The 72,089-nt window shown below is 38.2% G+C and overlaps 3 protein-coding genes across 5 annotated transcripts; 1 reads left to right on the forward strand and 2 right to left on the reverse strand.

Annotated features, from left to right (window-relative positions):
• Positions 1–24,940: 24,940 nt before the first annotated feature.
• On the reverse strand, positions 24,941–43,115 carry LOC126384354 (T-cell differentiation antigen CD6-like). Its single transcript, XM_050035372.1, has 13 exons — positions 41,848–43,115; positions 40,628–40,726; positions 38,231–38,509; positions 36,645–36,959; positions 33,546–33,860; positions 31,419–31,490; positions 31,039–31,176; positions 28,906–29,022; positions 28,556–28,678; positions 28,260–28,331; positions 26,925–27,098; positions 26,045–26,155; positions 24,941–25,969 (listed from the first exon to the last, which is right to left on the reverse strand). Exons 1-13 carry the CDS (start codon positions 41,897–41,899, stop codon positions 25,881–25,883), a joined length of 1,956 nt encoding a protein of 651 aa, XP_049891329.1. The 5' UTR covers positions 41,900–43,115; the 3' UTR covers positions 24,941–25,880.
• Positions 43,116–48,817: 5,702 nt separating this feature from the next.
• On the forward strand, positions 48,818–57,271 carry LOC126383784 (G1/S-specific cyclin-E2-like). Of its 2 annotated transcripts, none has more exons than XM_050034461.1 (12): positions 48,818–48,881; positions 50,397–50,420; positions 50,526–50,583; positions 50,695–50,745; positions 51,137–51,273; positions 51,966–52,101; positions 52,547–52,693; positions 52,974–53,069; positions 53,176–53,310; positions 53,633–53,744; positions 54,093–54,250; positions 56,573–57,271. In XM_050034461.1, exons 2-12 carry the CDS (start codon positions 50,407–50,409, stop codon positions 56,648–56,650), a joined length of 1,122 nt encoding a protein of 373 aa, XP_049890418.1. In that variant the 5' UTR covers positions 48,818–48,881; positions 50,397–50,406; the 3' UTR covers positions 56,651–57,271. The 2 variants fall into 2 exon arrangements, with proteins under 2 accessions (XP_049890418.1, XP_049890417.1); XM_050034460.1 differs by lacking the exon at positions 48,818–48,881 and adding an exon at positions 49,461–49,528.
• A 137-nt stretch (positions 57,272–57,408) lies between these two features.
• Positions 57,409–71,733, reverse strand: ints8 (integrator complex subunit 8). Of its 2 annotated transcripts, none has more exons than XM_050034459.1 (28): positions 71,597–71,733; positions 70,368–70,506; positions 69,538–69,712; positions 68,390–68,530; positions 68,097–68,168; positions 67,888–67,939; positions 67,475–67,654; positions 67,250–67,357; positions 66,948–67,100; positions 66,539–66,639; positions 66,163–66,304; positions 65,500–65,570; positions 65,128–65,303; positions 64,848–64,978; positions 64,292–64,402; positions 63,782–63,986; positions 63,303–63,424; positions 62,663–62,847; positions 62,492–62,525; positions 62,343–62,402; positions 62,003–62,064; positions 61,184–61,302; positions 60,856–60,959; positions 60,027–60,077; positions 59,378–59,451; positions 59,230–59,294; positions 58,267–58,310; positions 57,409–57,624 (listed from the first exon to the last, which is right to left on the reverse strand). In XM_050034459.1, exons 2-28 carry the CDS (start codon positions 70,498–70,500, stop codon positions 57,508–57,510), a joined length of 2,988 nt encoding a protein of 995 aa, XP_049890416.1. In that variant the 5' UTR covers positions 70,501–70,506; positions 71,597–71,733; the 3' UTR covers positions 57,409–57,507. The 2 variants fall into 2 exon arrangements, with proteins under 2 accessions (XP_049890416.1, XP_049890413.1); XM_050034456.1 differs by having other exon boundaries at positions 69,526–69,712.
• Between the last annotated feature and the right edge of the window lie 356 nt (positions 71,734–72,089).

Below are 72,089 nucleotides of genomic sequence, written 5' to 3' on the forward strand. Positions count from 1 at the left end.
ATATATGAGTGTTAACTGAAGGTAAGACCTCCTTAAGTAGCCTAGTTGGGATGGGGTCTAAGAGACACGTTGATGATTTAGATGAAGAAATCACTGCGGTCAGTTCTTGAAGAGAAATTGGGGAGAAGCAATCTAAATATATATTAGGTCTTACAGCTGTGTTTTAGGTTAGATAGGTACTATCTGAGGACAGGAGGTCATGAATTTTCGGTCAGAGGTCAGCTTCTCTGTGACATCATAATGTTTTGCAAAAACACTTTTCTGGTCGTGTGTGTGTGTGTGTGTGTGTGTGTGTGTGTGTGTGTGTGTGTGTGTGTGTGAAGCATCCATGTTTCTACAGACATGGGTATAAACTGTAACTGCAGCTTGACTGTAGGCATACAACTACGAAGCAATAATTTTAGTTGCAGTTATTTATAGTTTTGGTAGTGTATCTGCAGGGTCATTTTGAGTGTTGCCATATGGAATGTCTGTTTGATCATAAGGTCACTTTTGTGCCTATCTATAGCTCACTCTCCTCTTTACATTGATAAAAATAACATCAAAGACGAGATGCAACATATAAATTACAATGCCTGCATACCAACCATACCATACCATACCATACCATACCGAATAACTAACAGTACACACGATAATAATTGCAAAAAAAAAAAAAAAAGATTGATCAAATAATAAAAAAAAATGCTAACAAAAATAACAAACAGTTGCTTTATCATGTTGGCCATTTCTCTTAAAGGGTCTCTTCAGTATTTTTCAACCCGGACCCCATTTTCCCATGTTTTGTGTCTAAGTGACTAATGGGGACAACAATTTCTTAAAATGGTCCAATACTGAGTGAGACAAAACTGGCTGCAATGTAACTATTCAAGTGCACTGTGCACTGTCAATGTACGTTCACTAAAGCCCTGTTTCCACCAAGCAGTACGGTACAGTTCAGTACAGTTAAGTACGCTTTTTTTCCATTTCCACTGTGAAAAGTTGTTGCGGATGGTTTTGCTGCCTGTCACAGCAGCTGTATTCAGTGAGCAGGCTGCCGCCGACTTTCAAGGTGGAACGTTAACTTGTAATGTTACTCAATGGACGAGTTGACGGACGTGAATCAATCAACACACATTAAAGTTCACTAACAACTTTGACCATTACTTTAGTTTTTATATGACATACACTTTTACTAATGATTGGATCTTCAAGTGTGTATTCATTTTGAGCAGATTATGTGATCTGCATATATCCCAATCCTCACTCTGAGAGAAAAATAGTGTTGTAGTGCATCATTCCATTGGGCTCTGCCAACACTAAATTCCTGAGCTTGCCTTAGAAGGACTAAATGCACAAACCTGCTATTTTTAAATATCCCATATAGAGACTCTCACTGCAGCCTGTTCTATACTGTTCTATCTAAATGTCGGCAAGCTGCCCTTTCCTGTGGATGATAAACGAGGTACAGACTTCCATCTGTGTCACCAGTGAAGAGGAAAAACATTGAGTGCTGGACAGAGCAGTGAGTGACGACGACCCCACTCACATGAAAGAGTTTGAGGTGGAAACGCTAGGGTCTAGGTACCACGTCTGAAGGGTTACTTTTGGTTCCAAAGGTACCATAACTGAAAATGTTTGGTGGAAACGGGGCTTAAAAGTGCTTGGCGCTTTTTGCTACTGACAGGCTCAGATTGTTGTCTGACAACAATATGGAAAGGATCAGAGATACTCTTTGTCAAAGAGAAGGATCATTTTTGTTTAACCAGAAACACCAAACCCACAAGACTAATTAAAACGTTCTACAGAGTTCTTTATATAATAGTAAGTAATAATAAGTAATATCTACACTTTTATCTCTTTTAGTTCAAAGAAAATAATTATATTTCACTTGTTTAATTAACACTGTTCCACATCTGAAGCCTCATATCGGTCCTGTTCAGTCTCTTATTTCCCCTCAGTGTAACCTCTCTCTATCTCTATCTGAACACATGTACTTTAAACAAGTTTCCGCACTTTGAACAAGATCCCCTGGTTTCGTTCCCACATGTGATCTCTCTGGTCTCTTACAGATTGTGGCCTCGGGTGAAGGTTTCATGAGAGGGCAGTGGGGGCAGATCCACATTTTTTAGACATCTTAAAGACGCACATTACCCACCACAACACCTCATAATGGGGAAGTTTTATTGAGGTTGGAAAAGTCCTGATACCACTCCTTCTCTGATGCACTTGAGGGGAAGAGAACAAGAGCCAGTAGAATTGTGTGTGTGTGTGTGTGTGTGTGTGTGTGTGTGTGTGTGTGTGTGTGTGTGTGTGTGTGTGTGTGTGTGATACAGAAATACACAAAAATACACAGAAATACAGGGAGAAAAAAGAGAGAAGAAAGAGATAACAGGAGAGGGGAACTGAACTGAGATAATGTGAAGGATACAGGAAGACAAGTCAGTGAAAGATAGAGAGAAAAAGTAAAACTTAACAGCAGAAATAAACATGTTTACAGCCTGCCACAAAAAATAGTTTTGGTCTTTGGCTAATTTCCCCCTTCATTTTTTTTTTTTTTTATTTATTTTTTTATATACNCTCCGCATTTGACCCATCCCCTGAGGGAGCGGTGAGCAGCAGCGGTGCCGCGCTCGGGAATCACGCGGTGATCTAACCCCCCAATTCCAACCCCTGATGCTGAGTGCCAAGCAGGGAGGCAATGGGTCCCCTTTTTATAGTTTTTGGTATGACCCGGCCGGGGATCAAACCCACGACCTCCCAGTCTCAGGGCGGACACTCTACCACTAGGCCACTGAGCATGACAGCTGTATGGGGGGTGGATTTTTTATGTAACTTCCCATTTTATCAAGACTTAAAGTTATGCATTATTAAGGGTGGACCACTTTGCCACTTTGAGTGACAGGCTGTTTGTGAGGCGTCGTCATGGTCTATGGGCAGTGCCATTCTCTTGTCCAAATATGGTCACTTCTGGCTCCAAAAATCCAAGATGGCAAAGGCATGTCAAAATTGAGGCTTCAAAGTGGGAGTCCACAAGCCAATGAGTGACACATCCATTGTTTTTATTCAGTCTCCAGTCTGTACTTCAGGAACTATGAATGATCATAACTCTGAGGAAGCCCTTTTGTAGGACTTTTTTAGCTCCTCTTTCAGACTCTCCTTGGTAGACATGGACAACTGGGGTGGTATGGTGGTGCAGTGGTTAGCATTGTTGCCTCACAGCGAGAGGGTTCCTGGTTCCAGAGTGGAGGGTTCGAACCGAGGGTCGGGGACCCCTTCTGTGCAGAGTTTGCATATTCCCCCATGTGTCAGTGTGGGTTTTCTCCGGGTACTGGCGTGAATGGTTGTCTGTCTCTATATGTTAGCCCTGAGATAGTCTGGCAACCTGTCCAGGGTGTAACCCACCTCTCGCCCAATGTCAGCTGGGAAAGCCTGAACTTACAATTTGTATTCCTTTTGCCAACAGGCCACTGATTCATCATGCTGAATTGACCAAAAAAAAGCTGTCAGGGGCCGACAAGGACACACTGCACCAACGAGGGCGGCAGATGCTCACTAAAAGCTCAACTTTGACAGTTGACCAACCATTGGCTTGGTATTTCAGGACCCTAAAGATGAAGCTCTTACCACACCAGATCCGACATTTCCCATAATGTAACCAACAGCATCCCTCACTACCTTGAAAACACTGACGTCTTAAGACCCATAGGACATTGTAGGCTGAACTTACCATGAGAAATAAACTGCCCCTTTAGTGAGGGTGATCACAATGGTGAAAATTTGAAAATTAATTTGAGGGAAATAAAGTGAGAGGAAGGCCGTAAAGAGTGTGTGTGTGTGTGTGTGTGTGTGTGTGTGTGTGTGTGTGTGTGTGTGTGTGCGCGCGTGCATGCATTCCCTGTTCCTGCAGCAGAGCCCCATCCGTCAGGCCTTTTGGCAGCAGAACAAACCGGGCAGAGTTACTTTTTAGCGGGTGTTCCCCTCTCTCTCCTCTGTGCAGCCTTTTACTGTCACACAGGGATCTAAATGATGAGGACACGCAGAACATGCAGATGTTTGCAATATCTCTCTAATATGAACTCTCTCATACGGACGCACCTGGCTCTGATTTGTCTGAGATAGAGCATGTAGCGTGTGCACTTGACATCAGTTTTTATGTGTGCAGAAAGATACTTAAAGGAAAGAGGAGGAGGAAGAGGAGGAGGAGGAGGAAGGAGGGAGGAGGGAGGACAGAGGGGGTTGTAAGTAAAAACAGAGCAACTGTCGCTCACATGCCCAACACAGAATGATAATCAGGGCCCCGGCTGCTTTTGTACATGAGCAGCTTTGGTTTTGGGTGACAGCGCTGGTAGTGTTGTTTTACAGTCAGTCTGCAGTTGGAAATAAAAACCAGACGAGGTGGGCTCTGCAGCCAAAATCAGTCCCCCCGGTAATTAAAAGTGCCTGCTGAGAGCTCTTTACTACACGCAGCCAGATCACTGATCATCACTGGCCGATCACATCAAAAGGAAATGACACAGGACACAAGGCAAGCCATTAGTGAGTCGATTTCCCCAAAAAGATCAGAGGCAGTCATTGGGCGGTTGATTACCTACAGATTGTCTGTTCTTTCTTCACCTTTCCACCCGCAGGGAGATGCACTGAAACTTATATTTTAAAATCCTCCTTCTGTAATAAAAATTCCAAAGAGCCGAACGATTTAATGCCACAATGATTTCATTTAATGCATCACTAAATCTCACGTATTTTGAGTTTTCTGAGTCAATTAAAGCTTAACTTCATAACTTTTGTCAAAAAGCAGCCTCTCTGGCCATAAGTGGTAATTACAGGATGAAAACAATGAATTTGCTTTAATTTCCTAAGATGCTCTTAAAGCAAACGTTTGACATTCTGGGAAGTATGCTCTTGTGTTACCACTCTCATGCAGACCCCTGAGAAGTGCACCGAGCTTTGAAGCCAACTTTACATAATGGCCAAACAGTGGAATTACAACTTCCGGGTCCGTCACCTGAGCCTATTGGGCTCAAAGAGACTTTTTTCTCTGTTGACTTGCATTGTAAATGAAATGTCTGTAAATCATATACATTTTTTGAGTGTCACAGCCCCCACAAAATGACTCATTTCACAGTCGAGATTTAATCCATTCAGTCCAATAACAGTTAGAAGGTCTAGAAGAGCCGCACAATTAAATAATTTAATCTCCATTCAAATTAGTGGAGTGCTAAAGTAACTCAGGAAGTCTCTAGTGTGCCTGCTCTATGGGCCCAATGATGCAGAAGCAGTGTCAATCATCCTGGTAACTTTACAGACAGCAGTTGCACACTTTTGGCTACATGAGCCTCTGAGCAACTTTCATAGGTATGAACGGGGTCTCACTTTCAATGCTGTATCCAGGTCTCTTAATACATCCATGCTCTTCCATCCATGCAGTAAATATGAAACTACAGAGAGCAGCCAATAAGGTTAGCTTAGCATAAAGACAAGAAACAGTGGGAAACAGCTCACCTGGTTCTGTCTAAAGGCAACAAAATTCACTAACAACACATTTAAAGCTTATTAATTAACGTTGGCTTGTTTGTTTGAAAACAAAAGAATGGAAAAGGTCAGTTTTCTGTTTTATGAGAGATTATGTGTCAGATTCTTTCTTGACTGTGAGCAGCAATTTACTGGATCCATTTTATTGCTTTTATTTACAATTTTATTTTTTATTTTATATATTGAGGGGAAATTCCTTTTTTTCACTCTTTTTTGTCAGTAACACAGAGGCACACATGCACAAACAGGACCTATACATGCACAAAGTGGAGAGATGTCAGAGTAAGGGGGCTGCCTTGTTCAGGCGCCCAGAGCAGTTGGAGGGTTCGGTGCCTTGCTCCAGGGCACCTCGGCAGTGCCCAGGAGGTGAACTGCCACCTCTCCAGCCACCAGTCCACGCTCCATATTTGGTCNATTATGTGTCAGATTCTTTCTTGACTGTGAGCAGCAATTTACTGGATCCATTTTATTGCTTTTATTTACAATTTTATTTTTTATTTTATATATTGAGGTCCGGACAGGGACTTGAACCGGCGACCCTCCAGTTCCCAACCCAAGTCCCTATGGACTGAGCTACTGCCACCCCCAATTGAAATAAACAGTGCAAAACATCAACTCACACAGTGAGTAACCAGCACAAAATGTTGGTAATGGGTAAAAATTCATACATCAGTAGTTCATTATGTGAATCTAAATTATATAAAAAATTTTATTAACTTATTCAAGGAATCACTCCCTCAGAACAAAGAGCTCTCAAGTACTTCCATGTTGTAGAAATACAAGAGCGTTTTCTATTTGTATTCTTGCTTGTATTGAAAAATTAGCACTAAACACACTCAAATGTCAAAGTAAAAGTAGCCTACTTTTCGTGAAGAAAATGGAAGTTTCCACTTTTATCCTTTCAGATGAGCTGAAAAAAAGATCAGAAGGGAAGAGGGAATTAATAGAAAGATAGAAAGAAAAACAGATTGACTTTTTAATACCTGCAGATGACATCTGTACGTCAGTGTGTCGTCAAACTAAAACTTTTACTGAGTCGACCTTTTTCAGCCGAAAGATTTTTACAAGAGAAAAGAAACATTTTATGAGCCCTTCTTACAGTGAACATAAAATCTTAATCTGTCAAGTGACTGCAGCCATCAGATAAATGTAGTAAAAAAGTACAATATTTCATACTTGGGTCATGTGGTATCAACTAAACTATCTCAGTGACAACTCAGCAGCAGTGGAAAAAGAATTTAGATCCTATACAAAAGAAAAAGCAGTAATACTACAGTATAAAAACACTGCATTACAAGTAAAAGTACAGTATTAGCATGGAAAATGTAGAAAATATAGAAAATGTAATTGAGGTATGAAATGTAAAAGTACTCATTATGCAAAATATCAAGCATTTTAATGTTGTTATGGTAAAGATAACATAAACTACTTAATATACTGTTATGTTGTTTAATATATAAAAACGTATCATATTTTTAAAAATGATTATATGTTTTATTTGTAAAATCTTGACCTGAAAAGTTACTGGCAACTAGAAGGGCATTCAGGTGACAGGTAGGCATTGTTGTAGGTCGCCCCCAAGTCACCCTGGTATGCGTGACTTAACCCCCATTAACACTGTTAGCAATGTCAGCACGGCACTGTTGCTGTTGTTAGCACTGCTGGCATTGCTGATAATGCTGTCCTGACCCACAGTGGCGGGACAGCGACGTTGTGCATGCGTAACACTGATACTGCCAGGTTGCTCTAATGAGTGAGAACTAACCTCTTTTTGACACTTTTCGCACTGTCAGCACTGTTGCCATTGTTGGCAGTAGCCTACACTGCTAGCTGCTGCCATTTCGGCTCAGCCACCTCCATGTTTTGCTTGTGACGTCCAAGATGAGAGCAGTATGCAGGCATGTCCTCCCAGACTATGATGTCGTATAATGGAAGTTTAACAACAGTGAAAAATAATTGGTGTATCTGCCCCGTGATTCAGATCGGCTTCAAAATTTGATAGATCCTTCCTTGGCCGATGCTACACCTTTACACCATGTTTTGGAAAAATCAGGCCATCAGGTAATTGTTCCATAATCCTGCAGACAGACAAAACCAAAAAGATGACCTTCTTGGCAAGGGTTAATTGCAGCCATCAGATAAATGTAGTGCAGTAAAAAGTACAATATTTCTCTGGAGTACATGTATAGTTAACCTGTTCTTGCTCCCAGCTTGTCAAATACCGATGCTTGATCAGTGGCCCTTGGAGTCACACAGCGATACACAGATGCAACCTTAGTGGTGGTATGAAATGCACTGGATGGCAGCAGTTGCTGTCTGTACAGGGCGGGTGGGAAAAACAACAGACTTTCACTTTGGAGTCTGCTGTTCATTGAGGTTTTTTTATAACAAGCTAATGTGCTAGTCTGTGTAGCATGCTAAATTAGTGACATTTGTGAGGTATGTCATGTGATGTTACATTACATTAGTGACAAAAAGTACTTACATTAGGCCAAACCATGGTGTTTTTTTCTAAACCTAACTACGTACTTTTGTTTCTTAAACATAAGGAAGTAAACCTAAAAATCAAAGTTGATTTTGTAAAGACTGAATGCATTTAATGAGCAGGACCTGAACATTTCCTGTGAAAACGGAAGTGTGTTTTCAAAAGACACAATGCATGCTACAAGCATAAATTGACACACCATCCTTTGACATCCAAAACTGACACAGGAGGGTACCTAGCACATCATATTTTGACTAGTAGGGCCAATGATCAAATGTTGATATATGTAAAGTTGGGAATGAGACTGTGTTGATATAGTAGCAGGAAATGGAAATACTCCACATGTACGTCAGAATTGTGTTAAAGTACAGTATTTGAATAAATGTCCTTCTACCACTGCAACTGAGCAATATTTGTGAACCAATGAGGGCCCCTCAATGTTCCTGACAGTTTTGAAAAAAGTGAATGCTGTGATGAACTTTTGTGTGTGTATGTGTGTTCGTTTTTTTTATGTGAAACTGCTATTTTCAAGGTCAACAATGAACCTTCAAGCTCTACTATTTTCCTTCCAAAATGTAGTCAAATCTCAAAGTAATTGTCCTTAGTTACTTCTTAAATGTGTTTGTATGTACATTGATGAAAAAATACTTTAAATTTAAGCCATTTTTTAAATCAATTTTAACTCCTCAATAAACTTACAAACCTTAACACCGACATTATTTTACATGACGAATTCACTTTAGTCTTGCTCTTCTCCAGACATTCGGGGATGCTCTGAGGTGCAGAACAACTTGACATTTTTAAACACCTTGTTAAATGAGTTGCAGGTGCAATCAGCAAGACATCAGCACTTTCAAACCTCGGCACAATCGCCCTCCTTACTGTAATTTATTCCCCTTTAAGAAATGTGGGGGCGAGTGGGCAGACAGAGAGGGGGGAGCCGAGTCTTTGGGTCAATAAAAATCAAAAAAGTAGTTATTGACTTTGAAGCCCTTTGCCGTTTGAGGGAAATCTGAACCGGGTCGATTGTGGCGAGTCGCTCTGGTTGAAGCCGGAGAGGAAATGCAGTGTGACACTAACAGGCTGAAGGAGGAAGTGTTGATGGACTGAATTAAACAAGGGGCTGAGGGGGAGGTGGGTGGGTTTGTGGGGGCATGACACTAATGTTTTCCATTGACAAGACGGAAAAGCCCCGCTGCTATGCCACACACACACACACACACACACACACACACACACACACACACACACACACACACACACAGAGTCATAAATTCATGCATTTATTCACAGAGAACGTTCACTGGGAGCCGGCAGCGGGGGCACTTTCCCATGCATACTTTAAGGAAAACATACACAAACATTTAGTTTAAACTGAAGTCTGATTGAAAGGTGAAAGATCCGTCCAATCAACATTTACCAAACAGCTCCAGTACAACGTTTCCCAGAGCAGTTTGATTAAAGTATAAAAATGACCATCAACTGCCTGAACTGAAAGAAAATAATGAAGATTTAAACATATTTAAGGCTACTGTGACTCAGAGGTACACAAGCTGTCTGTTTTCAATTAGGGCTTTTAAGCAGTTTGAGGAAATGTGTGGTAACTTCAAGAGGAAATATTTTACATGTCATGGATGTAATAGAGGAGCATTGTACTTTGTATAAACTGCTGGATCTGGGTTTTATCTACACACAGGAAAAAATGCAGCAGTGAAAACAAAGGAGTAAATGTGGAGGGAGATGTTGAACAGAACAGGAGCACAAATATGTTTAAATGAGGATTTTCACCTTAAAAGTTCATGCATTTATCAAAAATCACCCCAAAGTGACTTAGAATAGTTGCAACAGTAGGGATAATCAAAAGCAGCATTCAGGAGTGCGCAAGTCAAAGCTTAAAAAATAAAAGATTTTAAAACTAATATATAGGCAAAATTTGTGTATAATAAGGAAATGCATAGGTTTATTGAATTTTGATAATATGATAATTAGCAAGGCACAGCTGTGCAAAATGCAGCTCCCCCAAACAACAACCCTATAGGCCATTTGTACAAGCAGCTTAGTACATCCCATATTTACGTTTGATGTAGGTGGCGACCTTGAGTGGCTGGAGTGAAAAGGAAGTTGGTCGAAGTATAAAGAACGACAAAGTCAACCTAGTGTGAAGGTCAGGGTGGATGGACAGGTCAAACAAACACAGGACTTTCACCCAGGTGCGTTTGTGTCCTGTAAGAAATCAAAAGTTAACGTCGAGTGATTTTAACTTAACATTAACATGACTTCATATGTAACCTACATAACTTACTAACATAACTAATGTAATCTTTTTTTTCCCAAACCATGATTCTTTTCAGAATCCTAACCAAGTAGTTTGTTTATTTGTTTGTTTGTTTTGTTTTGTGTTGTTTTGTTTCATTTTGTTTTGTTTGTTCTTTTAAATCAGCTGGAAAAAGGAAGAAGGAGCAAGGCCTGTTGCTCCTGTGAGAAAATCCCAGCACATACATATAGGAGAAAACGTTATGATCAAAAAATGATTTGTCTTTCACCACTGACCACCATACCTTTCTTAAAAAAAAAGAAAAAGATCCCATGGTGGTCCACCACAAGGAGAGGGACTTCATACCTCTTTTACATACTGCATGACTGCATATGAATAAAAATCTTCATATGGCAAACTCGTTGGTTGAATGATTGATTGATTTTTCATCTGGAGTCCCTGGATAAGTCACCTTAATAAAAAAATATCATGTGCTGCATTCATTGTGTTCCTGTTATCAATATTTTTTTTTAAGTTCTTATAAATTTCAACTACAGTTTATTGATGTATTTAATAAGCACAATAAAGATAATTGACTTTTTATCTCCTTTAGACATTGTAGCAGTTTATGTCTTGCATGTGTGATGAATAAAGATCTGTTACTGTACTTAACAGGATTCTCACTGTGATTGTGATTTTACTGAACAGACAGTAGGTTGTTTTTTGTCTTTTCTCTCTCTCTCAGCCTTTATCAGTGTGAGCACGGTGATGAAAGCATGTTTTGATCCGTAAGCCACTTTTCATATCTGGATTTGGGAGGCACATGGCATGGGAGAGGTCAGCATTTATGGGCATTAACAACAAGTTCACACAGACCTCCCATCATGCGTGCATTCATCTAATAAAGCAGGTTTACTTGAGGTCCGTCACTCTTCAGGCCTTGATAAGATTGTCAATCACACGTTTGGAGCCTGGAAGCAGCAGCAGCATTTCTGGGGTCAAATCAGAAACTGAAGCATTAAAAGAGAATTACAAGATTATTATGTCTTTCATCCAGCCTCTCTTTTAAGTCTTGGATTTGTTCAGTGTTATTCTTTGCTTTAATTAACAGGATTAAAGTGAACTTTGATCAATATCATTTGAAACAATGGCTTGTTGTCAAACCTCCGTTAATCCCCACAAACTGTCAGACTGAATCACATCCACAGAGTAAAACTTTACCAGAGTGGGTTTTAGAAGCAGCCTAGAGTCACACGCTGAGGCTCTGCAGCCAAAAATGGGTTTTGAAATATTCTTCACTGTGCCACGAAAAATGAAACTTCGTCAGGGATTATGAAATTAAAGGCCATACCTGTTTTTACCACATGAATAGAAATCCAATATTACACTGTTTTGCACAGAAATGCTACAGTTAATTTTGAAATTAAGTTTGCACCCATAGTGTGCATGATCAAAAATCAAAGTTGCTTGGGGTGTTGGTGGGTTAGTGGATAGAGCAGGCGCCCCATGTACAAGGCTGTTGCCGTAGCAGTCCAGGTTCGATTCCAGCCTTGTTAAGTTTACTGAAAATTTAGTTGGATCTACCGAATTTTTTTATAAGGTATATCATTGTTTTGTATCTGCAACTGAACACCTAATTGTGAAATGTCCCAGCTAGCCACAGCGATGTTGATATTGATATGATATGAGTCCGTCTTTCTGACGTCATTTTGACGCCCAGTGTAAGCTTGGGTAATTATAACAAAATACTTAATGGTGGAATTAAAATGCCACTGAGTTTGTACAGTCAAAAAATTAATGATAACCATGTATCTGAATTTAAGTGGTTTAATTTTTCTAATGTTTGATGTCTGACTTTGAACCCAAGGTGAAAAGTATTAAGTTGAAATAAAGGGGTCACTCCACTGCAAAACATTTCATCCAATCATTGTATTGGTGTTGGGCATTTACTAAATACAAATCTGGGGTAGATAGGACTTATATTTAGATTGTTTTACAAAATACCACCAAACACCATTTTACCAAAAATCTGGGGGGTTTTTCATACAAAAACATGAGTAAATCACGGCACTTTTAAACAGAAATTGGCAACTTGTCTTTTGATCGCACTCATACAGTATGTATTGTCTTGTGAACTACAACAGTAACTACAATGTTTTACGCCAAAAAAGGTACATTATGTAGATGAAGCTCCCTGCTTTGTTTGTTTGATAAAGTGTGTTTGTGCAGCTCTGTGAGTCTGAACAAAATTATCATCATCACCCCTCGACTGGATCAGAGCGATCTGGTGGCAGTGACCCTGGCTCCCCTCTTTCACCTTTAGGTGTTGATTGCTTTTAGAGCCCTAAGTCTAGATTGAGGGCTTTTCCCATGGAGATTAGACGATCTGGTTTAAAGCTGTTTCAACAGGTCGCTTGTGAGGGGTCAAAGGTCAATTACATAGTAGTGCCTAATGGTAGCAAATAACGTCAATCACCTTAAACGGACCAGCGGCGAGACTTGTGCCTGACTTTGGGGCTGGAATGTGGAGAATCCAGAGGTTAAGCTGGTGGCATGGTGTGGCTGACCGGACACACACACACACACACACACACACACACACACACACACACACACACACACAGTTCCTTGACTCTAAGCTGGCCAAGCTCACTCACCATCACCTACCATGCCATGTTATCAATCTTGCAGTGACCTCATTCAATCTGAAAAACAACACACATCCTAAAACTGTGGAGATCACATGACCAAAACTAAACTGATCACCTGTAAGGAAGCAAAGAGAGGCTGTAAAATTATCTAAATTTTATACTGAAGCTGCTTTGATCAGCTGATTAATTGATCTATTTAAACTAAAATTAGTAACTATTTTACAGTAATAATCAATTCAAGCAAAAATGACAAATATTTGCTGCTTGTTTTCATCATACATGATAGTAACTAAATGTTTTTTTTTTAAAGTAATGGTAGATTATTAATAATGAAAATATGAATGAAAATTTTTTTCCTTCACACTATCTTTATTGAGATTATTGATAAATAGAATTGTAACAGTGTCAGACAAACATAGCACCACATAGATATACAAACTTGTGCTGACAATACCATTTACAAACAGGAGTTGGCAATTCCTGCAAGTATACCTTTAAATATAACCTATAACAAATACAAAGTTCAATCTAATATCTCCTTCCTTACACACATTTTTTTTTAACTCACAGCTGAATAAAAAAAACACTCGTGAAATTAAAATGCCACTGAATTTGTCAAGCTAAAATAGTTTGCTTTAACCACTATGTATTTGAATTTCAGGGGGTTTATATTCCACTATTCAAAAACCCCAGAATTAATTACAGATTTGGCATTTTCAAAAATGCCACAATTCAAAAATCCATACACCTCCAACTCCTCTTGTCCTCCTCCTCCTTCCTTACAGCTGAGGTGAAATATTTGTCACCTGCAAGAGGACCCTGAAGTCCTCTGAATAAAACTCTGTTGGCACAAATGTCTGCCGTTCACATTTATAGAACATGATTTGTTAAGTTTGCTTTCCCAGATTGACTAGGTAATTAATGACTTCACCTGAGGCGCACAAATGACAATGCTTCCTAACCATTACAACAAATGACTCATACCCACAGTGAGCCCCTCACCTGGCCTGATGTGCTCTCTGTGCAAAATGTAGTTTTATCCTGTGCGTGTGTTAATATTACAGTGACAGTAAGTAACTGACACAGAGTGAGGCGTTTGTAACTTTGTTTGGGTTTAATGAAGCAGGAGAAATTCCAGTTAATTCAATATTACAAATATATTATTCTAATCATAGCAGATGTCCTCATTCGCTGACAATAAAATGTAAATGAGCTTAGTTTATTAAAATCTCATAAATGGAATATGATGAGTAGAAATTTTCCTCTAGTTTTTCAATAGAAGCATATGGTGGTAAAATGTAAAGTAATATCAAGTCAAAATATTAATGGCTACATACAGACATGCTGACATGCTTTATCTTAGTTTAACGTGATGGCATGTTAACATTTGCTATTTCTGACATTACAAAGTTCAGCTGAGACTGATGTGAAAGTCATTAGTTTTGTAGACATTTGGTCATAAACCAAATTACCGGACATATTAAATTTGTCTGCTGGTGATGTCAAAGTTATATGGAATCATCTTCGTCACCTGCCAGCACACAGATCATGTGTTGTGTCTCTGTAGCTGTAGCGGTCCAAACAGATATTTGTCTGTTGCTGACTTTGTTTGTGAACACACTAACCAAGTACATCTTGTCTTTATCTTAAACTGCTCAACCTTAACGTGTTCTGCTTTTGAGTCCACACAACACTTGCAACATGATTTAAAATGCCATGGAGGGCAGCCTTTTGTGTTGCATCATGATGCAGAAGGGATCAGTGGTTAGCTTAGGAAAAGATTGTGGATGTCACTAGCAAAACATCTGGCTTGAGTGGCACAAAGACTGCAACTGATGTTGTTTGTTGGTGTCAAAGAGCACTCTTTTGGGTCAGTGTCTGGTGTGTGTTAGCCACCTCCCATCCCACCCACCCCTAGCGGACTTCCATGCTCTTTAAACTAGGCCCGCTCCTCTGAGTGTCTAATAATGACACAGATGGTTTAGAGTTGGTGGAAAGCCCGGTGCATCTCACACAGATGCTAAACAGGCTAAACAGTGCTCTCGGTGTCATTACAGTGATGCTAGCAGTGTATTTTGATGCTTTGGGAGTGAGACCAGGCAGACAACTGATGGAACTATTAAAATCAGCCAAAGAACCCCAACATACAGATCAGTTTTAGATTTTTGTTGGACTAAAATTACTCTACTGGAATAAGCCTGTAAAATATTCACTGTAGGTTAGTTTTTAATTATTGAATGTAAATTCGCCCAAGGTTTCTAAAACCCAGAAATAATACAGAGGACATGACCTCAGCGTCCTTAATCCAAGGCTGGATTACTAACTGAGCACAGTAAATTTTTGCCCCAGGGCCTTTTGGTCTCAATCTGGTCATGAGTGAGCTGTGATTACAGCCCTACTTCAGATATTACCTCGATATATAATGTGTCTGTTTTCTTTCACTCTAATTTTATCCATCCATCTGAAACCTGTTGTTGTCTAATGCTTCAGAAAAGTTACAGGTTCACTTAAGACTGACAAGAGTAATAAATAAATGTGCTAACATACGTACACTATACCATCCTACAATGTGGCACAGTTCTCAGCGTCCCACACACGCTGTTTGAGTCTGCAGGGTTTTGTTTCCATGCCTCCCTCAGCCTGAAAACTCTTCCGCAGGGAACAGCACACTGCAATCAGGCCTGGTTTATGGCAGCCAATCTGCCATTCACTGCAGACTAAGATTGATGACGCCCTGTTCTGACTGACTGGTACTCAGAGCGAGATGTAGCTGTCCGACATGCACCGCACACTCATAAACCTCAGTCCATCTGGTCAGAGACAAACAAGGTAATGTGTCCATAAATTCTTAAATTGCTTGAGAAAATTGAATGTTAGACGGGTAAAGAAGAAGAAAACAATGTGGTACAGTGAATCACATCTAAACAGCTGGAAACTACTGCACATCCTCGTATCCTTCAGTCATGTTGCCCTTTTGACCCAGTGACCAGACTACTTACATTAACTAGACACAATGTATACTCCCATGAAGGCAGCTTTAACCACCACAGACTCCCATTGACACTCAAACGGAAGTATTTTTACAGCCTCCAAGCACCACTGAACAAGTTTAAAGCAGCTTAATTGCAGCGTTGACCTGACTGGCAGCTACATGAATGTGGCTTGGTGGGGAAGAGGCCACAGACTGTTAACTGCAGTGAGGTGCTAAGAAGAATAAAAAACTTAATGAGGTAAACGCTACACTGCCAGGCCGGCTTTCAAGTTGGGATTCATTTCTTTATACAGACTAATAAACATGAAATGTACGGTGGCCATCAGGAGCAAAACACAACACTGAGATACATCAACAAAATAGAAAAAAACAACATCTCAGAAAACACAACAAAGATTTCTAAGATTTTCTTAGTAATGGTTTAACTTTACCCAGATGCTAAAACCATCCCAAACATAGGGATATTTTGACCCTACGTCAGTGGTTTTTTTTCATATACTACTGTTGAATTATTAACTCACAAAAAATAGAGAGCTCAGCCAACAATTCAACATACTGAATTGCTCGAAAAAGTCAACTAGTGCCAACAGTGTGGTACGCATCACAAAATCTCGGGCCACAGACACTCACTGACAGCTGACTGTTGTCTTGGTGTTTCAGGTCCCTTAAACTTACTTGTCATTTGTTTGTGATTATTAGTTACGCATGTATCCTTTGCAATTTTGAATCTTCTGAACATGCACATCGTTTTGCACAACTAACAATACATTTCAAGGTCAGACTTAGGCATGTTGTGTCCAACACTGAGTCAAATTTACCATATTTTTAACCCAACAATAAGGTAAATAAAAAAAAATTTAAAAAAAAGTCAAAACAACCAATTGGTACTGAGTAAACTTAATTTAGGGTTGTGTTGGTGCAATATTAATCCAAAAAAGGGTCAAGCAGCAACCTCCAGGGCTGCAAAGTTAACCCAAAGTTGAAGTGCAAAAAACTGCAGTTCTTTGAATGGCCACTTGAGCCTGGCTCCAAAAGCAAGTAAATCCCCCGTGTTAAAATGCCCAAAAGAAATAAGCATGTTCACAGCCTAGTGTCTCTGGTCTTTGGTGAGGGAAAATCGAATCCCCCTCCCGCATAGAAGTCGGTTAGTTTGGACGCAATGTTAGACCGAAGATGGAAACGGAGCAAGTCACTTCTGGCTCCAAAAATCCAAGATGGGGACAGTCAAAATGCCAAACTCGACGTTTATAAATAATGGACGTAGCCACGTCCATTTTTGTCTTACAGTCTGTTTGTTACCCAGTGTTTTTTTGTGAGTAAAAAAATCAAGGTTTGACCAGCAATGTATGAGAGAATTCTGATTTGAATTTGGTTCTATCCATCAAAAACAAGAATTTTTTTTTTCTTTTGTTCAGTTCCCTAATATGTCATTTCATTTTTTAAAATTTGTTAATGTTTTCCAAAAACTTTTTTTTTCTAAAATGTTCTATTTCCAAAAATGGCTGTGTCCTCTGTTTTGTTGTGACGTATTGTTGTGTTTTCTAATTTTTTAATGTGTTTTGCACCTCAAGGCCTCCATATAACTGCTATTACGACTGATTATCATGATCATTCTTTTCCAAAGAAAGAAATCCAACAAGTATTTTATTCCATAGTTTTAAAACAAATCTGTGACAAACAATGCAACTTTAGACAGCCAAACCATGAGATTCAAAGGCTTGTCTGGTACAGTAGTAACAGGAAATGAGGTAATGAGGGCCTCTCTGGGAGTGCACAGCATGGAGAGCGATGCACTGACCCGTGGCAACCCAGACAGGTCCACTGAACTTTAAAGGTGAATTGGATCAGGGCCCCTGCCCAGCCGCTCCGCCAAAAACCTCCTGATGAGGGCTTAGTGGCAGTAGTGAAAGCAACCTAATGAGTGAAGAGTAATCAACACTATTACTGGGCCTCACAAGAGCACCCAAGCTTTAGCCCAGCAGGCTGTAATGTCATTTACAAGCTTATTCACTGTGAGAGTGACTAATCAGGAGAGGGGAATATTAGTGATTTTAATGGCTTTAGTATAAATCTTTGCCATTTCTAAACTGAAGGGAAAAAAAGGCTTTGATTAATAAGCTGAGCTGGAATTTTCGGCAGGGTCTGTTACCATCTGGGGCTCTACCTAACTGATGACCTCACTGCATTTCACTGGCTGCAGTCCACCCTGCAACATGTCCCTGGCAATCGAAGAGCAGCACCAATACAAAGGCCAAGTCAAGAGCTAAACCTACAAAGTCACAGTGAAGTAAGACAATAATTAGTCATGTTAGACTGTTTTTACAGTTACATATGAAAAGTTGTGAGACTGAAAATAGTGTTTCTGTAAAAGGTTAATTATTAATGTGTTGCTTTTTTAGCTTTTTTATTCCTAGCAGTACATGGATGATACATGCTGTTAGCTATTCACATTCACTGTAACAGAATTACATGTTTTCTGGAGGTTTAAGAGACTTCTTATTCTCAAAATAAACACTAAACTTGAAATAAGAATTCAAGAAATCTGGGCTTTGATCCAAATAACAATCAAGTCAAAAAGCACCACTTAATTTTCTTGCAGCAGTTTTTTTTGTTTTGTTTTGTTGGGGTTTTTTGCCCACAAGGGGGCACAAAAAGTCAAACAACTTGACAGACCCACAACACTAGCCCAAACCTGAAATGACAGACATTACCAGAGGGAGCAGCAGTATATAAAAACGCAAATGTCTACATCAGTTCAGACATTAAGCAGACTTCATCCTGCCAGCTCCTTGGTGAAAAGTCTGTATAATGTCCAGTTGAGCCCATGGGTAAATAGAGCAGATAACTATTCAGAGAATTCAAAGCAAGTTAGTGGGTGGGTTGATGACGTTTCTGTCATGTCGCTTCTGTCAGATTTCAGCTGGTTGGGAAGAAGCCTGAGAACCAGTTCCCAACCACGCCATGGCCTTCATTATGAAAAAATGCCTCTGTAATAAACACGGGCAAATTATGAGACAATGGGCCCCTGCAGACAAGCAAAATAACCTGCCATCTCTCCTACATAGGAGCAAGATACACAGACTTTTAAATTGTTTAGCCTCTTTCTGTTTTGTATCTTTTGTAGTCTTTATGCATTTCTGCGGTTTTGTGTCTCCTTTTGCTCATATTGTGTCACTTTGTAGTTGTTTTGTGTCACTGTGAAATTGTTAAGATCTTTTTGTAATTATTTTATAGTCATTTAGCATCTCTTAGTGGGTTTGCGTCTCTCTGTAGTCATTTTGAGTCCCTTTGTAGTCATTTTGTGCGTCTGTAGTCTTGTGTCTCTTTGTGGTCATTTTAAGTTTCTGTATTTGCTTTGTGTTCTTTTGTAGTCATTTTGTGACTCTATGCATTTGCTTTTCATCCCTGTGTAGTTATTTTGAGTCTCTCTGTAATTGCTTTGTGTCCCTTTGTACTTATTTTGTGTCTCTTTGTGGTTGTTTTGCCCTTTTTTGTAGTCATTGTGAGTCTCTTTTTGTTTCTTTGCAGCTGTTTTGCATCTCTCTGTAATCATTTGCAAGTCTCAAATATTCCTCCACCTAGATTTCAGAATGCACAAAATCAACCCCAAACAGGACAGCAAAGAAATTGCTTTTTGTCGGACTGAGTTATAGAGGACCATCTCTCTTAAAGCATCATCTTCACTGGCAATCTTCAAAAATCAAATGAAAAAGTATTTAATTAATCAACTTTAATGTGGAATTATTATTTTTTTCCTTGTTTGGATTGTCCTTGTTTTTGGTCTGACTATTTCTTAGTTGTTTGTGCATTGTCAAACACGTAATCTTATATTGATTTTGTTCATTTTATTGAACAAAATCTATTGAAATTTAAATTTATTGATTCTTGTTTTGTCTTGATTTTTTTTCCTCATTCCTCCTCCTTCTTGTCCTCCTGCTTTCTTTCCCCCTTTTTATTGTTTTGTTTTGTTTATCTCTTATCCTTATTGTATGATTTAATTGAGGGGAGGTTCTTTGATAAGCCTTTAGTGGCTTCTAACCTCTCGGCACATTTCCTTTTTAATCTTGTAAATTTGACCAGAGATATCTGCTAACATGAGGTCTGTATTAGGTTGTGGAAGGATCAGAATGCCCTGAGTGTGTATTTTCCACCTCTGTTAAGCCCTCAGAAAAGGCGTTGTCACACACTGATTGGCCCAGAGGAGAAATACACCAAGCTGCTCTCAGTTCTTACTTATACCCTGTGCAACAGGTGATCTGAATAACCCTCCAGTCAACTCAGGGGAGTTGTGAGATTCAGCTAAAATAACTTGGGAAAAGGGAAATGATGTAGGAGTACCAAAGAATGAGGAACTACTACACTCTTCCCAACAAATAATAAAAACCACATCACAGGTGGTTTATACATATCCTTCACACAGTTTCACAAAAAAAGAACAGAAATTCATGACAGTTTCCCCCAGACCCAGTGAAAAGTTGAAGTAGGCACATGGAGGGGATTTCATCTTTGTGACCAGAGAGATCTGATGGGGTTGTAAACTGACATGTGTCTGACAAGTAGCTACTGTACTTAAGCACAAATATGATGTACTTGTACTTGGGGTATTTCCATTTTGTGCTACTTTATACTTAGAGGGGAAATACTGTACGTTCTAGTCAAGCTACATTTATTTGATAGCTATAGTTACTTTTCAGATAGTTTGTTTTATATGTTGTAAGTTTCATATTTACAAGTTGATGTGTGTTGTGTACCCTGTCTCTCTCTTTGTATGTGACATGTCACCCATATCAAATTCAGATTACAGAATATTGTCATATTTAGAAAAATAGTGGAACATTAGTGTGCATTTAAATATCACTGACATATCTGAAGGAACAGTGTAATATTTAGGGGGATTTAATGCCAACTAGCAGTGAGGATAGCAGATTGCAACCAGGTGACCCTTCTCCCAGTTGGAACTCCTTCAGTGTTTGTAGTTCAGGAGGTTTTTACTGGCAGCCAAATTATCCACAGAGGTCTCAACACAACCAAAACAAACGGACCAGGTGATTAAAAAAGGTGAAAATACTGAAAAAAAAAGTTTCACCTTTAAAAAATAATTCAGCATTTCTCCTGCGGTGTTCGGCAAAATACATATACATGCACACATGCAAACAAACATAACGTACAAATACAGTGTGTTCATTTAAGAAAATGCTTGAGTGAAAGGGAAGGTCTTTATCTTGCTTTTAAAAGGGCACGGAGTCAGAGCAAGTCCAAGATCAGCAGGCAAAACTTTTCATTCTTTAGGCGCATAGATACTGAATGCTTTCTTACCAGACTTCGAAAGTGAAAAGTTGAAGTAGGCACATGGAGGGGATTTCATCTTTGTGACCAGAGAGATCTGATGGGGTTGTAAACTGACATGTCTGAGATCTACTGTGAAGCCAGACGAGGTGGTGCTTTCTAAACCACAAGAGGGATTTTGAATTGAATTTTATTCTTTAAACAACAGGTAACCGATGACAGTTTTGGTGGACAGGAGTTATATGGTCTGACCTTTTTGTCCTGGTTAGCACTTGTGCAGTTAAGTTTTGGAAACACTGTAATATATGGATTGTTTTGTTTGAAAGACAAACAAACAAAGAATTTCAAAAATACTCAGAACAAATGCACACATGAGTTTCTCTGAGTACGTTTGGGAATAAAAGCCTCTAAATCTGGACATGTTTCTAAGTTAGAAAAAGGCTGATATGATCCTTACAGCTGAGTTCACTATCCATGCTTACTCTTAGGTTTTTAATTTGGTGTACCACACAGCTAGTTCAACAGAAGCAGGCTCTCTTTGTCTGAATTGGCTCAACAAACCCTAAAGTCTCAGTCAGAGATATCAACTAGCTCTGTTAACCCAGACTTTGTTTCTGCAAACATCAGAGGTGAGAAATAGGCATTGCAGTAACAGAATCCTGATTCATATTTTATCAGCACTGCCTAGTTTAACAGTTTGCAGTGACTGACATGATTGACAACTGCATTAGAGACTCCTCGGCTCTGATTATTTGTTGCTGCCTCTCCTTGGTCTGACTCTAGCAAATGCCATTAGAAGCAGGAGGAAGAGGAGGAGGGACATAATTTGTTCCGGTGTTTGTCTCATAAACATCTTTCAGGATTTAAAAAAATGTTTCAGCAAATGTGATATTTTTGTCACAGGAAAAAAAAGATATTGATAGGAACTTTAACAACTTTGAGTGTAACACATATTGTCAATACATTTCCCCTGCTAAAAGAACCAAAAACCTAGCTGGGCAAACTCTTGTTGTGATATTCTGTATATTAAATACAACTGCAGAATATCAAATCTGAACAGAACCACAGCATCTGTAATGTTCTACTCTTAATGTTTGCAGGCAGGTACTGTCGTCTCCAGGCCTCTTGCACCAAACAGAGTTCAAAAGTTTAAACTCGGGCAGGATCTGTTGTTGGGACACTTTAAGCAACTTACGGACTTATGGAGCAGTAATCCTATGTGTGTAACTGATTTAATGAACAAAGTAAAAACAGCAGGTTGATCTTCTAATCCCTCGAATACTACAAGCTACTTGAAATACTGGTGTACTACATTTCTTTCCCTTGATGTTAATGAGGATTGTAAATCCACAGATTTAAGGCTCTGATTTATCAATCTCTCAAAACAGAATAAAACAAAAGCAAACTGCTGGAGGAGGATCTGTAATATATCAAACTGCATTCTTTTAGATGGAATCTCTGTTAAGTGGTGTGTGGGTTGGTGTGTGTGTGAGAGTGCGCTGGATTCCCCGGCATGTGAAAGAGATTGAGTTTCATAAGGAGATCTGGTCGTTAATTCGCCTGTTTATCTCGATGCAGAGCTCTGGACTAAATTTGAGTGTAATATATGATTCTCTCAGACATGTTTTATCTCTGCCGACTTCTCTGTCCAACTCCTTTTCTCCCCTCAGCTTCACCCCCCCCCCCCCAACACACACACACACACACACTCATCCTCCTTGCCAAATACATTCCAGTCAAAACACCCAATTCTGCTGGTTATCAGTCTAATGCATCATCACTCCTGTCTTCTCACATTAGCTGAGCTGAAGCTAATCCATGTTTATCTATGCATTCACCACTTCTACACCCCATTAAAAGTTTTACAGGTGCTTTCGAAGCAGTTTGTCATATTTACTTCTACAAAACAAGACATCACTTTAATTCAAGGCATTACTTTGGATCAGGAGGAAGCGTTGATGCTCTGCAGCTGCTGCAGATGTAATAGACCAAAAAGAGCCGTGCCAGGTCTGGTTTCAAACCGCACTGAGGGTTTATGTTGGCCTCCGATCAGGATACAAAGTTCCCCTCTCAATTTCTTTTTACAGTGCATTATTTTGATTTCTCCCTCACAAAACACAAATGGGTATTTGCCACAAATTATTACAGCCTGGAAAACTTTTATTTGGCAAACATATGGTATTACAAGATTTCTTTAGTTTACATGTAAAGGCCTCACTCCTGGTAAACCTTTAGTTACTTACAAGCTTATAGTGCCATCTTGTGGTAGAACTCAATAGTTTGATGAGAAATGTTCACAGGATGATGTGTTACAAACATATGCACATTATTTCAACACATTATACGGCCAAAAGTATCAGGACACTGTGTAACTTTGAGTTTGTTTCCTGTTTTTTGGTGTGCTGGTGAGCAGTTTGAAGAGGACTTTTTTCTGCTTCAACACAAGAATGCTCCTGTGCACAAAGTGAGGTCACATCAAAGCCTGTCAACACTGATGTTTCATGTTTTTGCTTTGTTTGTTCTGCTTTACTGACATCAAGACATCAAATTTCCTCAGGGTGCCTTATCCAATAATATCAAAGAAGAGGTCCACAACCTCGGAGTTATTTTTGACTCAGCACTGTCTTTTAATGCCTAAAGTGGTGTAGTCCAACTGAAACATTTAAAAAGGATAAAGGTACTTTTTTCCTCTGCAGATTTAGAAAGGTGATCCATGCTTTTAACTCCTCCAGACTTGACTACTGCAACACCCTTTACTCTGGCATCAGCAGGCGAAACATCAACATGAAGTGCTTCAAGTGGCATCCACATGAATGCCAGGACCAAAGCTTTCCCAGCAGAGCATGGCATTGTAACGAGATGGTCAGTATTGTTCATGTCATCTGTCAGTGGTTTTAATGTTTTGGCTGATCGGTGTATACTACTTATACATGTTTTTATTATTGCTTTTATTGTAAAGCACTTTGTCACTTTGTTTTGAAAGGTTCTAAATTAAAAAAGAATTGTTATATTATAGAGAAACGGTTTTCCCAGTTTGGTGGGGAACAACTTGACTGGCCTGCACAAAGCCCTGACCTCAACAACTTTATGATAAACTGGAATGCCAAAGCAAGCCAAGCAAACTCAAAACTCTCATATTTTCAATGGCTAATGATTAGTTACTGTATGTGTGCGTCTCTTCCTGTCTGTATAATGTGAAGTGGGTTCTTTTCTGTTTTTAGGCACATAGATGGTTCTTTGCACGTACATTTTAATGTTAAGCACATTGAGTTTATCTGTAATGAAATTTGCTAAACTTTCCTTGCCTTTCTCTTGCCTTATATGCTGACATCAGTGCTGGACCTCACTAATGCTCTTGTGGCTGAATGGGATCAAAGCTCTGCGGCCAGACTCTAAAATTTTGTAGTAAACCTTCCTAGAAGAGTGGAGGTTGTTATAACAGCAGATTGATGCCCATGGTTTCAGAATAACATATGGGCGTAATGTTTGGGTGTCCACATACTTTTGGCCATGTAGTGCTTATCGTAAATATAGAGATTATGTTGGAACTCAGTAGTTTGATTGTACTTAAATCCACAGGGAGATACATGACAAACATAAGCACATCATTTGAATACATACTAGTTATTACAAAAAATTGCTATGCAGACACATTAAATATATATTAAAAATACCATACATATGTTACAGCTATTTCTACATTCACTAAAGTTACTTCAACAACTTCTACGTTTGATTTACAATCTTTCAGGACGCTATTTTCGGTTAATGTCAGTGCACTGTAAAAGTTAATTTGCAGGGTCTTGAAACTAATCAATCAGAGTGGACATTTTTCAACACATATTTCTTATTTATATGGCAATGCAGCTAAAAGCAGGGACTGATCTGAAAAGTCCACTTCCAGGATGCTTGGACATGACACATTTCAGAGTGAGCTGTAACTTTTTAACACAAAACAGGAGCAAAATCACACATTACTCCTTCCACAACATCAAAATGTGCTTGTCATTTGTCTACAGGGTTTGATTTTTGGTCAGAAATGAATGGGTGCAATGCCTTTTTATAGCCAACTCTCAATGGCATTTGACTGTCAGATGTCTGAGCATCATTAAGTGCACCATAAGAGTGTTTTTTAAAACAGTCTGTGATCACAACTGTAAAAAACAAGGCAACAACTTGCCCATTGTGATAGGTAGGTTAATGGATGGGTAAACCTGCAGTGGGTTAATCATGTGTCAAGTTTCAACAACTGTACACTGAACTTATATTATTGCAGTTCACAGGAAACAGTGTGTTTGGTATGTTGCACATCAAAAGTCAGTCAGGAAATCTGTGTCAAAACTGTTGTGAATCTGGTTGAAAAGAACATTTTGTATTAAATGCCAAGGTCCCACACAACTCTTGCATCAACAGCATTGAATATTAACTACCGCACACAATGAAGTGTACAGTAGTTATTCAAATGCTGTTAAGACAATAGTTATGTAACCTAGACTTACACTTTTAAACCAAATTGAGTCCAGTTTTAACCCAAATTTATAGATTTATTTTAGCCTGCAAATCACCAAATGGATGCTCTTTGTGTTTCCTTAGTCTAGACAGGTGTTTCGTCTCACAGTACGTGTTTCCTCTCAGAGCAGTTTTGCAGCTTCAGTCCCACCCTCTCTGGTCTCTGAGAGCTGGAGTTGCGTCTTCTGTTTAGGTGCCGATGTCATCGTAGTCATCCTCAGATGAAAAGTTTTGGTCAGGGCTCACAGGGGAGTAGATAGGGCCATCATCTTCATCACCTGATTATCAGACAATAACAAAGATCAGGAAATGATATCGATACAATTTTTCTATATCTATTTTGAGACATTTACCTGAACTCTGCAGGTTTGTTGTTTGTCTCGGGTGAAGTGGATCTTTGCTGTAGGCAAGCCCTGAAGGGTCAAAAGCATTGTTGACAACAGATGACTGGCCGGGTTCTGAATCTATGAAACAGGAAATAAAACTTAATATACTGCATATGGTGTGAAAGCTTTCTGCGGTAGTTTCAGGTTGGCATTTGTCTTTCATATCCTCTATGTCAAGAGTGTTTTTTTCATTGACTCTATGCTGCAAACACCCACGGATGTAGTTTAGGGACTGTCCAAAAATGATTGATGAATCTTATATTCAAAAAGCTAAACCCTTCCCAGTATTGCGATTATTTGCTTTGGGGGAAAAAACTCTCAGAAAATCTCAAAATGATATGTGAGTATTGGCACAACTCATTACACCACTTTTTTACCAAAAAAATCATTACTACTATGAACTACAAGAGAAAACTGAATGAGAGGACTGATCCCACTCTCATGTTTGTATGGCAAATATGAAGTTACAGTTAGCAGCCAATTAACTGAGCTTAGTATATAGCCTTGCATAGGGTGATTATGTGCACAGGGGAAAACAAGTTAACAAAACACTTCTACTGGCTGTAGCTTCATATTCAATGGAAGGCAGGAGAGTGGTTTCAATCTTATCATCTTACAATTAGCAACAAAGTGTTGAACTATTCCCTTGATATTATAACAGAAAATTCCTGTTCCTGACAGGTATCAATACACACATTAGAAGTGGAATTAAAAATTGCCAAATTTATGGCTAACAAAGTTGTGAATATTACAGCCAAAATGTTTGTACAGGCCCTCAGTTTATTTTTACAGTAACTTTACAACATGATGCTGCTTGAATAAAAGCAGGTGAATTAATTCAACTGACCGGGAGTGACCATGACGTAACCGTTGTTTGTATTTTCGTAGAATTCCCCAGAGGAGGTACTGGAGGTTTCAAATGAGTCCACTGAGATCTTTGACACTCGGGCATATTGAGCCTCTGCAGGGCCGCCATTACAGCTTGTAAAGGCTCCCGTCGCTTCATTTGTGGGTTCAGGGACTGGAAAAATAAAATATTAAAGACAAAGAATAGTTAAAAAATAAAATCAAATGAATTATCTCTTGCAAAAGGGATAATGGAACTCTACAGTTAAAAACGAGAAAGTATTATGTATTGACTGTGTATGTAATTTCTATTAATGCAGACTTTGAAACAACAGAGTCATTTACAGATTGTACAAAACAAGATGTTACACTATTTTTTTGTAATGATAAAAACAACTCATTTAATTATGAGACATTTTAAATCATTTAAATGGTTAAAAATTGCTGCAACAAAATATCAACAAGTCTTTGAAGAACAGACCACAAGTATAAAATAGCTTTTATATTAGGGCATTGTGGAAACTCAGTAAAAATCAGAGTGGCTCTTCAGAGCTGAATCCTTTCAATATGAGGAGGATAAAATTACCAAATATTGCGATAGCCTGCATATCACAACAAATTTGTGTCATTTTTTTGTTTTTCTTTATCTGCGTGCGAATATTAGTGTGAATTTTAGGGTGTTTTATGTGTAGGTTGTTTATGAAAACTGAAACAAACAAATGTACCTCAAAAGATTTCATTATTAAATAAAGTTGAATATAAATGATATTTGGTAAAGGCATTTATGTATCCAGATGTGTTCAAAAAGTGTGAGACATCATTAAAACTCTGATGTCTGTGCCAATATGGAGGAGGAAAATTACTGATTATAGATTGATAAAAGAATAGATAAATATAAGAATAAATAAATGTTGAAATAACTAGACAAATGCACAAATAAATAAATAAAAGTTGATCATTAAAATAAATAGAAATATCTGTCTCAAATTTATACTACATTTTGGTACAGCTACATTTACTTATTTACATATTTCTGTGTCTTTATGTAAATGATGTAGGAGGTCCTAACCTCTGCATTCATTTCTTTATTTATGTATATATTTCCACATTTATTTCGGCATGTATTCTTTTATTCATTTATTTCTGTAAATATGTTTTTCTATATACACATTCATTGTTACTTATGTTATTCTTTGCCCCCATGCCATCCTTGACCCTCTGATGACTCCTGTGAACAGCACTACTGTATGGTGGAAATATTACTGTGTGAATTTGAAATCTGCAAAGTGTAATGTCTTTGTCTCTGTGACATCCTTGCAAGCCTACAGTGACTCACCTTCCTCAAAGAGGCTGTCAAGGCCTGATGGCCTCATCAAAGGGTTCACATCTGTTCTGTACCTCTGAGAATCTGGATACAAAATGATGCATACAAGGCATTGTTTGAATCACAAACCATCCTGCAAACATTCACTGCAAACAGCACGGATCTGCACAGACCACTCACACATATGCATGGCAGAGCAGCATTAACCGCAAAATGCAGAAACACAGCAGCGAGAAAACGTCTCAAGAGCAAGAGACTGAGAAACACATAAGAATAAGTACAAATGGAAATAAAAGAACGTAGCTCACTCCGAAAGGTTGACAAAGGGACAGATGGGTCAGTGCTTGGCTCATACTGCTCATAGTCTGTATCTACTGACGTGCTGTCAACACTACTAAGCTGGGTCCAAAGATACCTGGGGTTGGAGGGGGCTTTTTGGGACAAACACAAGAAAATGACTTGATGAGAAGACTATATGCTTTGCAAACGCTGTATAATTCTACAACTTTCTCACTATTGTGCATGTATATAAAGTCATATGCATATGCAAGGTAAAAAGAAAGAAGACTAAGTTGTGTTAGTATCCAAGGTATTAATTTATGCTCACACATTCAGTTTTTTTATTTAATTATATTCTTGTAAATGTTGACCCACTGACCTTCGGTTTGCAGTGGGTTGGGAGTAATCTTGATGAGGTCGACGGTTTCTTGGTAGTTGTTGTGATGATGTTCAGAGAGAGGTCTTGCACTGCTGCGCGTCTGCTGAAGCAAGAAAGCTGTGGACACAATTACCAAGATATAGATTATTATTATAATAAACTGCATGACATTTTGAACTCAAGCTGTGTGTTTAACTGTGTTTGGAGGATCTACTTTCTAATAGAAGTTTTTTTATCTTAAAAATTAGAGTTAGAGTTATTAATAACCCGAAGAGATGGGATTAAATTAGATATCGTGTGCTTGGAAAAACTGGAATACAATTGTAATAATATCAGGACACGTGAGATGGACAGTTTGCAGATATGTAGTTTGGAGTGAGATTAAAGATCCTCTCACACATGATTTAAGACACATAAAAGTACTCTGCTTTAAATAGTAATTTCTGTGTGGTATGTTTTTTAAACAAAAATTTAAATTAGCTTGTTATGTAAGACTTCCTCATTGAAAAATCCATAATCTATGCAAATATTGTGCATTTTAAAAGTTTGTTATGATTGAAAACTCCCTTTGCTGTGTATGAGCAGTGGAGGTTTCGAGTTTCCATATCACAATTTTTGCATATTGATCTATGACAATCTTCAAAACTTAATGCATCAGTGTCACAACATCCTGCCGATACATCCACATTTTAAACTCAGATTTAAAGGAACAGTGTGTAAGATTAAGGTGGATCTAGTGGTGAGGACTGCAGATTACAACCAGCTGAAACTTCTCCCAGTTAAAATTCCTTCAGAGTTCATTGTTCAGGAGGTTTTTACCGGGAGCCAAATTATCTGCAGACGTCTCACCATCTCCAAAACAAACAACCCAGTAACTGAAAGTGGTAAAAAAGCAGTTTTACGTTAAAAAATCTGGGTTTTACCAACAATCCTATCGTAGCTAACGACAATGGCTGATGCGAAAACAGGAATGGCCCTATGTAGAGCCAGTATTTGGTTTGTCCGTTCTGGGCTACTATAGAAACATGGGGATATTATATTCCATTTCTGCCAATGTATTCCCCTGAATCCTACACACTGGACCTGAACACAGAGAAACTTTCCTCCTTAAGTAGAATAAAGATATACTATGCAGGATCTTCCAGAAAAAAAAGAGACACAGTACCAAAGAAAACACAAATACAATGAGGTGAAATGCCGAACGAGAATGAATCTGTGGTTGGCTTTTACTTTCACTTTTGCTGAATGGTGTATTTATAAACAGTAACCAACAATCTTGCAGTGGATACCTTTAGTGTGAAAAAAAGTATTTTAATCATGAACTCTGCACACAAATCACTCTGCACAGTAAAGCTCAAACATTCAAGTAACAATAAGCAAAACACTTTTTTTAAGTGGAGGCAGACTATTTCAGGAAACCCTAACACCGTTTTAAAAAAAAGGCACCTAATCATATTTGGCCATTTAATGTTTTCATTCATTATCAGTAACTGCTTAAAAACCTGTTTAGGGTCACCTGGAGCTTTTCCAAGCTGACACTAGGCAAGAGGTAAGGTACACCCTGGACAGATCACAGGCCTGACACACACAGACAACCATTCACACACATTCACAGCTATGGACAATTTGGAGGCACCAATTAACCCAACCTGCATGTCTTTGGACCAGAGGAAGCCAGAGAACCTGGAGAAAACCCACACTGACACAAGACAACATACAAACTCTGCACAGAAGGGCCCCAGTCGGCCATTTAAAGTTTTGATCAAGTTAAATATAAATACTGATATAAAAGAAAAAAGATTTCTTAAAATGTGAAGAAAGTCCTCTACCACCCTGATGAAGGAAATGATGGCAAAAAATGTTTGTCAAATAAACATTATCTCATCTGATTACCATCATGAAAAGCACAAGTTATCTGGAACTGAAGCCACATAAAATTAAAAAATACAATATGATTTAAAAGATAATTTAGTCCACGGCTCCTAAAGACAAGACACACACTGTTCCTGAGATTCTGATGGTAATTTACGTGCAGAGCTGCTAAAACCACAGGTTAAAATGCTGCTGACTCTGTTTAAATGAACAAATGAAAGAAGTGAAATTGTAGCGCAGACAGCAATAAGGAGAACCAACCGTGTCTTCTTCTGTAGTGGCAGCAAAGCACTGAGTTTGTGATGAGAACCACGAGGAGCACAAGAGCCACAGCGATGGTGCCGAGCAACACCGGCGATGGTAGGAGGAAGCCTCCAGCATGACTGACTATGGTTGCACCTAATGGGATGGGCAGAAAGAAAAAATACACAAACTTTCTGGCAGTTTATCCAAGATTCAGTGTTTGTTATAACCTTTTCCTGTGACTTTTAAAACACACTGAGACATATTCTGTTTCCTTACTACTTACTACTTACCTTATTAAATAAGTGACAGAATATTCAATGTGACATTTATAGACACAATGTAATACGTGTCTGTTTTAGGTAAGATAAAAAAATAAAAAAAAATAAAATATTTACCAGTCGTCCAACTGGTCATTACAGTTGTATTAGCTGTGGTGGCTGTGGTGGGTACAGGAAACCCAAGGGAGCCTGCAGGACAAAAATATATTATCTATTTAAGTTCAACACAGTCACACATATGAGCTGACAAAGGAAGAGAAGAAATTCTTCACCTATTTTATCTATATAAGCAGAATGAGCTCAACATCAAGTTCATATTTCTACTAGAATTATATGAATATTAGAAAATAGAGAAAGAGATTGAAGTTGCGAATAAAATAAATAAATAAATCTAAATATTTTTAAAAGTAAGCTGTCTATACTTGGGTATATCATGCAGTCAAGACAGGTAAGTAAGTGTCGTTAAAAGGCAATTATTTATGACGCAAACACAAATGATTTTACACCATAAGTTTGGCCTCCATTATGACTTTTCAACATTAAGGTCATATTTCTAATAGAGTTATAAAATTAAAGTAATTAAATATACACATATTGAGTGCAGAATTATGGTCTTATAGTCTTACAAGTCTTACAAATGGCTAAAAAGTTGAAGATTTACAAAGAAGTTTGCTGTGTGTGTGTGTGTGTGTGTGTGTGTGTGTGTGTGCGTGTGCGTGTGCGTGTGTGTCATTACACAGATGAGCGAAAACTAACTTACGTTGAAAGAAGATAAAACAGACATTTTCTTTGATTAGGATCTCGTGAAAAGTAAAAAAAATATTTATTTTTATTTAATTTATTTCAATATTATTATATTTATTCATTTTTTATTTATTATATCCACGTGTGTTCATTTTATTTTACTACTCAATTTAATTAATAATTGCCATTTGCCACATAGATTGACATCATATATAAAGATGTCAATCTATGTGGCAAGTGGCAATTATTAATTAATCAATTTTTATATATCGTATTTATATAAAATTATTATTATTATTTTATTGTATAGGCAGTACAAGGGAGGGGTGGGGGATTGTTTTTCAGTGTTGGTAAGCAATACTTTTTTCTCTCAAATAAAAATGTGTTCAACAAAAAAAGTCTGGGGGGGTTACTCTCGACTCAGATCTTCTTTGACAATATTATATAAACCATCTATTTCCATCTTAGAAATATCTCCAGAGTTACACCCCATCTGTCAATATAGGATGCAGCAAAACTGACATATGCCTTTATCTTCTCACGACTGGATTACTGTAACACTGTGCTCACTGGCCTTCCAAATACATCAATTAGCTAACTTCAACCCATACAAAATGCAGCAGCTAGAGTTCTAACAAAAACAAGGATAAGAGAATATATTACTCTGATACTCGCCTCTATTCACTGGTTACCTGCATCATATAGGATTGATTTTAAAGTTCTTCTACTGGTTTTTAAAGCTCTTAATGATATGTCACCCTCATACATGACAGACTGTCTGTTACACTCCAAATCATGCACTATGATCATCAGACTCTGGGCTATTACCAGTTACAATGACTCACGAAATGTTGCTAAAGCAGCCTTTAGTGCATATGCCCCCAAATTACAAAACACACTACCACTGCATATTTGAAAGTCAGCTTCTCTAGGTGTCTTCATGAAACAACTCAAAACACACCTTTTTACTCTGGCCTTCTATTAGATCAAGAACCTCGTCTTTTATCAGCTTTGCATCCCTTATGCCACTGTTGTATTTAATCATGACTTGGTTTTGATTAATTGGTCGTATATTGATACTGTCTTATTATCTCTGGTTTTTGGGCTTTAAATATTGTAGTGTTTTGCATTTTTTTTTTTTTTTTAAGATTTTTTTGGGCATTTTTGCCTTTAATGGACAGGACAGGTAAGCATGAAGGGGGAGAGAGAGGGGGGATGACATGCAGCAAAGGGCCACAGGCTGGATTCGAAACCAGGCCGCTGCGGCAACAGCCTTGTACATGGGGCGCCTGCTCTACCCACTAAGCTACCGACGCCCCAGTGTTTTGCATTTTTTATCTGATCTTCTCATTCTTATACCTCATATTGCTCTGTGTTCTCCTTTATGCTTTTATGTGTTTCTTTGTCTTTCTCGATGAAGCACTTTGAGCTGCAATCTGTGTAAAGAGCTTTATAAATAAAATAATTATTATTAACAACCACAAACACTTTGTCACTCACCTTTACAGATGACACCAGATGCTTTTGAGGTTGCGCACAGGTGTGCTAGGTTGACATACTCGTCGCACTCGAATAGACTCTGCATGTTTCGATCACATTGATAGAACCACAGTGACCCGTTGTTGTGGGCAAGAGGAGGAACAAACCGGGTGAATTGCTGCGGCTCTGTTCCACACTGCAGCATGGAGCACACCATGGAGGCCAGGTTCACATTCCAGCAGTTATCACACACTGTACCCCAGCTGCCATTACGGTGGATCTCCACTATACCAGAGCAGTGGTCCAGACCTCCAGTCAGTCTGACTGCTCTCATCTCTGCACAGAGACACACAGTAAATACAAACTGAGAAACTATTGTAGGACAATAAATATGACGTTCTCTGCATATGTTGAGTAAATGATTGATTATTATAATTGAGGACACCGAAGTTATGTCCTTGATTATTTTGATTTGGAGTGTAGTTCACATTTTGCAATTATAACTGACATAGTGTGCATTATATGGTCAAATTACAGTTTGACTATATTTTGTTCGACAAAAATCAATGATTATAGCATTTAGTCTTTTTCCAACATTTTTTACCTGAATTGGTGTGCAATCGAAGGATTTGCACTTAATTGTCGCTTAATATAAAGAAAACTAAATTTATAGTTTTTGGAAATAGAACAAAAAGAGATGGGGACATTGAGTTAAAGATTTGTAATGATAAAATTGAAAGAGTTTTTGAGACTAAGTTCCTCGGGGCAGTGATAGATGATAAATTAACATGGAGACAACATATTGATTATATAAAAAGTAAAATATCAAAATCAATAGCAATCCTGTATAAATCTAAGGATATACTAAATTATAAATGCTTGTATATTATTTATTGTTCACTTATACTTCCATATATGTCGTACTGTGTAGAACTGTGGGGATCAACTTTTAAAACAGCTATCAACTCAATAATTGTGTTACAAAAACGAGCTATTCGTCTTATCAATAAGGCTGGTTATTATGATCACACAAATCCATTGTTCATGAAGTCACATGTTTTGAAATTCAGTGATTTGGTTTATTTTAAAATAATGCAAATAATGTACAGAGTAAAAACAAAGTCACTGCCGGATACAGTACAAAGATTCTTTTCTGTGCGGGAGGGGAAATATGGTTTAAGAGATGTTTCTAAGTTTACTGTCCCAAAAGCTAAGAAGGGAATTAAAAGAAGATGTATTTCTGTTGTTGGGGTTAGATTTTGGAATGATGCTGATTTAAATTTACGGATGTGTAACTCATTGTTGATTTTTAAACAAATGGTTGTTAAGTCTTTTTTTGAGAGTTATAAATTGGAATAGTTTTTTCTTTTTTTCTTTTTTCATATAAATGATGTTTGATGGGTAGCTTAATTTAGGATTTATGTAGGGTAGGCAAATATAAGCATTATGCTTCAGCCTATAACTTTTCAGTCATTACCATCATATATTAATTAGCATTTTTTGTGTGTTAGCTAGAAAGTTTATATTTATGATTATTATTGTTGTTGTTGTGAAAATCTGTGTATGTTCCTATGTTGTGTGTGATGATGATGACTGAATAAAACATACATACAATTAAAAAAAAAAAAAAAAAACTTTCAGCCCACAGATGGCTATGAAGTGGAAATTTCTGCCTGTCAGTCACTTTTTGCCAGATTGGAATATCTCAACAACTTTTAGTTAGCAATAAATCTTTGTTCAGACACTGATGGTTCCCGGAGGATGAATCATATGGTGTTCCTCTGATTTTACCTCTTGTGCCACCACGTCATTGACATTTGTGGTTTTGAGTGACATTTCTATCAATTTCTAACATTTTCTATTCAACTATCGGAAGGATTGCCATGCCATTTTGGTACAGACATTTATGCCCTATTAGAGTGAACTGTATAAACTGGGGTGATCCCCTAAATTTTCATCTTCATCTAGTGTCATCATGAGTCTGATAATTTTTCCCAGTACTTTAATTTATGAGCAAATATCTACAAAACTAATGACATACCCATCAGTCTCAATTGTACTTTTGGTTTAGGCAAATTAGCTAATGTTAGCATGCTAACTTGTTAGCAAGATGGTGAACAACATGATAAAAAATGTTATACCTGCTAAACACCAGCATGTTTGTTGTTCATTTATTGTTTTAGATACATATTTATACCATCATATTTAATTTGATTGATATCTACTTAATTGATGTTACAGTTTATTAGGTTTAAGAAAAGTTTTTCTTAGATTTAATTTACTTACTTTTTTCAAATTTTGTTTACAATGTCTATTATAATGTCTATATTTGGTGCTTAACATCAGCATATTAGCACTGTCACTGTGAGCATGTTAGTAAAGACATTATCAATAAATTGTACTAATAAATCTTTTGGGTTACGGGAAAAATCTTACCTATAGTTGGAAAATTTTATACACATAAGGCAAAATTCTCAATGTCCTTCCCAAACCTTATTATTATTATCATTTGGTTAAATTCAATTTGCATATAGATACATTAATCCTAATGGGGAAAAAATAAAGAGAATGCACATTTTATACACTCAGTCACCCCCTGATTAGGTTATATTTATTTTATTTATTTACATTTATTTACTTTTTCATATTTATTTTGACTGATAACTACTCACTGGAATGTTTAATTGTGATAATTAGAATAAATATTATGAAAATAGCCTACCTACATGACCTGATGAATTTCTGTTTGGTCACAATGATCAATGAAGAGATAGAGAAAAAAAAACTGTTAGCATGCTAATGTTAGCATTTAGCTCAAAGAACTTAGGTTTATGGCCTGAATAAAGTTAGGGCCTCAGAGCTGCACGCTAAAGACTGTTACTTTTGTTCGCTTTGGATGTTTTATAACTCTTAACAGAATAGTATGCCATAGAAAGAAAGTCTCAACTCAACTTTGTGTTTTGGGGGATTTAAAGACTCCAGAAAACTAGCTGGTGGACTTGAGGTAATGTTACAGATTTCTTTGTCAGATTTCTGTTTTCAAGGTCAAGACTGATTTAAGATGCTCAGCTAGTGTTGCCATCGGTTATTTCCTGTTCTTGTCTGTGTATGTGCTGTAACCTGAGCAAACAACCCCGGCATCCTCTTTGTGTCCGCAGTCTGTCTCGTCCTGTGCGGCCGGACAGGCCCACAGGTTCTCCTCCCTGCCGGTACAGTTGAGCTCGTCCAGGTGGACGGGTCCTTTGCCCTGGGGGAAGGAGCCACCCTGTCCCGTCACATTAAGGGCGTAACCGCAGCCGAGCTGGGCGCACACCACGTCTGCATCCCGCAGGTCCCACTGGTCGTCACACACGGTGCCCCAACTCCCATCTCTCCACAGCTCCACCCGTCCAGCACAGCGGTCTGGGCCTCCTGCCAGCCGAACATTGTGGTGGCCTGAGGAGAACATACTGTCAGCCTCTGGTACTGTTCATGATGAAGGGCTGAGATATAGCCCTGGGAAATAGTTTTATGCCAGTTGTATTTGATAATATTTACAGTAGGCTAACTGCAAAATAGAAGTGTCAGATTCATTTGAATCCTTACATATTAGTCAGTTTATCCATCCTTTATTAAGGCAAGGCAAATTTATATAGCACATTTCATACCCTGAGGCAAAGCCAAGTGCTATAGATTAGTCATTTCAAAGTTAATTGCAGCCCAATCACAAAGCTGCCTTAAAGTGCTTTACAAATAATTAATTTAATTCAATTTTAATTTCAATCTGATTTATAAAGTCCAATATCACAAATCACAATGAGCCTAATCAACTCAAATAAACATATAATTCATAATTAGGGCAGGAATCAGACTTATCAGCATGTGAAAAACTACACTTTTTTGAACTTAACTAAAACAATACTACAATGTACAAAAAACTGCATTCAAAATCTTACAATCGTAAAAGTAGGCAAGTAGGCTATATTAGCAATAAAAGTACTCATTATGCAGAGTGGCCCATTTAATAATACTACTTACTATTATTATTTTTAATTAATTGATTGATTAATTAACAAATACTATGATTGTTATATATGTATATTAGTTGATTTATATTTAGTATTGATAATCTGAGTCTGTAACCAATAATAAATGTAACTGCAATCAGTTACTGTTGTTACTGAGAAAACATATGTAATTAAATTACAGTTAATCAAAATACTGGTGATTACAAAGAGGTTACACCTGAATATATTCTTTCATTAAATAGTTCAAATGTAGAGTAAAATGTTCATTCTGTGCTTTGCATCTTTTCACCTTGCAGGAATGCTTTCTTTTGGCAGAGCGTATTTCTGGACATTTTTCAGCTCATTGCCCAGTTTAAAACATTTGTTAGGAAAGTAATCAAGAGAGTAATCAAATGTAATAAGTTACATTATTTGATTAAGTAAGTAAAATACTCATTGCAGTTACATACAGTTAGTTACTTATTACAGTTTTTATTACAGTAACGTATTACATTTAAAAAATGAACACTCACCTCAAAACAGAATTAGAGTGAATGTACTAAGTCAGACTAAAAAGTTTTTTAAATGAGATAGGCCGACATAACTAGCTCAATTTAGAAGTAAATGTATCAATACAGGTTGTAAAGGAAAATTAAATCAGAATTTTTTTTTAATGACAATTCTATAATCAGTATACAATATATTAGAGAAAAGCCTTACCACAAACAACATCAGCAATCACAGTGCAGTTCCCTCTCACACTCTGTAAACAGTTCTGCAAACGACCATCTTCGTACACACAGTGTTGAAAGCATGTGGTATTGGGAGGTGAACTGGTTGTTTTCTCATAGACGCTGCCACAGTCAAGTTCCTGACAGATCTGTTCAAGCAACATGTCTGTAGAGCCTGCTGGTAATGCCACCACATCACTGTTCCTGTTTCCAGGAATCCTGAGTGCAAAGTGGCATTTACCAGATAGTTTGTGGACATAAGGGTCACCTGAGGACACACAGAAACAGAAACACAAAATGATTTATGTGGTGATTATTCCCGTATAACTCAAAAGTATCAATTTTTGATCTCTTATTCAGGTCAGTTTCTCAATAATTTATAACTTCTCTCCCCGTCTGTGTTTTACTGAACTGAACATGTCACATAACCGTTACATTTTTTTTTTTTTTTTTTAAACTAAGTTATTTCTCAAAACAGCTGGGCACCCTAGCTCCTAGCAAACGTTACTCAAACAGGAGGCAGTAGGACTTTGTTGAGGACTATTTTTAACTGCGGATTAATACATATTTGGTGCTCTAAACCAAATGGCCGTGCTGTTTTTGTCACTGGTAGTGACAGTGGGCCTCATTTACTAATATGTGCATAGAAATGTTCTTACTTTGTGCACAATAAAGTGTGCATGCGGAGTTATTGTCAGGTTCATGATGCATGTGCACTGGCCAGTTTTGTTCACAGTGCGTATGTTAGTGAATCAAATCATTCTAAATTGACAGGCTTTTATTTAGCCTGTGTAAATACATTTACCTAGAGGTGCATCATAAAGAAAGCAATGGAGTTGTTTCCACACAAAAATAAGTGAATGCCTCAGCAGTCAGAAACGGCTGACAAGCCATTCGTCTTTCTCTTCAAACATGTTATGTCGGTCTTTGAAGATGCAATCTCTCCTGAAGGCACAGGCTGCAATGTCTTCCAGCAAGGCCATATATCTTAACACCTGATGTGAAGTAAATCAGGATCTTTTATATGCCCTGAATGTCTGTTAATTGACCAACAATTAGCATTTGTTATATGCGCAATTTCATGGCACAAGAAATTGGTGATAGTGTCATTATTATTACATTTTCTAAGACAGCCGGGGCCTCATCATTTGTGTGTACGCATGATATGAGGCAGTTCTAAATTTGTTCAAAGAGTACAAACAAAATTCAGGTAAGAAAATATTGATGAATCCCGTATTAATGCATAACACATGCGTACACACAGTTTAAGCACAGATTTGTGTGTATGCACTGATGAGGCCCAGTGTGAGCATTATGCCTATACAAAACACTGCATCAACACATTTAACCACACTGAGCAGTTACTCCTTTGAAGAGTAACCACTTGACCGAGTGTCAGATTTTTGTGTTTTTTATGTGGGTCAGGATTAGCTGTAATCCTCCAACTTCTATCTTCTTCTAGAAGATATCGAATTTTCCCCAGAAGACCTTTACCATCAATGTTGTCTTTTCCTGTGGATTGAGCTGGATCTTAAGCCCTGTGTGCTTATTTCCTGAGCCCATCACTATCTAATTCTCTATATTATCATCTGTATTTCCGTAACATGTACATGTGGTCCATAACATTTAAAGTTATTTTGTTAGGGGGAAAAGGATTTTCTAAATTACATTACAACTTTTTATAGCCTTTTAGGGTGGCATCATCTTTTTTTCTCCATTTTTGGAGTTATTTTGTGTCTCTTTGCAGTTCCATTGCATTTCTTTGTGTTCTATTTGAGTTTCCTCCTGGTCGCTGTATGTTAATTGGAGTGACATTTTGCAGGTACAAGCCAGGCCAGTCCCTGACACTTTGGGCTCATGAGCCTGGGCTCGATAGGCCTGTTCAGTTATCCATGTTGCATGTCATTACAGTTGCCTATTTCACTAAAACCATTGACATTATTGCTTTGGCAAATAAGATTTCAATGATTCTGAATGTCCAAACTAAAAGATTGGCTGAACTATAACTGACCCCTAATGTAAATTTATTGAACTGAGATGTTTCAGGAACAAAACCGTGTTATCGTGGGTGCACTTGGGTACACTGCCACAGCAGCAAAGATTGCTTGCAGAGCAAACCAGAACCTGTGTGGGAGAATGCTTTGCTATCTCACTGTTTGATTTGCACCTGCAAGTTTGACAGCGATCACAAGCAGGTCACCCCACATCCTGTGACAGTAAGAGCGAGAATATTGACACATTCTCTGCATAAAGTGTGTATCCTGATTCTAGACAGAAAGTGGTATAAAATCTGTTATAGCTATGTGTTTGTGTATATGCACGAGGAGGAGAAAGATTATCTCCTAGAAAAAAATTTATTTGCACAGCGGATAACTATTCCACTTACTGTTGAATTCTTCATGTGTTCTCCCTCTTGTGTTATTTCCCTCCACTGTCACCTGGACATGAGTTGGGTCTGTTTGAGTGGATGTTTGGTTCTGAGAAGCTGAAAAGATAAGCAAAAAGACTCATAACTTTCACTGTCAGCAACAGTCAGTAACATAAAACCTATGGTGACCCACCACACCACAAATGTGTACCGCAGGAGTAACCAGCTGACAAATGTATGACTTTTATGTTGCAGCACACAAATGGAGCGCAGTTTCAGTGAAACACAACAAGATACCGCACCACAAATAAATTACCATATCTGACATTTAATTTTCCACATTTTACCTTTTACACCACTTTTATCTGTTGTTTTCTTACATCTAACTGAATCTCCCAGAACAAAGGATAAAAATGGTTCAAAAGTTTCAAAGATTTATTTGTCACACATGTGCTCCTAATGCTGTGCTAAAAGATTAGTGTTGAAAATGAGGATTAGAAAAGTAAATTATCGAAAAATTAAAGTTGAAAATTTATAAATAGGTGTAAAACAATTACAATGTACACAAATGTGCATTTTCAGCTTTTCACACAGAACTTTATCGCTCTGCATTTTCATCTTTTTAATTATTTTAAACCTTCACACAATTTCTGTAAATAACATTTTGTCCAGAGCATTTTCTATGAAAAAAATGGTTCTCCAAATAAAAACGATACACTTGTAAATGTCCAACCTACAATAAATAAATAAATAAATAAGAGCAAATACAACAGGACCAACTTTAAATTTAGGTAAACAAGCTGTATTTCCTCTAAAGTACAGTGAATAAGGTAAAGCCATATAAAGCCACAGAATACTTTTGCCAGTATTTTACCGCAGCAGTTTGCAGTGTGTTTCTTTGTCCATGTTAAATTTATAGTGTTACTTATAATAAATAGCGGCATAAGAATAGTAAAATGTAAGACAATATCAGCTTCTACATTTTCCATCACTGAAAACTATTCACATCTTCTTTCCGATGTTTATAATTTCAGTTTTAAATGTAATGATGTCATTTATGTGCTGCTGGTGTTAACACATTTAGAAAAATAATAGAGTTAAATATAGTTAAAATCTATTTTCTCAGTTACAGATGGTTTCAATAAAGCCATGATAAAGTCCATCACTTACAGCAAAATCATCACTTTGTAAATATTTTTTAAATAAAGTTTATACATGTAGAAAACAGAATACGTTACCTTGACAAAGACAGCTCAGTTGGATAATTAAAATGCATTTCAACAGCTGCATGGTCACAGAAAGGGGGAAACAGCCTCTGTTGTCTCTGCTGAAACTGTGTCATTTAGTTCAACATCAGCATCTGTCTGCACTAAGTGTGACTTCCTCTGTTCCTCTGCATATTTGATTGACAGAACTTCCCATTTAACACAGTGCATCAGGAAGTGAAGGGTGTGGCTTTGTTACTGATCCTGTTATATCAGGAGTCAATCCACATGCACGATGCCAAAACATGCGACATCAGAAGCGTATTGTACTAACAATTTACTTTGTTCTGTCGTTGATATAGACTTTACATTTAGAGTTGTATGTGATGTATGCTGTGAAGCAAATGGCATTAAATTGCTGCTGTAATGTTGAGATTAGAGAGCAGAATTTATAAATATAACTATATTAAAATTACCACAGGACTTATATTGCAGTTACACACATGTTTTTGTAAGGTATGAATTATTTTAGATAAATTGTTTGAATCTAATGATGCTAAATGTTATACAGCATGTTTCTGCTGTTGTCTTTTTATGTATGGAAAAATTTTATAATCAGCATAATACCTGATGGCACATCAACAGTCATGTAATCATATTAATGGGATATAAGGAAAAGAAATAGTTTGACAGAGCTTCAAAAGGCCTCGCTTAAAACTACATTTAACCAGAGGAGGGCGACATTATTCAGTTCTATTGTGGGGGGTGATGAGGCCCCTTTTTTGAGAGACAGTGTGGATCTCTTTTAGCCCACTTGGGCTATTCTTCCAAGAGTCCATAGCATAAAAACATTACAAAATAAACACAATACAGTATAACTGAAACACAATACAATATAGAACAGACACAAACCAAAAAACATACATACAACACATGGATGGTATTATACACACACAACAAAGCCTATACAGATAATATTACATAGAAGCTATACCCTCAATCACAGTCATACAATTACAATAAAACTTCAAATACTCTTTAAAAAATACCCCTAATGTTTTGTTTAAAATATTTTTCTGGTAAATTCCTAATGAGATCAGGTAAACCATTCCATAACTTCACAGCACGAAAAACAAAACATCCTTTTACCAGTTACAAACCTAGTCCTGGGTAAAACATAATCACTTGTGCTAGCTGCTCTTGTGCTGACTAAATGTCTATCTTTCACCTGCTGGAACCTGCTTATCAACAGTCTTGGCTTCTTTTTAACATGTAAGTTATGAAATAATTGAAGAACATCTCTAGCTATTATGTCCCTGATATATGACCACTCTAGTATTTTGTATCGCTCTTCAATAGGAGTATCNCAAACCTAGTCCTGGGTAAAACATAATCACTTGTGCTAGCTGCTCTTGTGCTGACTAAATGTCTATCTTTCACCTGCTGGAACCTGCTTATCAACAGTCTTGGCTTCTTTTTAACATGTAAGTTATGAAATAATTGAAGAACATCTCTAGCTATTATGTCCCTGATATATGACCACTCTAGTATTTTGTATCGCTCTTCAATAGGAGTATCATTTGGACATCTAAGAATAATTCTTGCAGCCTTATTTTGTGCAGCTTGGAGTCTACTTATTTCTCCCACTCCAGCATTACCCCAAACCGCAGCACAATAATTCACCTGACTCGCAATTAAAGCGTGGGTCACTTGTCTTAATATTTTTGTGGATAAATATTTGGCTATTCTACCTACCATAACAGCAGTCTGAACCAGCTTCTTACATAGATTAGATATATGTGGTGTCCAAGACAGATGACTATCAAGTTGAACACCTAACAGTCTAGTCTCATCTATTTGTTCGATCATTGTACCATTTGTCATGAGCTGTAAACAGGGCAGTGTTTGCTTCTTCCTCACAGAACCTATAAGCATTACTTTTGTTTTCTTTATATTCAGTACGAGTTTGTTCATATCAACCCAATCCTTAATCGTCTCTAGATCTTGCTGCAGTGATGTCTGTATGTCTGCACATGAATACCCCGGTACATACACAGTAGTATCATCCGCAAAAATTGTCATTTTTGATCGGACTAGAGCATATGAAATATCATTTGTATACAGCAGATAAAGGAGAGGCCCAAGACAACTGCCTTGAGGCACGCCACACTGTATATTCAGAGGAAAAGAATAAGATCCGTTTATAAAAAATGATTGTGTTCTCTCAAATAAATAAGCATGAATCCAGTCAAGAGCGGTTTGTTGGAACCCATAATGAAGGAGCTTTTTCAATAATATACTATGATCTACCAAATCAAATGCTGCACTAAAATCCAAAAATAGTACACCAACATATTTTCCCAAATCAATTTGTTCTAGCCATTGATCAGTCATCTCAATGAGAGCAGTCGCCGTGGAATGGTCCTTAAGGTATGCATGTTGATTGGCAGAGAATAAATCATTAGTTTCCATATATGACCAAATCTGAGCACTGATTATGCTTTCCAGTATTTTACTCAGTGCAGGTAAAAGACTAATGGGCCGACTGTTCTCAGGTGAGAGAGGTTCTTTACTATTCTTTGGAATTGGACATAGCTTAGCTTCCTTCCATACTCTAGGGAAGTGACCAGTGTCAATTGACCAATTATACAAATACCTCAAGGGGGCAGCAATCTGAGGTGCAGCATACCTCAATAACCTGTTGTCCATTAAATCATAACCTGCAGCTTTCCCATCAGGAAGTGACTCTAGCAATTTCATAACCTCCTCAGTTGTTACAGAGGATAGGGAAAAAGAGCACATTTTATTTAACATGATATTGTTATCAATCAGATCATTGAGAGTTTCTTTAGAACTGGAAGAATCAATCATTTTTCTTAGTCTGTTAATTTTGTTTTCAAAATAAGCAGCATAATGATTGGCAATATCAACAGGCTTTGTGATCACTCTTCCATTCTCCTCAACAAATGATGGATACTGTGCAACATTTGTTCCCAACAATCCTCTGACTGTATTCCATGTTTTTTTAGAGTCATTTCCACACCCCATGAACGCTTTTTTATAAAAAGAGGCCTTCTTACTGCGATTTAATTTCAATGCATAGTTGCGTAATTTTCTATAGATCTGCTGGTCAGATTCTAAATTTGATTTTAAAAATGTAGCTTTTGCCTCATTTCTTTCCATAAATGCTTTGTTAAGTTCATCATCTATCCATGGAGCAGAACAAGCCTTAACAGTCCATTTCCTAACTGGAGCATGCCGGTTCATCACTTCAGTTAAGAGTTCAGTTAAACATTCAGTGGCATGATCTAAATTATCCTCTAAATATATTAATTCCCAGGGACATGCAGCTAAATCCCTCTTAAATTCCTCACAATTAAATCTTTTAAAACTTCTCTTTACTATTATTCTAGGTGGTCTCCTTGGAATCTTAGATATTTTAGTTATGGATACAATATTGTGGTCTGACCAGCTAACAGGAAACACACACGCACTTGAACACTGTTGTGGTACACTAGTAAAAATCAGATCAATGCATGTCTCAGTACGTATGCCATTCCTTATGGAACATCTTGTTGCATTCCTAACCATCTGTTTCATATTGCACCCCACTGTAAATCTCAATAATTTAGTTTTGTTGCTATTCTTGTTATCACACCAATTTATATTCAGATCTCCCATAAAAAACACTTCCTTATTGTCATTAGTTGCATTATCTAGACTAGTACATAAGTCATCTAAATAGTTCACATTTGAGCAAGGGGGTCGATATGCACATCCAATTATTAGAGGTTTTTGATAAGGTAGATGTATCTGTACCCATACAGCCTCAAGGTGATTCATTGTTAGATCATCTCTCTTTTTAAAAGGCAGATGATTTTGAATATACATTGCCACACCTCCGCCATTCCGATTCCTATCCTTTCTTATAAAATTATACCCATCCACATGGACTTGCCCATCAGTGACAGAACTGTCTAGATGTGACTCAGTAATAGCTAGAACATGAATATCATTGATTTTCAACATGTTACAAATCTCATTCATTTTATTTGGTAAACTACAAACATTTATGTGCGCAATATGTAATCCCTTCTTAGATAGTTTTAAATTCACAGAACCAATTTGAATCATTGAATTTGCCATAGTTTAAAGACCTGCATCAGATATCCATTCACATCAGAATAACCAGGGAGTTGTTTTGGAGTCACGATACAGTTGATTATTTATGTACAATTTGTCTGTCACTAAAGTGACACGATCATTTCGAAGTCTGTGTTCTTTCATTATGGGATAGAGTACCTTCCTCCTGTTGATGACTTCATGGGGAAATTGGTCATTTACTCCAAACTTTGTGCCTTTAAGTTGTTTTCCTTGACTTTTCACAAGCTCCTTATGTTTAAAATGTTCAAAATTGGCAACAATGGCTCTTGGTCTGTCTTTCAATACTTTACCCATTCTGTGGACTCGGGAGAAGGTGACATCAATTACCACTTCACTTGGCAGTTTCAGCTGTTCAGTCATGAAGGTCTTCACAACAGTTTCACAATCAACACTGTCCTCCTCAGCAATTCCTGAGAAAACCAAATTGTTCCTCATAGAACGACACTGTTGATCAAGCAGGGTTTCTGACAGGCGCTTGTTCTCCTTTTCAAGCACGTTCACCCTACTCTCCATATCCTGCACAGATTTCTTGAGGTTCCTATTGTCACTCAGCAGTTCATCAATTTGCCACTGACTGTATTCAAGGCTAGCTTTAAGTTGATTCAAGTCTTTCATCATGACCTCCAACACATTCAGTTTAGCAAGTCTATCATTAATTGATTTCAGGAGCCCGATCTCAACCTCCATGACCCCATCAGCTTCATCCTCATCACTTACTTCTTCTTCAGAACGTGGTCTTTTAGGAGTTGATTTGGTGGCATCAACTGCAACAGCTTGCCACTTTTTCTTAGCCTTCTTCTTCTTCTCTCCATTAAGATTACTTGGTGAGCTTGCTTGTGGCATTTCCATCTGGGCAAGTTGATATTTCTCCTCAATAAATTGCTCAAGGGATTCAATTGTTTCAGTTGAATCCAGCCTGTCACAGCAAGGAGTATTCACAGGTCTTGCTCAGGACTAGGCCTGACTAGGCCTCACCACACACCATCAGCCCAGGCTTCATGCAATCGATCAAAAATCTCCAAGTGCAAAACTCATCCACGGCAATTGGTCTTCTGAGCGCACTGTACAACTTTTAAAAAATGGTTTGACTTAATATTAACTAAAAAATCCTTAAAATATTCACCAAAATACAAAACAATCCAGAGAGCTCACACAGAGTGCTCACAGTCAATGGTATGTGTGGTCTGTTGACCTTGCAGTGTGGAGAAGGCTTTGGGAGAATTCAGACTTTTATCTTGAGAAATATGTTTTTGAAAACATAATTAGACAATACAAAATATAGTGCATCCAAATAGTAAAAAATAAATAAATAAATAAATATCAGACCTTGTCAGTAGTGTTAGTTAAACTTGGACTCATGACCTCAGTATTAAGACATTATTTTCTTTATAATTGTAGATTAGACTGATTATTTGCAATCATTGATAATGAACTCATAAATATTATTCAACCATGGCCATTTATTCATTCATGGCGAGGCGTTTTTTTAATCACGTACTACAAACCTGACCACTTATAAGTCAAAGCTAAAAACATTCCTTTTTTATACTGCCTACTCCACCCTGTAATGACTGCAAACTTTTTTTTTAAAATTTTAAACTAAAATCTAACTCATTTTAAATAATCTTTTTTATCTTTGTGTCTCTTGTCTGCACATTTGCTATTTTCAATGGTATTTTTTTTAAATTGTAAATTGTTTAGTAATTTAAACTTTTACATCTTTTTTCCTCCTTACTCTTTTCTGTATCCTTTATTATGTTTTGTATTTTATTGCTCTGTAAAGCACTTTGAATTACAAATAAAGTTGCCATTATTCCTGTAGAGGAAAATGTAAAATATATACACTCCGTTTTATAACTTTTTATGTGATTCAATTTAAAATCTGTGTTAAGGAGAGCCGCTCTGTTTTTTTTGTTTTGTTTTGTTTTTGTTTGTTTTTTATTAAATCTTTAGTAAGTACAATTAAACAGAGCAAAAAAACATTAAAGACAAGAGAGAGAAATGTAAAATATAAAGAAAAAATAAATAAATAAAAATAAAAACAACAGAGACTAAGTAAGAAAGTAATTAAGTGTGCCAGAGCATATTTCATGTAACCAAATTTAGCAATTTGCAAATGTTGATAGTCTTTAAAGCCTTTGTGTTTTTCGATGAAGAGATTGTCCTCATATATTGTTCAAATTCTTTTTTAAGTAAAAAGAGTTCAGGCTTTCTGTTGATGAATTTGCACTTGTGTATGTGAAACTTTGCTAAAAATAAAAACACATTTATAAAAAAAGAATGCATCACTATCTTTGTGATTAAAATTATGAAAACCAAAAATAACATTCTTATAGTAAAGGTGAAAATCAGAAAAGACAGAATCAGCAATAAACTTGTGGAAGTCCCTCCAGAATTTATAAGTGAATTCACATGACCAAAATAAGTGAGTGCATGCTTCAGGATGCCTTTGGCAGAAAGAACAATTAACATCTATATCATTCTTAAATTTTGATAAATATTGTTTTACAGGGTAGAATTTGTGTATCAATTTAAATGAGATCTCTTTGACTTTGTTTGTTAAAAAAAATCTTTGGTAACGTCCAAACTTCTTTTCCACTCAATATCAGTCGCGAAATTGACCCAATAAAGTGTTGCTGGTGGGACCGAAACTAGGCCATCCTGAAACATGGGGTTCAGAAGCTTACCAGTTGAAAAGTGGAGAGCAGCTCTGTTGTGACCTCTCTACCTGACAGCTCTATGGCTCTGATAGCCGCCTGCTTTGTTTACATCCTGCCCCAGGAGCACGCGCTCACTTAACTCGGTCTCCTATTGGCTGTGCGGTCCTATAGTCCCGCCTACCACGAAGAGGCCGGAAACTACAACTGACAGGAACGAAATGAAAAGGACGACACGACGTTATTGTAAGATTTATGTTAAATTCAGGCATTATTCATACAATAAACACGTAATAATACTTAAACCAAACATCCGATAATAGAAAAGAGCATTCGGCTACAAAATAAACGACGGTTTCCCTCTTTACTTGCTAGTTTAGTTTAAGAACAACTCGCAGCGATAATACGGTTGAAACTTAAGCAAGGAGAAAACAAATATGAAAACACACCCTGTTATTATGACACATTAAGACCTTTCAAGGGATTTTATGCTCTTATGTTTTCCCCTATTTCAAATATTCAATATCTGTTACGTGGGCAAGACAGTTTTCTTGACTCTAGATATTAATACTGCGAAGATAGATAACCAATCTTTGACAATGTTCGTTTATATCAAGAGACATATAACGTTATTTGTGAATCTTTTAAATCACTACTAAGATAGGTTTTAAGTTTGTCATGAGTGTTATATTATTAAGGTAATACAGAGCTGGGGAACAAAGTACCTTGGGAACATAGGGATGACCCCAGCTAACCGTTAACCCCTTTAACCTCCGGTTAAACGTTTGAGGGTTGGCAGTATTTATGCACATGCGCAGTGTGCTGAAAAGGCTCATTACTTGGCGCCAGCGCCAAATGCAAACAAGTTTAATTTGGGCTCGGAACCGAGAAGGGTAAGCTGCAAACATCAGTGCTCCTGTACACTTAGCTCGGCTCTTTACCTCGATAGTTGTACCTGTACATTTCCAAGTCATTCACGTGCATGTGTGTGATCTTATGCTCCAATTAAAGCTGCAGTTTGTTTACTATTGTGCTGATATGTTTGTAAACTCGGTCGACTAATGCTTGTCGTCCAAGTGGTTGTGTTCAGCAAGTTGGCTCGATAAAGGGTTGTTTGACAGTAGAGACTGTTTCAGAAACTTGTTGGTGTGGAAGCAGAATTTGCATCTTTTAAGATTAAACTAAAGCTGTCGAGTCCTTTGCAGTCTGTTCCTGGTTGAGTCGCGTGTTAAGTTAGATGATTATGCATGTGAATCATGACTAAACTAACTTCATAGCACAGAGAACATAAAAGAAGCCATGATGGCGTGCATTTTTTGTTCATGTGTTGAATTCAAATAATTTTATCAGTTGCACAAAATGTCCTCCATCGGCCTTTGTGTTGCTACATTAAGGCAGCAGCTGTAGGCTTTTGGGGGGCTTTCACTGCATGTCTCTTTGTGCTTTTCATTTTGTCTCATGCAGCTGCAGGATTTGGGCCAGAAACGTTCCTAGAGGGGAAATAAAGGGTGTTGCAGCAGCGTTTTGTTTCGCGGGTGGGGGCTGCAGACGTAGTCATTTTACGCGCTCATTAATAATATTGGCGCGTATGATGATGAGGACTGATTCCTGAAACAGTGTATTTATGTCTTTGCATCAGGCTTGATTTTTAATGGAAGTATGTTTTGTGCAAGGTAGCTGCAGCTGGTTGTTTACGTCTCCATCTGACAGCTAACTTCCTGGTTTGTTTTTTGCGACTAAATTGTTCCTTTGTTTTTGCAGACAGACAGCCATGCCTAGACGAAGGTAAGGACCTCTTTTTGATGCTTTATGGATTATTATTATGGATTAGCTGTGGGTCTGCTGTCAAATCTTCATCTCCATATTGAGTTGAGTTTGATGTCTTTGCAGTGGTCGCCTGCAGAAAAGATCTGAAAATGCTCAAGGGCAGAGAGGCAAAGTAACTAAAGTAAGAGCCATAACAAACCACTCATTTAAGAGGATATATTAGAGCCTTATTTAGTGGTCACGCATTTCCTTGATAGTCTGATATACAATTCATAAAAACGTCTCTTTTCAGCAAAGCAACAGAAAAAAGATTCAGCCCCTGTCAAAGCTGCAGTGTGAAAAGGTACGTCTTTGTTTTATATTATTATTATACTATTTTACTGGTTTTGCAGAGGCATAACTGAGTGCTTTCAAGGACACAGAATAGATGAATAAGTAAGCCTGTGTATTGTTTTCTTTAAGCAAAGGAGGAGCAAAAAGTACCATCAGAAATTAAAAGGACAAAACAGCAAAAAAGATAATATCACAAAGAGCGAAAGCCCCATGTACTCTCAAAAAACCTCAACTCAGGTCATCACATTGACCAGTTTTACCAGTTATGAGGTCAAGGGGAAATAAAAAACAAAACAAAAATGTATGTCTCTGTCTTGGAGCCAGAATTGGCACAACAAAAATATCCTGTGCGGTTCATAGCTTTTTGTTTATAACATGTTATTCATTCATTTCTATTTCAGAACCAGCAGGTACTTGTAGGTGTCGCCAAGCCTTGTGTTGTCATGGAGACCGTTGAGAAGGGAGCTGGTATCGGCTGTGGTGCCGTTCTCACGTCCACAGATTCCTTGGTTCAGCCATCACCTCTGCCTCATCTTGGGTGATTATCATTTATAAGTCAGCCATGGTTCATGACTATGTGGTTAGTGCTGCTCAGTTGGGAGGGAGTGGCATTCATGCATAGAGTGTCAAATACTTGGCTTTCCATAGAAAGATGTTATAGCATGTTTCTGGTGTTGCCCTTACTTAAAATGATTATTTTACAGACAAAAGTCTCATAAAATAAAGCCTTTGGACCGTTTCTTTTTCTCCACCCTGACTCCCTCTTGTTGCAAGTTTCCAGCAGCATAGATACATGAGTCATTATTTTGCAATACACAACTGTCAGAAAAACATGCCAGCATCAGTAAAAGGAGCCGATAAGCTCAGAATCATAAGATGTCAATGGATTTGACAGTTTAGAAACTGTTCTCATTTCCTATCCGTACTGTCCACTCTGCAAATTGTCAAATGTTGAAAATGCCTAGCACAGTATCCCAAGAGCACAAGGTGATGTTATCAGATGTCTTGTTTTGTCTGACCAACAGTCCAAAACCTAAAGATATTCAGTTTACTGTAATGTAAGCCCAAGATAAACAACTAAATTCTCATATTTAAGAAACTGGAACAGTGAAATGTGTGTAATTTTTACAAAATGACAAACTATTAATTACAAAAAATAATTGCTGATTATAATAATTGCTTAATTTCCATATGATTTGAGCTGCAGCTCTGTTTGTCTGCATGTTACAGATGGGGATCCCCTGAAGATGTGTGGGTGAAGATGGTTTGCAGGGAGAAGAATTACAGACACAGCAAGAGCTTCATGCAGAAACACCCGACAATACAGCCCAGAATGAGATCAGTCCTCCTTGACTGGTTAATTGAGGTGTGTTCAACTGCATCTTAGAGTCATGGAGTAAACGGGTCTCAGGTTAAACACATTCTTGCTTTTAAGTTAAATATTTGTCTTTCAGATTTCTGGATGTTGTTGATGAATTTACAACTTTGTGTGTAACATTGCAGCAGTTTAAAATGCCTTTATTTCTAGAGCACAAACTTCTTGTGTTTATTTGAATTGAATGGTGGCAATGTTGTAAATGCATAAGAAGAAAATGGCCAAACTCCAGGTTATGTTGTGGATACCACAACCTAATGATCCTGCAGTCAGCATGCTAATGGCACACTCCCTCAAAAATTCAGCATCTGTGGCGTTGTGTGATCAAACATTTTTAAAGTGGCCTTTAATTGTGGCCATCCCAAGTCTTAGGGTCTTCGGTGTGGATCCCTTATCAACAAAAGATTTACCAACAATTTGTCTTTGGTTTCACCAGGTGAGTGAGGCCTATACTCTTCATCGGCAGACGTTCTACCTGGCACAGGACTACTTTGACCGGTTCATGTTGACCCAGAACAACATCGAAAAGAGCATGCTGCAGCTCATTGGGATAACCTGTCTTTTTATAGCAGCAAAGATGGAGGTAAGGAACAACACTGAAGACATCTGGTTTCATTTTCCCAAGTCATTCAAATTAAACTGCGCACTGACAACCCAAACTCAACTTGCACTCAACCACAACAAGACATTCCACATTTCACACATCACCTGTTTGGTGCATAACACCTGGCAGCCAGTGGAGAAACCTTTTATATGTTGGGCTAAGGCTCAGGCTCATTGATGGCAGCAGTGCACACAGACATATTTCTAATGGACATGACTGGTTGGTTTATGAGTTATGGTGCTATGTCCTTTCCTTGCAGGAAGCCTGTCCTCCTAAGCTCTCACAGATGGCCTATGTGACTGCAGGAACCTACTATGAAGACGAGATCCTTCAAATGGAGTTAATTATTTTGAAGGTAATACTGTTAGAAGAATGACCAAGTTTTAACTCCTTATTCTTTATTTATGATTCACAAGAAGGCTTTAATTATTGCATAACTCTACTTTATATACGTTATACAGGCTTTGCATTGGAACCTTTGTCCTGAAACGGCTGTGTCTTGGCTGAAGCTTTACTTCCAGATGGTATCAATGAATACCAACTCTGACCTGCTGGAGCCGCAGTTTCCACAGGAGGTTTACCTACAGATGACACGTGTAAGTGTTTGGACTGGATTCACATTTTTGTAACTTAAGTGCTGACACAGAACTCTGTTAAAAACCTTCTAACAAAGTCGCTACAAAAAAATTAACATTTTATGGAAGGCCTCTCTGTCAGGGGTAACCCATCAAAACTGTCACTCATCTATCTACGGCTACTCTTATATCAAAGTAGACAAACGTGTCAGTATTAATGTTAATAATGCAATCTCCCAACCTATGACAGGAATTAAAGCTTATATTTTACTTATTTCTTTAGTTTAATTTTGGCTTATGACTAATGTTAAATGTTTCTCCTCTGTGTTTTTGACTCTTGTAGCTTTTAGACCTTTGTGTCCTCAACATAAACTCTCTTGACTTTGAATATCGAGTGTTGGCTGCCTCAGTCCTGAGCCATTTTATTCGACAGGAAACTGTCGAAAAAGTTTCAGGTAAGATTTGTGATTATTACTTTTACAGAAACGTAGCTTTAAATGGAAACATGTTGTGTCAAACACAGAATTTTGAGCATGATAACTGGATAATAACTGGACCAGAAAGAGCTGAGGGCTTGTGTGTATTAATCAAAAAATTGATTCTTGAACTGTAAGAAGTGTTTAAAATACTTTACCACATCTCAGCAATGTGTTGTTTTCCACCCATAGATGGCCCAAATGCAGCTGTAGAAAATTATAAAACTACATAATCATATTGGCTGAGCTGTGATATATAACAAAAACTGGTCTGAACCACAGTGTGGCTGACAGCGAGATTAAATACGTTTTGTTTTTCGTGCTTAGGTTTGTCAAAAGACAATATCCAGCTGTGTGTTAACTGGATGGCGCCCTTTGTGGAGTCGGTAAACTGGTTTGGCAAAGCGACGCTGAGGGATTTTTCCAGAATAAGGAAGGAAGACAGACACAATGTCCAGACCCACACAGACTACATGACCATGCTGGTTAGTATATTTTTTTCACCTACTTGTAGGCCAAAAGTTATCAAAATGTGTAAGTGCACCCCTCCCAAACAAACAACTGAGTGTGACTGGCTTTTAGGAAAGGGTAAGGTGATATGGCTGATTTTGAAGTGTAGCATTTTCTGAAATCATCTTCCTTTTAATTGTACCCAAGCTTTAACTGTACTGTTTGGAATTATTATGGCATGATTTAAATGAACATTGTTATTAGGGCTGGAGATTGAATCGATATCGTGATATGAAACTATATAGATTTTGGATACTATAAGTGTTGTCTTTCCTGGTTTTAAAGGCTGCATTACACTAAAGTGATGTAATTTTCTGAACTTACCAGACTATTCTAGCTGGTCTATTATTTACCTTTATCCATTTAGTCATTATATCCAAATTGCTGATTATTATTTATGAAAAATCTCACTGTAAATATGTTAGAAGAGCACCAATAGTCAACCTTAAAATATGGTCACACAATTATTACAGAAAAGATGAGATATTGATTAAGAATATCTTTATCTGATTTTCTCCATATTACCCAGCCATAGTTAACTGCTGTAATAAATCCAAATGAAATATTTAGTGATGACTACTTAGGAGTGTAAGAAAATATGGATACATTTGAGTATTGCAACATTTTGGGATAGTGTATTGATCAGTTTTTATGTATTTGGTTGACATGTAAAGATTTGTGGCAATGGTTAATTTTATGTTTTTCTGACTGTGAGACAGCAGTGTTGTAATCCACCTTTGGTCATTTGACTCTGTCACTCCAAAATGACATTGCAAGTGTTAAAGCTATAGTTGGTAATGTTGGAGAGCTAGCAAGATTTGAAAGTGGCACCTCCTCTAAGCTCCACCCCCTCTTCCCCCTCCTGTCAGTGCTCCGTCCAAAGCCACAGCCCCACAAGAACTTGAACGCACATCCTGCAGTAGGAGTCAGCAGGGCAGAGGAGAGCCGAGTAAAATAACAAATCCCCCCGCAGCAAACAAATAATGATCTGTCCAACAGAAAGACAGCAACCTCTGCATCACTTTTCAGGCCCTTCAGCTCCCTCAGTTGTCTCCACCATTCAAAAGCTGCACCGATGTTGACGTCTGGTTTGTCCTCTCGCTTTATCCAAAGCCTTTTTCGTCCCAGCCTTTTCTGCCTCCGACTTTCTTTTCTCAGCCTGTTTAGCGGGGCGAGCCGTTACAAGTAAAGCCTGATTTATGGTCCTGCGTTAAATCAACAACGTACCTACGTCGTAGGGTACATGGCTACGCAGGAGGCTCGCCGTAGCCCCCGGCGTAGCCAGACGTGCACCTCCCAAAAAATGTAACTACACGTTGAGGCGACGCAGACCCAGCGCAGACCGAGAGGGCTGTGATTGGTTTGCTTGGTAGCAATGCATTTCCAGTTCCGTATTTCCAGATTGCGCCATCCCCGCCATCTTTAAACATCTTCTGTTGCGATGTAGATGTTGCAGTATTAACATACCTTCTTCGACATCCAACAACTCCAACTCCAGCAAGATTCTCTCTCTCTCTCAGTCGCCATTGTTCACTGTGACCGGAAAAGCCGGAAGCTAAACAAAGAATCAACTAGAGACGACGATAACCATTCAGGAAAGGAACGCAGCCCCCTACCGCTCTGGCGGTGAATTGCACCGCGACAAAATGGAGTGACGGAGAAGTTCGAAGGGTTCACGACGGCGTCACGGCAACGACATAGGTATGCCGCAGGACCATAAATCAGGCTTAACGCTGGAAGTGGTACTTTTGGCTGCATTTTCTCTGCCATTGTTCAGCAAACTCCTGCTAACTCGGTATTTCTGCTGAGGAGTGTACTGAATATTTCCGGCAACAGTGACACGTGATGAGTGCACGCAGGAAGGAGGGAGGGAGGGAGGGAGGGACAGAGGGGCTCGGGCAGGACGAGACATGAAGGCATCTGATTGGTTCTTTCCATTCGCACTGAATGGCAGGGATTGGTCAGAGTTTTTACAGGCCTGCAGCTGCCACAGAGGTTGGATTTTTTTCATTCCTTTTTCTGAACACAATATGTATTGACTACTCTCAGGATAGAAGGACCATTTCACCCAGTATAACAAGAAGTGTTTCTGAACAGGATTACCAACTATAGCTTTAACACAAAGAACACGGGCCTATGAAACAGGAAGTAATAAAGAGCACACTGCAAGCTCCTAAAATTAGATATAAAAAAGCAGTATTGCACTATAATGAAACATAATCCCTGCATTGTGATATGTATCGCACTGCCAATAAGCAGCCCTACTACTGTATCATTGGTCTCTGACTTTATTCCAGGAGTACGCCAGTCTGAAGGAGGCGAGCAGCCACCTCCCTACTCCTCCAAACAGCACAGAAAAAACCTGCACACACTGAACTACATGAGGAAGACTCTGAAGTGAGTGTGAGCGAAGAGGACACAGGGTTAATGTGCCACTAAGACTGTTTACAGGTGACAGCTCCTAACCAGTGGTGAAAAAAATACTGTTAACTGGAATACTGAGTCTATATGGGAGTTAATTTCATCTCATTTCTCGTGCTGATGTGAAATTTGTTACTGAAAGCATTATCCAGGACATTGTCATGCCTGCATTTTAAAGACTCTTAGATCGTGGCCAAAGCTTTTGCATGATTTTAGTTTCTAGCAATTGGGTGCTTAAATCCAGACAAGAAAAAAATGTAAAAGAAAGTGCCAGGTGTCATTTCTCAGAAATGATCTTCTGATACTGTGATGTGCAATTGTTTACTTTTGTAGCATATTAAATATGTTCATAGCCAACAGATGAAATATTTGAAACACTGCTTCAGGGCCAGTTGAAATGTTAAATTGTTTTTTAAATGGATGATGTTGAGAACCAGCTGAGTTTACTGCCACTACTCCACCTAACAGCTAATCTGTAAACTCTAACTAGCTAACTTAGAAACACTTGTACAGTACGAGTCTGCACTTTTTAATGAACCTGATGAATGCCATGTGTTAGAGCACTGGCTGAATGAAGGCCATACTCCTCAGTTCGAGTGTTTCTCAGTTATCTTTACCATGTTGTTGTAATAAGCCATTGTTTGTCTAACTCAGGGCTATGAATAGTCAATGATTTATTTTTTTAAAGAATTCATTCAAATGATTACGTGTACAAATGAGCAACTGTATTTATTCATAAGTTTATTTTCTACCACAAAATAAAATATACATTCCCACCTCCCAAAAAGTCTGACAGTGGTTCGCATGTCTCCTAGAAATACAGTTTGGCCATCGCCTGCAGGAATCTCTTCTTCCTCTTCTGTGCAGCCAGCTGCAGCACTTCCTCTGGGTTACTGGTGTTCAGCTCCGTCTGTCCAATCGCTTTTATCTGAAGAGAAGCCGAAAGTTAGGAAATTATTTCAGCCTCAGACAGCAAAGACTTTGCAGGTTAACCTTTTGCTTGATTTTGTTGAAAAGGTCTTTAAAAGTTTTTAGATGTCTATGATGCCTTTAAAACTTCTTTCAATATCATCTGAAAAACTCAAGCTGCGTTCCGGATCACATACTTAAACTTTCGTGTATGTATACACTTGGGACCATACTTTGTCACAAAATTGTGCCTTGGAACTTTGACCCTCTTGCTCGTATAACTGTCGCAGTCTATAGCATGGATTCTGAAGTAAAAAGAAAGTATGCAATTTGGAATCCAGCAGATCATATGGTTATCTGCTGTTCATATACATGAGGTTCATATACAAAACTGACATAAAACCACTTAACCATGTTTAGCCCAGTACATGAGTACTACAACCAAATTTGATATTTTTTTTTTGTTTTTTAGAGAAACCCAAGAGTTTGAAATGCAGTTGGTTCATTAACAAAAAGACTGAAGCTATTGTTGGTTCATATTAAACATGACAGATTTTTTACCTCCTAAATGGAATGGCAGTTTTTAGCTTTATGAATATGTTGGTGCAAAAACAACTTGACAAATCGACCTGATGTTAACTGAGGGGTTTAAACTGCTTACCGCTATTTGTCTCTTCTCTGTCTCGCCGCGTTTGTGGTGAATATCTATAAACGCACAGTCAAGGAAGAACAAAATGACAAAGGGTAGTTCAGATTTTTTTAAGTGGGGTTGTATGAGGTACTTATCTATAGTCAGTGTATTATTACCTACAGTAAGTGTAAGTCAGCATACCCCCAGTTTAGAGAAGCAGACAGAGTTACATCATATTCCAAGCAATGCACTGCTGTGGAGGGGGCAGCAGTAAAATGTATTTTAGCCAACTAAGAAAAAAAAAAAAAAATCAATCCGTTTAAGTGTACACTAGAGAATATTTTACCTCCTTACTAGAGAATATTTTCCCCTCTTTACTGTGTTGTCAGACAGTCTTTTCTGACTGGGAAATGAACTTAAACTTATCTATGCTCTCTTCAAAGCTACCAGAGTGCATTTAACAAAAACAGGTCTCAGATCTCAGGTCTACAGCTGCCTTGATCAGTTAGTTAATTGTAGCTTTGGTGAATTTGAACTTACCCTTTTTTTTAAAAAAAAAAAAAGTCACACAATACAAAACTAACCAACTGTGGCAGCAATAGACCAGCAACTCTGTGTTCTGCAAGGTACAATTACGGATTTTGTCAATGGAATCCAGTGGTTTTGACGGGAGCATAGATAACGGCTTTGTTCACTTGTTGGAAATTGCTGTAAATAAAATGAATGCTGAAAATATTCCAATTTTTTTTTTAGGTGGTTAAAATATGTTTGCTGCTGTCTCCATCCGCAGCAGTACATTGCTTAGATTCCATGTCTGTGTTCCAGCCTGCTTCTCCAAACTGGGGGCTTGCTAACCGCCATCTACTGTAGGTAATAAGCTAACTACAAATAACTACCTCATACAACCCCACTGCAAAAATCCAAACTATCTTGGTCCTAAAGGAAGGTCCTTATTTTCCCTCGTGAATCAGTACAATCATTAAGAGAGGATACGTGTGAGGTATTCTAGAATAGTGACGTCCCAGATGTAGTCGTAGAAAGAGTCCATGGCATCATGACTGTGGAGACAAAAAGATGCGAGAGATGTTCAGAGTATAGTGCTGATGGTCATAACTGTTGGGCATATCATTTCATGCTGTACCTGTTTTGTTCTTGAAGAGCTTTAAATGCGGTCATGTAGTCCACTTCTCTGAGAAACTGACAGAGAACAGCGACCTGATGAGAGACAAACTAGATTTAACACGGAACAATCACGTTCTTAGACAATGTGAAGTTTGCTGATTCTGTTAAAAATCACTGTATTTACAGCTTATACTATAACAAGCACCTTAAAACTATTTAACATTGACATTTTTACAAACACCAATGCATATTTCTAACAGCTGAAATAAACCTTTTTCATAAAAGACATTGTGACATGTCAGAGCAAGAAAGGCACAGGTATAAAAAAATTAAACTAATGATGGCTAAAATCCATTTAGCTGCATTGGTTTCACGTTCCTGGTCATGCATGCTGGCTCACTGTCACTCTCACTGGACACTTGAAGACAACAGAGTCCTCATTAGTGTTATTGGTGACAACTGTGCTTTTCTTTGTGCTTTGTTGTGTTTTAGTTAGCCTTCTGTAACATCTTGGCCACGGGACTACAGATGAAAAATACTCTCTTGGCTAATCCTTGCATTTTTATACCATGTGTATTGATTAATTTGCACCATCCCTTCTTGAATAAACTGAAACAAGTCAAGCTAACAAGTTAACTTTTAAAAAAGCAACCTGATTGACCTCTGACCTGTGTGTGGCAGTTCATCATTGAACAGCACTTGATCATCCGCTTCAGGACCTGCAAACAGCAGTGTGTTTATTAGACAATTAATTCATTGTAATATCTTTGGAGTACAACAGTGGACTAACAGCACATTCATGTGGTTTCAGAATAATCTATGAGGTCATATACACAGAAACATGGCTGACAGAAGTACATTTTCAGTTGATTATAAGAAACTTTGTATTAATTTTTTTGCTCACATGCAATTTTTTTAATATGGTATTAGGTTGTAATTGCTGTCCACATGGAGTGACCTAGATTAGTAACAAAAGCTATTCATTAGCATTAACCCTGAAAACATGTCAGGTAAAGCAATTTTTAGTGGTTTTAGGGAATGTACTGGTGCAGATACACGTCTGGGACAAAAAATACAACACACCTTTGTAGCATCCATGCTGTCTTTTACATTCCCACTTAAAGCTTATAAAACGCACAAGTCTGACGAACGAAATCCCGACTCGGGATATGGGACTATCAAAGCAGCAAGTCAATGTACTTTGAAACTGCAATTCACACTGACTAATGTACATTGAGATTCTCTCTTTTTAAACATTATTGTGATTCACTCAAAGGATATGTTGTATGTTGTAATTACAAAACAAATTTTAAGTTGCTTTGGATTAGATTTAAAATATATATATATATATATATTTATTTTTTTATATTTCTTGTTGCNGGATTAGATTTAAAAAAATATATATATATATATATTTTTTTTTTTATATTTCTTGTTGCCAGCAACTGCTGAAGAGGTGTTCATTGTGAAGTGTGTAATGTTTCCTGTGTGATCCACCTGGTCAGTGTAAACATCAGGGGGAACAGCTTTGGTGAAGAAGTCCGAGCACACAGCTCCGGCCTGGAGGTACAGGTTGAGTGCAGCAGAGTATTGATTGGTCACTGCAAAACAGAGGGAGACGTACAGAGGGTTTCAGTCAAACTAAGACATCTCGGTAACACTGTTTACAGTCAAGACACTGCTGATGTCATGAGCACTACACATCTGGACCTCTAAACAGTTTAATACAAAACAGAATTTCTGCAACTGCAATTTGACTGTAGTTTGCCTAAATCCTTCAGTAAGCATTTAAACTAAAGAAAAACAAAAGATTCTGGTGTCTTACCAAAGTAGATATCTGCCTGTGTGATGAGCCACGACTGGTTATTAGGATTCAGGGTGAGGGCATAGGACACCAGCTCTTTGACGGTCACAGCCACAGCTTCCACGTCTACTGCCTGTATGCTGGTCGACACACACAAACATCATATCAACATTTACTGGCTTGGTTTGAGACATCTTAAAAGGAACACTTCACCCCCCAAATGACCAGGTGTGAATTGATAACCCACCCCGTATTTTGTTGAATTTATGAAGAAAACTGTTTTTCTTGCAATTTATTTTTATTGATGAATCAAAGTCATAGGGGTACTTTCTGTTATTTTGTGACTTTGATGTTAAAAGTTTAAATTGGATTCACCAAGGTCACACAATAATACAAACAAACTACCAATAGAGGCAGTGATAGACCAGCAGCTTCCTTGTTCAGCGAGGTAAAATTACTGTTTTTGTCAATGGAGTCTGGCTTTAAAGAGAGCATCGATAAGTTTTGCTTTCCATGCAGTTCCCTGTTGGAAAGTTCTGTTTTGGAAGTAGTGACTATATGACTGGATAAATGAGACTTGGATTATACTGCACAAGTTGTGTGACAGTTTGTTAACGGATGTTTTGATCTAGTTTTGCTGTTGTTTAAACGCAGACCCCTATGACTTCAATTCTTTATGAATTTTCTCCATTTTTGGATTATCCATTCATCGTGGAGGCATGTGGGAAGAACAAAGTTTTCTTCACAAATTCATTGTAACAAGGGGTGAGTAATTGATATATAAAATGGTAATATGAGAAGTATTCCTTTAAGCATTTTATTAAGAAAAAAAGCTCTTACTTTGGAAGAGTGGATGGCCAGATGGAGAGGTGTTCTGCTGTCACTTCATTTACAATATCATCCTAAAGACAGAAAACAGTTGTTTTATCCATGAGCGAAATATGATGAACTGATTGTGATAAGCAGGGAAGAGAGCAGAAACTGCAGCACAACCTATGATCATGCCATGGTATTGGTACACTCACTGCACCATTGAAGCATTTTTTCCCGTCGAGCCAGCTGTTCATTTCCCCTTGTTTTGCTGTTAGACAATCCTCCGCCCACACAGCCTACATGAGTCTCTATAGTATGCTATCAGTGTTTATTTAATAATCTAACAGCTCAGAATTTGGAGACATACCCGCACTATGCTGTGGAGCCTCACAAACAGTGAGATGAGGGTTGTCAGCACCAGCGGCTCCTGTGAGAAATAAGAGGACACTTGTTACCTTTGCATCAACAGCACTTGTAATATATCCACAGTCTAAGTTTGATGTATGGAATACTTACTCTAAGCTTCTTTATGAAAGTGATGAATTTGCTCCTAAATGGGTTAGAAAATGAAAGTATACCAGAATGAGCATGACTCTTTATCATACATTACAATATAAATGTGTTGCAATGTTACTGGTCTGCATTATTCTCTTATTGTCACTGGTAGTAGGGATGGTTGCAGCATACCGGTACATGATGCCCATGGAGGAGTCTCTCTGTTTAATGAGGCCCACTCTGCCGTCGTTGTTCCGCTTGTGCTGGATGGACACACTGCAGATCTGCACCACCACGTCCCAAAGCTCCTTGGCTGTGCGTCGACACTCTTTAGGACCTGGGAGCTCCTTGCATGTTGAAGCCAGGAGCTGACCGAGCTATCAGAAGGAAACAGGAGGCACGAATTTATCAAGAGAAAGGGTCCATCGTCATAGAGTTTGTTCTGAACTCTAATTGAGCAACAACTGTTTCCAAATGTGTCCAAAAGTATTGTGGGAGCATGTGTATAAAATGATGCACAATACTTACAAAACAAGAATATTCCTCTAGTGGCATTAAATGACATTTGAGTTTGACTCTCAAAATACAAATCTCATGACTAAAATATGCAATATTTTATTTTTTTGCCACTTTAGAGCAGTGCAAGGAGCTGTATGCACAACTGATATGTTGTCATCTCATAAAATCATTGTGGATGTAAACAGATGCCTATTTACAAAAAGTACATATGAAGTAACATTACTATTCATTTGGAGCCTTGTTTCTGTCTACCTGACACGTGTAAGGTCACATACAAGGTGCAAATCAGAACTTCAGACAACAGACTTTTTACCTTGATGTATGGGTTGTTCATGACGAGAGATGGCGGCACCTGCAGAGTTAGATAATCGTTCTCCCTCCAGTTCAACATGAAGGCGACACACTCCTCTCCTACCACCTGACGCAGAGGCAGATCTGGAAACAAAGACAAGAACATCCTGTAATTTTGTGCATCTGAAAAGTATATGCTCATGTTGTTTACAATATTTTAGGTTGGTTTTCTAAAATGTCTTAACATTATAAATGATCCCTTATTCCAGTGCTCTAATATTCTACAGTGAGCAAGCTGTGATGCTACTCACACAGATAGGGTACAATCTAAATGCTAGAGTGCATCCAGGTGTCTCTTAAATATATAATTTGCCAAATAATTTAAAAAGTGCAGCACCAGAGGGAGGGGATTCACAACAGAGCCCAAGATCAGAAAATTAAAAACAAATTACAAGAAGGTAAAGACCACGTTACAACTCCACAGTGTCTCTATCCACTCACCGTGAATCCTCATTTCCAGGTATCCTCTGACCCTGCTGACCAGGTCAGGGGGTGGTCGCTCTTTGCTGCCCTCGGCTGCCATGGTCTCGTGTGCGCGGACCTCCAGCAGCAGCATCTCGTTCAGCATCACCTGCCTCAGCTTCGGGGAGAACTCGGTGACAAGTTCAAGGCAAGCTGAGAAAAGCTGCCTTGCGTGGGCAAAGTCCTGAGACGACAGGGAAATATGATCCCAGTATTAAACTGACACTCATTACATTGAACTCATAATTAAAAAAGCTGATGTTACACTTGTTGATGCCCTTATACCAATAGAGGTTTAAATATTTGTGGCTTGTTTCATGTTTTGGATCCTGTGGAATACAGTAGTCCTTCCACAGTGCCTCACGACAGAGAGATCAGACATTTTTACAGATAAACTTTTTGCCATTTTGATGCAGAACTAGGAGCCAGAAAAAGCGTTTCTTTTTTTCAAGTAAGTTAAAGTTCTGAGCCCTGATCATGCAAACACACCTTTATTGATATGCAGTGGAGTCCTTTGGCCATGAGGATGTAAACCAGGTCCTTTGTCAGGTTGTCTTTAATGCTGAGGATCACATTAATGTAGTCTGGAGGAACTTCCCACTGTGTGCACAAACAAAAAAGTGATTTTTTGACTGCATTATATCGGACAATGAAAATTACATTTTCCACAATAAGTCAGATTCATCTTAAATTCTGGCAATGTGTGAATCAGCTAAAATATATTCATATTGTAAGTTAATCTTAACAGGAGTGTTATTATGGATATCTACAGATGTTGCTAACTACAAATTTCCCTAACGTTTAAACAGTGGTTTACCACTAGAGAGAGCTTATATGCCACCAGTTTGAGAAAGAGAGAACTAGGAAGATATGACATTGTAACAAATGTTTACATTAATAAAATATGAAGTAAAACCAACTTGTATTTCTGGTGCTGACTAGTGAGGGTAGCAATGTTTCATTGAGTGGTCGACTGATAAAAATGTCATTGATATTGGCACTTATGTTTTATTTCTCTTTCAAGATCAGCTTGTTGATCCCTGACCTTACTGTTGACCCTCCAGAAGGGTCGTTCGGCCATGCCGTGGAGTTCGATGAGTATCTGTCTGATCCTGCGTGGCTCCAGTGAAAGGATGAGCTGCTGCTCCAGCTGCCCGATGTTGACACTTGCTGAAGCTGACACAAAATGTATCAAGTCACAAGCTTTCACAGACTGAAACATACCACTGACAGCTTTCCTGCTGATATCCAGCAGGTTAACAGACAACAAACAGAAAAACTGGATGTCACTGAACAGTATGTGCAGGAAACTCTCAGTGCTGTACCTGGAATGTCATAGAAAGAAGGCAGAGGCTTAGCGCTGAGGTTGATTGTGGACGATCTCTTCCTCAGCTGCTCCACCAGGACCTTCCTCTCCTCCTCCTTTAACAGCTCCATGAAGAGTTTATGAGATGACACCACAAACAGCAAAGACAGCTCCTCCAAGGTTTCACACAGAGTCCTGCAATACAGGTAACAGTTTTATGTCAAATCAGTGCTGTTTAATGAAGAGCTGGTGCGGACTGTGAAGATACTGCACAGTGATCTGCAATGATCACTATCAGCTGTAGGTTCCTCCATTTCTTTAGACTAAATAAACGCTTTTTGTCACTTTAGCTAGTGTGTAATTAGGTGACCCTGACTTTGCTCTCACTCACTTCATGAAAGTGGCCATATTTCTTCTCGATGTCTCAGACGGACGGTCCTTGTCCAGTGAAAGTGTGCACACCTGCAGGACAAAGATATGGTTATACTGAGAAAATGGATTGTATAGTACGTTTACATTATTTAAGGTAATTTGAGCTTTATTTAATAGTTCATATCAAAGAGTAAAGGAAAGATGGATACATCGGTTACAACAAGTCAGACTTAAATCTGAGTTATCCTTTGTATGTGCAGGAGTTTGTACACTTATCAGATGAAGCTCTACATCCCAAGCGTCAAGCCTCGATTATGCTTTCCACACTAACATAGGCTGATGCAGAATCACGATGAGAAAACATTTGGATCTTTAATACTCAGTGCAGGTTTCTCCTTGTGGCAAAGCGATATTCCCCCACACTGAAAAGAGGCAGTGTATTGAAAACTCAAATCTACAGCATGGTTCTCCTTTTCCTCCACCTATCTCTATCCACGTAGTGCTGACAGGTGAAAACACGCCAAACAGGACCCTGTGAAGGGGCATGTCTGATGGTGTGATGTCATTTTGGCTATGCAGACCCTTGTGTCCCTCACGAATGCAACAAGCATAAATCAAGCATTACTTACTCCTGCAACAATCTCAAATGACACACTTATTTGGAACATAGGAAGGTGAGTACCTCTAAAATGAAGTCCACCATCCTTTTACTGGGCTTGAGGAGAAGCTGCTGGAACCGCACACTGAGGACTTCTCCTTCTAAAGCATCACGGACGGCGTTGCAAACACACAGCTTGTAGCAAACCTCATCCAGGCTCGATTCGCTGCAGAGTGTTAGAAATGGTTGTTCATTGGATTAATAGAATAGATGTGAAACAACAATGTCAGAATGTTCTATAATCACCAGTACCAGAGGACAAACAAGTACTAAAGCAGCCTGTGAATACAATGTAAGCAGGGCCTTGTTTCAGTGCATAGCATATATCTATAGGCTTTGTCACACTGCAAACTGTTGTGTGTTGAAATGATTTTGATTATGGATTGAATTTTGATCTCACCCTTGTTGGACTTTATACAGGAACTCCCTGAGAACAGACCGTCTGAAATTGTTTGGCAAACTGCGGGACACGTTGTCTTTGATGAAGGCTTCGATGACAGCCTGTCACAGAGAGGAATACACGATATAAAGTACAACACATGTGTAACAGTGCTGATTGCCACCGTTCAGTCATACATCTTTCTGGTATCTCTCATTTACCCTCAGATTACAGCTGAAACCTTACTACATGCCAAATTACCTTGTAGTCCCAAGTGTATTTACGTATAACAAATCTTAAGCTTTAAAGGGACAGTTCACCTCAAAAAATGTTTCCTCTTATTACAGGTTAGAGGAAAAATGTGTTTGTTTTTTTTTAAATATTTTGGGGTGAAATGTCACTTAAAAGTCACTGCACCATGTGCTCTGACCTGGTAATTTTGCGCCCTGATCAGGCTGTTGATCTGATTGTAGGGTGTGTTCTGGGTGTCTGACGGGTCACTGTCTCCAGTCAAAGCTTTGCAGGCGTTCCAGTAGCCAGCCAGACGTTTCTCATCTAGGTGAACATGGACAGTTGAATCCAGCTGAAAAATAAAATATGATAAAAAATTTGATATAAGAATGTCACCGGTATGCCTAAGATCCACAAAATATGCAGGTGGCAAACTGTAGTCATTACAGGACTAACAGAAACAACTGGGGACATGGTTAAGTGATAAACAAGTAAGTCTACCTTTGTTAACAGTTCCTTTGTCCGTCTGAAGTGATCCCGAGCTTTCTCATAGGCTGTTTGGTCTGTGCAGCCTTGCTGGAAGAAAATACCTCCCAAATCATAATGCACCTGAAATACAAATTAGACCACTTTTGGTTTCAACACATGAGAATAAAATTTGTCTTTCTGTATGTAGTCTGGATGAATTGTACTTCAGAGTTATTTAAGATTGTGTTGTCCATTGACCTGACAGTGCAGCTCATCAGCGCTGATGCGAAGTCCTGCAGTTGAGGACTCTGTCTCTCCATTGGCAGCTGCATCAGCAGCCAGCAGATCCAGAGTCCTCAGGGTGTGAACGTAGAAGTCTTTCTTCAGCTGCAGAGCTCCTTCCAGGACACTGATGGAGTCGGTCGCCTGCTCTTTCAGCTGAGAGCGTGATAAAGAACATTTCATTTAAGCTACTAAATAATGTCTTAATGCTTACTTGAAAAGGTGACATAATGACATGTTTTTCACCCAAACCTTTACAAAATTATAACTATCCGGCACATCGACATGTGAATAAAATGTTTATACAATCAGCAATAGTTTTAGAAAGTAAATGGCATGACAGCTTTTGAGGATTTCCATGTAATACATCAAAAAATATGTTAACTCACCACAGAGAGGATGTTTTCAGTCATCTCTTTCTCCTGCTGCACAATACTTAACCTAGAAGGCAAGACAAGACTCACTATTGTTTTGATGCCACTCAAACTGAGCACTGAAAAACTATTTGAATCTCTTTTTTTGCGAAGTTAATTTTGTTCAAATAACAACTTGATCCAAATCAGACGGTGTTAACAGGAAGGGAAGGAGCAAAATTTACATGTTCATCTGGTGAGGTCCCGGTTTGGTCTGTTTCTCTGGAAAGCTGCTCAGCACGATGGTTCTGATGGCCCTTTGACAGACATAAAAACAAATTAACACAAAAGACAATTATAATCCTTTGTTATTCTTTCTTTATACGCAGTTCCTTCTTTTCATGTACATCTAATTCTTTGTGACCAATGCAATCATTTGAATTGATGGTCACTGCTGGTTAGCCAGGGTGTCTTACTACTTAAGCTGGTGTGTCTGGTCTCAGTGAGTTTTGTGTTTTTTCCTGGTGATCTTACTTACCAACGGTTGTATATGATGACAGCCATGGCTGTTGTAGGAGGCAGAGTGGACAGGTCCAGGTCCACATGTTTCACCCCTGGTGGCACTTTGCTCACACACAAGAGCTCGTTCAGTAACATATTTAATACTGGAATGGTTAAACTGGCAGGGAAGAAGGAGAGCTCATTACATGATGCTTATATCTGTATCATTTGATAGAACAATTATTACAGCCTCCTTATTAAGTAAGGAGGAAATCCAGGAAGAAGAAGGTTATTTAAGTGTGGGAGTGGCCTATTTGAATCCCTTTTGTTTGAGACCATGCTGCAAGGTGAGTGTGTTTGCTGATCCTGTAAGTTTATTTATCTCCTTTAACTTTAGCTTATATTGGAGTTATGCTATGTAGCGTGTGAAATAGAGTATGGTGAATGTGCTAGGAAAGGTAGTATCAGCACTGCTTCTACCTGGAGCTCGCATGTACGGAGCCTGGGTTTGGTTGAAGGTGGCAGTGCTGCTTGGGCTGAGAAAGCCATGTGTAAGTAAGGTAAAGGAGGTTATTGGGTTGGTGCGGGGAGCAGTGAGACCTGGCATTAGGGGAGTGTCTCTGGGACACCAGAGATCACTGTCTAGCCTCCTGGAGGTGTCGTGGAACCAACTAGACAAAACACCAGTGAAAGGAGGTTCCCACCCGATGACCCCAAAGACATGTTAGTTATCACTGCTCACTGGTTTGTATAGTTAGGCCTTGCCATAATAGCTTATCATAGGGCTTAGGAGGTGATTCACTGAGTGCTGATCCTTTTCTAGAGCACAAACTTCTTGTGTTTATTTGAATTATTCGATACATCTTATAAGACATGCAGAGACATTTTAAACATATAATTCAGTCTGCTCGTTAAAGCAATTAGGCCTTAACCCTTCTGGAATGTTGGGATATTACATAATTTAAAAGGTAACAGTGTTGGCTGAAAACCTGCAACCTCAAATTTCACACATTAACTGGAGGTAAAGAATTGCATTGTTCTCTACAAAATGACAAGGTTCTGCAACCCTGAAACCCCTTTTATACCCTCTAAATTGACTTAAAAGCAAAGTGGAAAAGACTTAAAAAAGCATGACTGACTTCCTCCACAATATAAGTTTAAAAAGGCGCTTACACACACTCGTACCCTTTCTCAAGAGCATCCAGATCCCACTTCATGTGAGCAGCTACTTTCAGCGCCAACAGCTTTAGCGTGCGATTTCTGCGGTTGTCTGCTGGAGGCTGCACTTGATTCTGCTCGTTCACTGAGGGTTTGGACGCCTGCTCCAGGAACTGGACGATCAGCTGCACTGGTGTCGGGTCTGTAGAAATATATAGACATATATATACATATTAATAAGCACACAGTCTATTCAGGTGTCCACTCAAAATGCTGATTGAATTCTAGGTGCACCACAAATATCACAGTCTGGTTACTTGATGTTCATGTTTGGCCTGATACCCATAGGAGTGAGAAAAATTCACCATAGAATAACAAAATTGACTGCCAAATTTGTTTTTGAACAATGTTTTTGAGTGTATTTTCCATTCAAGGATGCTCATTATGCAATATACAAAATGAGCTGTTAACTATGTGAACGTGTTGTTAAAGCAGAGTGAATAATTTACATTTTATTTAATAAATGCACTTAACCTATAAGAAATGGCGATGGGACTAAAGTATTTCCTTAAATAACCCAACACAAAGCATGACATATAGATATTTGCATCTAAATGACTAAATGACAGTGTCATGAGCACATGCTGTTTTAGCACATGTTTAACTCACTGAGACAAAGGGGAATAAACTGTATCACAGTTGATACAGTCCAGATGTGTACTCAAGGAGGAGGATCAATATCAACTGAGCTATATTTGAAATATTCTTCACTCTGGTTATTAATTATTACATTAAGAAACCACTACAAAATCTACCACAGGGCAGAGTATAATAACTGTTAATAACTCTGTGCAGACCTGGGTTTGACTTCTGCAGGTGTTTCTCCAGCAGGCTGCCATCCAGGAGGAACTCAAACCAGGACGTCTGAAGAGGCGTGCTGGGCCGACTGCTGGTCACAGCAGCCACCCGGTCCACTGCCTCCACACTCATCCTCCCCTGGTGAGCAGTGGCAAAGATTTAAAAAACAGTGTTATCTTTACACACAGTGGCCTACAGTAAAAATTAAAGTTGGATTACCGCTCTTTGTCAGCAAAATTTAATCAAGCAAGAGTCCTGGAAGAAAACACTGAGTCAAGGATGAATACATATCATATGACACATAAAATCAGTTTACCCATCTGGTGGAGGACTACTGAGCCTCGAAAACATCTGACCGTAAAAATAACAGTAATGTCTTTTGGGGCTCTATAGGAGCATGGTCTGGTCTGAGAAAATGACAGTGACAATATATATTATACATAATTTTTACTGTAAAATTCTGTTTAACATATAAGAATTATAGCGTGCAGTGCTTGTTTATTTTTCTGCACCAAGGCAAATTCATCCTGTGTATGATCCTTATCGTTAACTTTTTGGCATGTGTGTATTTTTAACTTGCACTTTTTTGTTAACCTTTATGACACCTATGTTGATCTGTTTACATTGTTGAATTTATGTACTTTTGGTTTTTGCACTTTCTTGATAATCTTTACTTTTAATATTTGGTTTATCTGCACTCAATATATTTGCATTCGTTTCCAATTTGTGCTGCTTGCTGTACAAGAGTCTCCCTCGGTATATCATCTTATCTTAGCTCGCGTATGTAAAAACCTACTTGGCAATGAACCTGTTTCTGAGTGAGATCAGGATTACTTGACAGACTTTTATAAAATGTGTATTTTCTGTACATATATTATTAATTGTATTAAAAGTGGTTACAGAAGCACATCTGCTGCGCATATTAACGTTATGTTACCCCGCTTGGTAGCTACTATTCAATGATAAGTCAAATTTCAGTAGTGGCCAGGGGAGGTTTAATCTAAATAACGTGTAGTCCCGAGTAAGCGGGGTTTTCAACTTGTCCTCAACAGGATTGGGAACATGACTGGGTCAAGGTGGCTCGAGGCTACCAGTGTGTACAAATCAAGCGCACCCCTTCCACCCATTCTCTGTTGTATGCGGAGCTACCGTTGTTTTAAGCTAATATTCTAGCTAACTAGCTAAACTCTACAGCCGTGCCCTGACTCAGAGGGACCGATTAGCTTACCTTAACAGGCCAACAGAACAAGTAGAAGATATCTGACCTAAATTTACATAAAGAGCTAAAAAATAAAATCTGGAACAGCTACATGGACTGTTTGGTTCTCACATATTTCATCTTGCAGTTCAACATCTCGCCGCAGCATTTCCGGTTCCGCTTCGTCGAGACTCACCGTGCGCAGTGTTTGCGCATATTTATACTCCGAGGAGGATTTATTAATCAATCAAACAAACAAACATACAAACACAAGTATTTTTAGTATATGCAAGTTACCGTCACGGTAGGTAACTACAATTTTAAAGCACTTGTTATCTACTTGTGTATTTACATTTTTACTATTTACTTCGACTCCACTACATTTTTTTTTTAAATATTTGGTTACAAGTTATTTTGCTGATAAAGATTATTAATACATAATATAAATCAACAGATATATTACAGATTAATTAAATATGTAATATAACTTAATAATTATTCAATAATTACTTTAATATTTTGA

The sequence above is a fragment of the Epinephelus moara genome, chromosome 22 (genome assembly GCF_006386435.1).
Source record: "Epinephelus moara isolate mb chromosome 22, YSFRI_EMoa_1.0, whole genome shotgun sequence".
NCBI lineage: Eukaryota > Metazoa > Chordata > Actinopteri > Perciformes > Serranidae > Epinephelus > Epinephelus moara.

Coding starts and splice junctions, on each gene's coding strand:
- LOC126383784 (XM_050034460.1), top strand. CDS start 49,491: ATGCAAACAAGTTTAATTTGGGCTCGGAACCGAGAAGG. Junction 51,274..51,965: donor TCACCTCTGCCTCATCTTGG/GTGATTATCATT, acceptor TGCATGTTACAG/ATGGGGATCCCCTGAAGATG. Junction 52,102..52,546: donor TCCTTGACTGGTTAATTGAG/GTGTGTTCAACT, acceptor TGGTTTCACCAG/GTGAGTGAGGCCTATACTCT.
- ints8 (XM_050034456.1), bottom strand. CDS start 70,500: ATGAGTGTGGAGGCAGTGGACCGGGTGGCTGCTGTGACCAGCAGTCGG. Junction 64,979..65,127: donor TTCTTTCTATGACATTCCAG/GTACAGCACTGA, acceptor ATTTTGTGTCAG/CTTCAGCAAGTGTCAACATC. Junction 62,403..62,491: donor CTTTCATAAAGAAGCTTAGA/GTAAGTATTCCA, acceptor TATTTCTCACAG/GAGCCGCTGGTGCTGACAAC.
- LOC126384354 (XM_050035372.1), bottom strand. CDS start 41,899: ATGCAGCTGTTGAAATGCATTTTAATTATCCAACTGAGCTGTCTTTGT. Junction 28,679..28,905: donor CAACCCACTGCAAACCGAAG/GTCAGTGGGTCA, acceptor TGTCCCAAAAAG/CCCCCTCCAACCCCAGGTAT. Junction 27,099..28,259: donor TGACAGCCTCTTTGAGGAAG/GTGAGTCACTGT, acceptor TTATTTTTCCAG/TCCCTGAACCCACAAATGAA.